The following is a 63648-nucleotide window of genomic DNA, read 5'->3' as shown; positions in this document are numbered from 1 at the left end:
TTTACAAGAGCTGTACATTACTCCACTTTAAATTTCACATATGTTAAAGATTAACAGCTTTTCCATTACACAACAAAAAACTAGCTCGATATATTTAGATATAGCAGAGCTTCAGGACCTCATAGTTTCCTAGCTCCTCTTGCCACACGCTTCCGAGGAATTTGCCAGTCTATCGCGACCGAAAAGTAAAACAAAATAATTGCTAGTTTGAGTTTCGCCTGAATTGTAAGCAACGCTTGATGTTTCATCAAGGCCCAATAACTTTACGTCCGTAGATACCGCTCAGTTTTATTCGTGTAAAAATCCAGTAAATTCTCTGTTGTCGATGAATGAGAGCGCCCGCCGATGCGTGTTTTGTACAGTCAGTAAACATGACAAATTGTACTTCCGCCGCACTTTCGTCTGAAAGCGTACATCGAACTCAAACAATAACTCTATAGTTTTTAAATATGTTTAAGCTTGATAAATGTTTGAGAACATATTAAAAGCTAAGCTGAAAATATGCGAATAATGCAGAAATAATCAGCAAAGTTACGATGACGCTTTCTTTAATCAACTTCGAATAACCATTTCGATTTTGTTGATCGAGTTATCAAACTCCTTGTCTATTTCCATTTTCGCCGTGTAAAACTTCACTATGCTTATGTTGAAGAAACACACATGATGTTAGTAGCCTTTTTTGCGTTCGTGAAATTTGTTGCAGCATCTCAGCAGAAAAGATAACGAAAGAAATCTTTGTCAAGATTTGTTGACAATTGAAAACAACGACTCGGACTTGAAAGTGCACGACCCGCACTATGCAAATGAGCTAATTGTACGCGTCAGACTTTCCTTTCAAAAACTTTTGCAAACTCACCAAACAAGCAGAAACAATAAAAAACCATCAAAACAGGTTTTGGTTATGATTAACCATTGTTCGAGAAACTCACAAATTAACTCGATACCAGAGTAGAGAGTTTTCTTGCTATATTCGTAAGTCAGAACAAACGCAAAAACATACGCGTAAGCTTACAACAAGCGCGAGCAGATATTATTCATTCCCAGCGCGAGATTGAAGTCTTGTTTTCGACCCTGAAAAACCCACCTTTTCCGTTAGCTCAGAGCATAAAACTACATATAAGCGCCCTGGTTCTTAGTCCCTGTCTTATTCCCTGCCATCGCTGTGAAAGATACGCAAGAGAATCTCTCAACTCTCACCATTTGATCATGCAACGTGACAACATCCACACGAGAACCCCCGACATGTGCGTGGATCCGCGCGGATATATGACGTCAGGATGGCGCATATTTGTTCTAAAAATAGAAAAATTGTCCCATATCATAGGTACGCGCGGATCCCAAGGCTTACGGTCTCCGTCCTCGGTTATGGTTCCTGATACAATACAGTCATTTTTAATTATGAGTCCCAATAAGGACGAAACGGCTGTCCACTGTTGTCATCGTGCTTTATCGGTTTGTCTAGTATCAGCCTTGCAGTCCATTGTTTGTCATTTTTAATTAGTATCTGAGAGGTAATCAAAATCTCCTCGGGTATCTTATTTGATAGATTCTTTGTTACTTGATCTAGTTTTGTTTACGTTTTCAAGATTTTAGGATTATCATTGCAAATTTAGCTTCACAACGATACTTACAGCATAGCGCCATTGAGCCTTATTTACCATATTTTCAACAGTGGATCAAATCGATATGTGCAACAGAATCTTACTTCAGAGTACTGTACAAGTGTGACTTTTTTCAAGCCTTCATGTGGGGGAAAATTTGATGCAAGAACTTGTGTACTGTAGCAGTGATAAACTTCTGGTAACAGAAAAAATAAAAAGACACCGATGGAATAGAAATGAACCTCGTTCTTTGTTTACCATCTGTTTGACTGTTTCATTATAGACGAGATGAAAATGATCATCTGCAACATAATAACCTAATGTTGGTCTGCAGCTGCCACCTTTAAAAACGCTTTTGTCAATGGAAAATGTAATTATGTAACAGTTGGAAAGCAATTAAGGTGGCTTACTACAGTTTTGATAGATTATAACAGCCCAACTTCTAACTCTTTTGAAAAATGTTCCAAGATGTTTTTTCATTCTCTATTTACTGTTTACTTAAGTCTTTTACCATTGTATTTGAAACTTGAGCAATTAAACGCCAACAAAGGATCAAAATGAACGACCGAGTACCTAAGGAGAGACTGGGCACCAGTAAGTTAAATCACGTTTTTCTACCCGTATGACCCCACTTCAAAATTTCAGGAATAAGAAATTGGCTCTGATTTAACATTCATGCAAAGTAAAATAAAAATATGTAAGACAGATTTTGAGCTATTTTTGATTTAACCTTTTCTTAGTTTGCGAAAAATCTGAAGAAGATCTCAGTGAAAGTAAAAACAAGAACCTCTCTCCTTTTTCACCACCTGTTCAATAATGGATCTAATTGATCTTATGTAACTAAACAGCTCTATGTTACGCAATATTGGTCACCATTTAAGACGCTTTGGGGATGTAAAATGTATATGTAACAAAAAACGTTTATTTAAAGCCGATCGTAGCAAGTGTGAGGAGGATTTGCTGTGCCAAGGGAGAACTATTTTCATTAATTTACCTTCAACAGAAATCGAAGTAAGAATCTGGAATAATATTTACTTTCAAGTTTTCTGGTACTTAGATTGTGTCCATTTTGCTGTTAGATGTATACATGATGGTATATTCATTTCTTTTTCTTTTTTCTTTTTCTATCCGTTCCTGTAGTAATGTTGTATGACTTTGTTTTGATATAAGGGAAGACCACAATTTGTACGAGAAGAATTGATCATGCACTGCTAAACTTATCAACTAAAGGATGAGATCTTTTCCATTGATGAAAAAAATCGAAATCTTTGAGTCGACTAAATGGCAGTAAAACCGAACCAGCAAATTTTTAAGCTCATCTGTGTGGATCTATCGCAAACAAACATCTGTTGTCGTCCAACAATATTTTCCTCAGGGCAGTGCTCGATGAACTGACTAAATGAATAACTATCCCCATATGGAACTTACGGATGAGCATGGGTCGAGAAGATTTTTATATTGCGACCAGTAGTTAGGATAATCTTTGGTGCAAACAAGGCTTTAAAAAAAATCGAACCAAAACAAGAAAACAAAGAAAACAACACCCAACGATAAGGTTTTGTTGCATTTCAAAACATAAATACCAGTGTTGCAGGTATTTGTTCTGCCTTGATGAAGAGATAAATACCAAACAGTCGTTTCCCTGTTTTACTGACATCCACAGGAGTGACAATTCTAAAGCGAACTTTGTCCTCTTCTCGTATTTTGGACAGCATATGTTCGTGTTCACCATGATGGTTCTTCTACTGCACGTCTTGATGTGGAGTGACAACTATTCTGCCTTTGCTGCACAAGGTGAATTCATCATTTTTTTTATTGCTCCACCATTTTACCTGGTTTCACCTAGCATTGTTGTTTTTATTATTATTTTTTTAAGCTATTTCATTGAAACAAAATTAAGTAATGGAGAATTAGCACCGCGCAGTATGCCTCTTGAAAACTACTTACACTTTAACAAATGAGGAGGGCATTATTTCGCGAGACGATTTTCTACAAAATCATTTACATAAATAAACAGACAATGACCTCAGTAACACGACTCTTTCCAGTGCGCCATGCCAGGTTTGGCTCAAGCATCATGAGGAAAGTATATTAATAGAGAACTTGATTAAGCAATGACGATGGCGACCTGAGGACAACGCCTAGTAGAAAATGAATCTATATTTTACCTTCGAATTTCGCAATTGTCTAGATCTGTTCAGTGCGCCTATTGGTCTTACAACTTGCTAAAGCTAAATATGTAATGCCAGCGTTGAATGCCAAATGAAAATAAGAAAAATTAGCCGCCGTCGCTCGCGTTCTCCAAAATGCGCAGAACTTAATCATTTCACGTTGTTATTGTGCAGAGGGCGGTAACGGAATGTACGAAGATTTATATGTAATGCACGAGCGCAGTCATTGTTCTCCTCATTAAACCTTTTGTTTGGGTGCCTTCTCGTTTCCGTCGTGGTTTTTCTTACGCTCTTTAAATTATAAAATGGAACTACTACTGTCAAGTATAAAAAGTTTCCTTGTCAAACTTCTACCCCTAAAGAGTTTTGCCATCGGTCTTTAAAATTTCCTACTTCTCTTCCATAGCTGCAGGCCTTAACCCTCGAACGTACACTCTAATTACTGTAGTGTTGTATTTTAATAATTGTAGTGTTATCTGGAGCACCTGTGGCAGTGGTCTCTCTGAAAAGCTTCAGGAGTTCCAAAATCGTGCAGCCCGTATTTTAATATATGCCAATTATGACTCTACATCGATGAACTGTTCCGGGAACTGGGTTTGGTGTTAACTCAAATATCAAAGATCTGAATCAGCTGCTGTTATGAGATACAAATCTTTATATGAGACGACCCCTGAGTATCTGAGCTCTAGATTTGTGTTTCGAAACGACATAATATCATATCGATTAAGGAATACTGAAAATGAATTGGCTCTTCCCCCGCACCAATAAATTATTTGAAGAAGAGTTTCTCTTTTTGACGAGCCAGGTTGTGGAACTGCCTATCCAGCGACCTTCGTTCAGCAACATCTTTACATAATTTTAAAGGAGCTCAGTCACGGTTTGCGCATGTTGAAAAGTTTAGCCTAAAGTGGAGGCCCCTCTTGGTTTTCGTTCTGTTAAGGCAGAGCGAAATAAATTTACATTGATTGGATAGCACTACAAGATTATATCATTTTTGCTGGTAATGACGTCATTTGACTCGCCATCTTGGATCCGTCATCTTGGATTTCACTAATTTTTTTTTAAAAAAAGGCCACAAATAAAGGAAATTAAAACACGATCAAGCCAGAATGCTTATGAAATGTACAAATTCATGAATTTCTGTTATTTCATGAACCAAACTGGAAAAAAAAAAATACAGAATTATCTCAAAAAGCTGATTTTTGGTCAGACCTGCATGGAATTTGATGGTTGCCATAGCAATGTCAAAAATGATAGATTAACAATTCACACGTCAAAACTTTTGCAGAGTATGAAGGAACAGCTACTGAAAGTTTGAGCCCCTTAGAGTAAATCGTCTTTTCAAAACTTTGTTATATTTTTTCCCCTAAGAATTCCCCTTTATGCAAGGGTTAATTTTCCTTTTCCTTCTAACATTCTTCCCCCCTTTTTTGGAAAAATTTCAGGCGTGTGTAAATGCTGGGGCTATGAGTGAGAATCACGCGCTTAACTGAGATGTTTTTCTAACTCTGTGATTGTGGGCATTTTTCTCAACATTTTCCGTCGTGTAATAAATCTCTTATTAATCGTTCTTAGTGGGAGCGAACGAGGATAATATTAGTCCTTGGCCGTTTTTTTACGGACCTATGTTTTTGGTCAGTAAAGTAATATCAATGTTTATCTTATAGAAGCCCCTTACTGGTAGATCTCATTTCACTACATTTAACGAGTCATCGCATTTTAACAGTAGATAGCAAAAACATATATTGGCCTTTGTTTTATTAGAGTGTGGTTCGCTGGTAAACAGCTCATTAAAAAGTCCAGAATATCCAAACAACTACCCCAAGGATACGCGCTGTGTTTATTCAGTTCCTGTTCCATATGGAATGGCCTTAAACATTTCCTTTACCGATTTTGAGCTGGATGAATGCGGGTAAGTAATGACGCAACTACTCTTATAAGTCCTGACCTTGTTTATCTTGTGCCTACTTTGCTGGACACAAGAAATGCAATTAAAAAGATCGCAAACTGTTGCAAAACAAAACTTCTTATTATTTCTCTTCTCTTGTAAGACGAGGATGAGCAAAACTTTGCGTGCATTTGCTTCACTGGGATGCCATCTTTTTTAAAATTATTTTCGGGTGGATTTTACCGACCTTGCTAACTTAGAATGTCTGACCATATCTAATAACTGTAGTCTTGTCCCACTATTTTGAGCCAAATTATGTGACAAATATATAGAAATTATGCAACGCTTTCGAGGTATACCATAGAACATCCCACGAGTCACTTGAATTTTCTCAGTGTACACGCGGGCATTTAGGCGAAGTGTTTACCAAGAAACAGCAAGTGACTCCTGGGATATTCCATATATGGTATATTACAAGAGAGCGTTGCATAACTGTTTTATACTATAGCATAGAAAATACAGTGACCAACCAGTGACCAAGACAATCGATGAGACATACGCACAGTACACAATGGAAAGGTTGAGTGTAAAGGCTGCTGCACACTAGCCAACAAGTGAAGATTTTTTGTCGGCCGACAAAAAATCGGCTAGTGTGCGGCAGCCTTAATACCGTCGGATATCAAACGGCTTTCCTCTATTCTGATTAGCTGTATTTTCTATGGCATGGTATAAAACGTCATATAAATATCAGTACAAATGTAATTCGTTGTAGATATGGAGACTATTTGACCATTTCCCTAAAGCGCTATGGATCATTGAAGTACTGCGGCCAGCAGACCGGCCAATCAATTGTTATAACTGGAGACACCGTAGTGATAACATTCCAATCAGACTGGAGAAATCAGAAGAGAGGATTTTTGCTTCATTTCACCATTGTTCCTGTCGGTCAGTAAAACTAGTATACAGTTGTATATTTCGCGCTTATAGGGCCCTAGTAAGCCACACCTTTGTTTTTGTTTAAATGAGAAAGTTTGGCTATTGTACTTTATTTGGAGCATGTCGAAACGAAGGAAATTACTGTGAAACTACTAAAAATGATTAAACATACTTTCAGGAACACACCTCACGATAAAGCAATGAGATTTCGCTTTACCATGCAATATCAATAATTTCAGTGACATCGAAAATGGCGAAGGTTGACTAAGGCCTTTAAAGGCGAAAACTAGGAAAGTGATAGCTATATATAGGTAAGGTAAGGTAAGGTAAGGTAAAGCGTTTGCTTTACAATAACTACAGGAATTCTCGCACACTAATTGGCTAATTTTCATTGTCAAAACTAGGAAAATGATAGCTATATATAGGTAAGGTAAGGTAAGGTAAGGTAAGGTAAAGCATTTGCTTTACAATAACTGCAGAAATTCTCGCGCACTAATAGGCTAATTTTCATTGTCAATAGGCGGGCAGTCACATGAATTTATCATTTATGCGATGCGTCAACGAGCGAGAGCAGACAATTTGACGATTTCAAATTGACTTCAGTTTTTCATGTGTCTGTCCTGTTATTGACAATTAATTTCGTCATAACATTGCCAAAGTAGCCTGCGGATCCACTCGGCTATCGCCATGACGAAATTCATAATCAATAACAGGACAGACGCATGAAAAACTGGAGTCCACTTATTACCACGATGAAAATATAAAGGCAACGCTGATGTAGTCGTGTCTAAAGTTTCAGAATTTTTGATTTAATGGAAAACGTTACTTACCGGTAGCCGTTACTTTGGAATGGTAGTTCGATGGTTTGTATGGTAATTCACAGTCGTTTCAGACAAAGCGGGAGCGTAACACAGTAAAAAATTCCCTTTATGTATATTACTAACCAACTATACCCACGCGACTTAACACGAGATTGAGTGAACACAAACGAGCCACGAGAAATGGCGATGCCAACAATCACATTGCTGTACATCATCAACTGACAAACCACAACATTGACTGGGACTCTGCTCAGTACAACCTACAGTACAAACTATTTTCAACGATTGACTCTAGAAAGCTGGTACACTAACCTAGAACAAACGCCTCTTAATAGATGTCAACAACTATCGGCGCCTAACAAACGACTTATCCATGACTGAAACGAAACCGACAAACGGAATTCTAACAAACCGACTTAATTTGACTAACAATACACGGAACAAAAACCGACCAATTTGATCAACAATAGACGAATCGAAACCCACCAATGACCGATGACAAAATTTACACGAGTCTTTCAGCCAATACCATCATGGCTAAACTGACCAATCACGTTCAACGGACCAGACTTATAACATCATCGACTGACAAACACTATTCAATTGACTCTGAAGATGACTTCCGCTCACGTTGTCGAAACGTCAGTCAGCCACAACAGTTCTTTTCAGAACTACCCTCACCCGGACGATCACACTACACGAACTACTGATACTCCTGGGTCCAAACCATTTACTATGCAACTATACCCAAATAAACAAAGCAGGCTGTATAAACAAATAAAGGTCCCAATGCTGGAACTGTCGAAAGAAAGGCATGGTCGCATTATATTGCAGTGTAACTAATACTGCTTGGAACGTTATATCAAATATGACGTCAAATATAATGCGGTTTTTTATTACAGTGGCGTGGTAATCTTCACAAGGCCGCTACTTTTGGGTGGGTCGTTACTTTCGGGTGCGTCGTTACTTTCGGGAGGGACCTTTACTTTCGGGATTCAATAGGAAAGAAAAAAAACTAACGTTACTTTCGGGGAGCCGTTATTTTCGGGGAGACCGTTACTTTCGGAATTCTACGGTATTCAAACTCAAGTGACAGCAAGCAGATAACTTAATTTAGTTGCAATTATACATAAAAATTATTTTTTAGCTCATCCTAACATAACATTACCAGCCGCCACTGTGCAAACGCTTCCTGGCTACAGAATGCTGTTTCCAGTAGCTGGAACCCCTCCCATACGAACAATAATAACGCGAGATGGTACAGTATTGGGAAGCATCGAGTCTGTCCAGTTATATGAAGAAGGAAATTATAGCTGTGTGGCCGAGGGCCTGTATGGATCTGACCACAAGAATTTCTCAGTAACGTTTAAAGGTAAGACTTTTGAAATTAATTGGAAAATAATACCCAATTATTAAACTATCAATATACAATAAATAGGACGCCCTGGAAGAAATAATTTTTATCTTTAGCCTGGGCTTTGTTTTATTTTTTTTTCGCTTGAGCACGTTTCTTAGCACTTTGGTTTCCCAGCTCATGCTTTCATCCAAAAGTTATTCACTCAATAGTAATCAAACCTATATGGTTTGAAGGCATCCAAACTCGTTTACTCTCCTGGTCAGTATGTGTTAATGATGACTTCGCAGAAAGACAAAATGACGTCGTACTTTCCAAATTGTCCGCCATATTAGAACCTCCATCTTGAATTCCAGAAAGATGTCTAATAAGTTAGAACAAGTCCAAAATTGCTACAATGTAAGAAAATTGAACTGATCGGAATGCCCCTAAAACAGAAATTTAAGCTTAGACTTAAATTCAAAACATTTAAAAACATAGTTGCCATAGGAATGTCAAGTCACGTGACCAATCAATTGAGGCAAAATGTGTTCTTTGATAAGTTTTTGGACAAGCGACAAAGTTTGACCAATATAGCTTGAAGGCTGCTTTTGTTAGAAAAGATTGAAGTCAACAGGAGTACTTTGTGCCGGATGCCCAGCTCCCTGTAATGTAATGTAATGTAACGTAACGTAACGCAACGTAACGTAACGTAATGTAACGTAATGTAATGTCATGTCATGTCATGTCATGTCATGTCATGTGATGTCTGTCATGTCATGTCTGTCATGTCATGTCTGTCATGTCATGTCTGTCATGTCATGTCATGTCTGTCATGTCATGTTATGTCATGTCATGGCACGTCACGTCATGTCATGTCGTCAGGTCTATCATGTCATGTCATGTCATGTCTGTCATGTCATGTCATGTCATGTAACGTCACGTCACGTCACGTCACGTCATGTCATGTCATGTCATGTCTTGTCATGTCATGTCATGTCTGTCATGTCATGTCATATCATGTCATGTCATGTCATGTCATGTCATGTCATTTCATGTCATGTCTGTCATGTCATGTCATGTCATGTCATGTCATGTTATGTGATGCCATGTCATGTCTGTCATGTGATGTGATATCATGTCATGTTATGCCATGTCAAGTCATGTCCCTACGTCATTTTGTGTACGTTTATTATTCTGCCTCAAATAAATGAGAATCCAACACAAATAAAAAGGTTAATTCTCAACTTTTATGACTATTGGCCTCAAAGGCCGCCGTCACCACCGTTAACATGAAATGAAATCGATAGAAGAATTTTAACTCAACATTGATTTTTCTAGATTGTGGACCTACGTGTGAATGGAAAAACTTTCATGAAAACGAACTTTCTTGCAAAGATATCACATCAGAAAAGGATATTATGAACTGCGTTACCATGATGACTGAAATTATGTGAGTCAGGATTGCACAAAGCGTGACTTAATATGAACTGAATCCCACATTGCTTCTCTTTTCTTTTTGTCATTTATTTAATCATTTTTTCTTTTCTTATTTTATTCATTTTTTCATTCTTTTTTTGTTTGTTTGTTTTCACTGGCTCGATCTTCCTTTAGTTTTCGTTTCTTTTTTTTCTGTCCTTTTGTCTCTAAGTCACATATACTCATCGTCACGTCTGCCTGACTCGTTTATCCATTGAATCGAGATCATTAAATATCAGCGTGTTATTTTGTTAGTGCATATAACCTATACGTCTGTTTTTGCGCTAGTTATTCAAAGTGTACATCACAAAAAAACTTCTGGGAATTTTTTTCGATTTAAATGATCATGACGCGATTTTATAATGAATTCAGTGCAAGTTCTGCATTTCTCAAATAGACAACAATGAAATGAGGGGCAAAAATGCGGGCTGCGTGACACCTTTGAGCTGTTGTCGTCGTCGGTGTCTGTCAATATTTTAGTTGTTTATATGTAATTGTTCTTTTCCTTGTTTCTGTTTCTTTTTTCTTCGCTTATTTTAACAGCTTCGTTCATGCAAGGATTGAATAGCTTTTTGGCTACTGTTCTAAAAATGAAGTAATCTCTTTAATTATTAAACCTTTCACAGGGACTTGTCTTCAAATGCTATTGCTTTTCTACCAGATCGTGGCAAAGGTTTTGCAAACATGACAAATGAGGAATACCTGTAAGTGAATGACGAAATATATCCATACTGTTTAGTAGCATTGCATCGAATTAGCCGCACCCAAGTACTTTTCAAAAAAGTTCTATACATTTATTTTCTTTATTATTTGTGTGTCCTCCACAATTAGTTATTAACTACTTATTAACCGAAGGTGAGATCTTTAGAGGAAAATCTCAAACCGAGGCCGAGGTTTATTATATGGCTTTTTGCTTTGGTTTTGCAGGCCCGTAATCGGCCGTGGTCATTACGCGAGAATAAAATGTCCTAGGATTAGCCAATCAGAGCGCGCGTTATATCGGGTACAAACACAAGCCATATAATTATTAAGCTTGATACTCCGAAAGCAGTAGTAATCTTTTAACCTTCATATTTGGAGGACCACTGGAGTTTCTCTCAGCAAAGCAACGATCTCAAAAATTTTCCATAAATGCTTAACTATTGCGCTTGCGCTTTCGAAAAATGGATCGCCGGGACCCCATAATTTATTAAATTAATATTTTCCTAACACAAACCTCACGGTAGTTAAACACAGACATCACACTACGAGTTCCGAACGTAGAAGATGGAAATAAACGACGGCCATATTTTAACGAAGTAGTTGTTCCAAACGTAATACGATGTATATCTATCATATTCAGACGAATGTTATATATTGAAACCCTTATTAATACTGAATGCAATCTATACTCTGCACTTACATGGTTATTGCAAAAGCAAGACTACAGCTGATTGTACAGTCAGTATGACTTTTCAGGATGATGTATGAAACCAGCGTTAGTTTATTTCTCTATCATTTGTTGATCGTTTTCTTATAGGAATTTACCTTCCAACGCCACTGGAATCCACCACGAGGTGTTTTTCAATTTGATAAATTTGAGATATCTGTAAGTGATAGAAGCATATCGCATACTGCAAAATAAAATAGCTTTAGCGTCATGCCCCGGCAATGTTACATCTCAGATATCTCGAAAGTATAGCATTATGCTTATGCTATACCTTACGCATTTTAAATAGACGATTCGATTGACCCCTTAAGCTATTGCATTTCTTTTTTTTTCTCTTTACATTTCCTGAAGATGCCGTAAGGTCGGCCAAAGCTTTAAATTTAAAGAATTACAGTTGTTCAGGGCCTCAATCGAATCGTCCATTTAATCACCCAACTTACTGAGGTACAATTTCAAACGTTTACTTACAGGTTTTAATTATACTTCGGAGACATGTTAAAGAGGCAGTCACGTGTTTCTCGACACTTCGTAGGTTTCCATCATAACCGTGTTCACTCAAACCCCCCGTAATAGCGCATAAGAATAGCTACCCATGTTTTCATCAACTTATTCATTCATTCATTCATTCATTCATTTATTATTTATTTATTTATTGATTTATTTGTTGTTATAGAAACACTCGTAAAATCTTGGGGCACTCAAAAAATTTGTTAGAACACTTGCCAGCTGTTCCTGTCCCCAATGCATTTCGTGTTCTCTGAAACTTCCACTCGTGTTTCAAAATTCGATAGAATCGAATAGAAACACGGACGCGAAGGAGTAGTTTTCGTCATCGTCGAAGTTGTGGTGATGATAATACTGATTGGGGGAAAGCAAGAGGAGAAAATAATCCTATCAGCTATATCGGGCTCTGTTCTAACTCCTCTTACTCTTGGAGTGGTTTGGCCAGTTTATCAGGCAAACGAGATACGAGAACCTGAACTGCCCGCCCATGGCAACCCAGTTAGTTATGATAATCTGATGATATTGAATCTTATCATTTTGCGTTTTTTCTTTTAAAGAGATTTGTCTTCCAACATTTTATCATATCTACCTGATGGAGTGTTTTCAAGTCTTAAAATTCTGACAAGACTGTAAGCGAAAAGAGGCATTCTAAAACGTACGGTTATTTATTCATACAGCGTGATCGTCCTAGCCAGAATAGTCCAAAACAGCTGTTGATGTCCCACCCTGCGGCAATCTTAGCGGAGGTCATCTTCAGAGTCAAAATGTATTTGTTAGTCGATGATGATTAGTCTGCTCCGTTGGAATTAATTGATTACATTTAACAAGAAATCTGTTAAGTTAGCTAAGAGTAACTGAAATTTCTTGTAACTTTCAAACCATTACGTTAGGCAGGTTAGTTCGTCCAGTTTGAGATTCGTTGGTTGGTTTTGATTTATGTAGTGAAAAGGTCCTTGGTACGACGCCAGCAGATCTGGTCATCCGCAGGAACTGACGTTGGTTCTGCTTCAGAGTCCTGGTCATTACTTTTTCTAATCTTATTTTTGTGTATGTGTTTTGTTTTTAAAGTCCATGTGTTTCAGCGATGCGATCGTCGACATAACCATTTCTTGTGATTCCGTTCTGTTCAAATCTCTAGGAATAGATGTTTTCACTGCCGAACATCGTTCCACCCACAACCCATAGAATTGACTGGGACTCACACCTTTCTTTTTCATATTCATTATCCATTCATTTCACGCGCAAAAATTAAATAAAACAATTGAGCTACTTCCGGTGTTTACGACCTCAAAGCTAGCCCAATTGGCAGAGCAGAACCACAAGAGCAAATCCTGTTAAAGCTCCGAAAATATCAAATCAATCCTCAAATCCTCAAAACTATAAATTACACTCCTCCTGCCTTAACTAATCTTCTTCTAATACTTTTAACAGGGATTTGTCTTCTAATAATATTATAATTCTACCGGACTCAGGTTTTGGCAACCTGGCAAAACTGAAGCACTTGTAAGTAGAATGAAAGATTAAAGTGCAATTTCGTAAACCATTCGATTGTCCTAAATGTGAACATTCTTTTCACTCTACTGCATTAAAAGAACACAAAAAGGAAAGGCAGGCAACAGAATACCTGTTTAGATAGATAGATTTTTAATGTATATGTATATTTCATAAATTTTATATTTACAGGGCCCCTATGAATACCAGCCTTCAAGCTGAATGGGCCACCCTGTAGAAATCAAGATTTACTTTACTTTACTTTACCTTGATTATGAAAAAATGATAAGTTTCATCGAACATAATTTAACTCAGCGACAAAACTAAGCTAACAGCAATAGGAATTGGTTGATATACTTTTCTTACAGGGATTTGTCTTCCAACAATATTACAATTTTACCAGATGGAGTGTTTGCCAAACTGACAAGTCTAAAATACCTGTAAGTAAAAGGAACGATTATATCATTACAACACATTGTATGGCAATGTTTGATTCAAATGAGCTACTACTTTCATTTTTATTTTATTGCATATTACAGAAAAAAGTGTTGTGATGCTAACTATCCAAGCTATACAATAGCTTTGGGCCAGAAAGAAAGATGTTATGAGCCATAAAACTTCTCGTATTACAATTCTTTTTTATCTTCCTTGAAATTTGTTGCCATTAATTTCTTTCCACTAAATTCTATTTTTTACGGGGATATGTCTCCCAATGGCATTGCATTTCTTCCCGAAGAGGTCTTTTCAAATCTTAGAATGTGGACATCGTTGTAAGTGGCAAATGCCATATATTTACCATATTCAACAACGTGGAAACGATTCCGCCGTTTTATCGTTAAACAAAATGTCGTAGTTGTTGTAGTGGCCTAATACGCTTATGCCCTGTTCATACGTCGCATTTCTGCCATGCCTAATTCAATTCAACGAATTCAATTCGACGGAAATTCGACGTCTGCCGCACTTTCGACTGGTCTTGTCGCATCATCCCATGGAAATGCGACACCGATTCAAACGTCAAATTTATGCCGTTTCAAATCTAGTTATATAAATTGTCGGTTTTCATATGACGTCATAATTTTCCAGAATTAAAATTTATCAATCCTTCTGAAGTTTTAGTTTTATCAAATGTAAGACCCTCTAATAATCTGACGTTTTGCAAAAAAATGTTGTGGATTCGATCAAATCGACAGGACTAGTCTCCAGTGATGTTTGCCAGTACCTCATGTCATCTAGGTGTAGAAGATACCTTTGTTATATATAAACACCAGTGAAATACCAAGTGAGCTCTCGCGCGAAAGCATGATATCTTCACACGTGAAAAAAACGTTATTTTCACAAGTGAAAATATCCCCATTGCTATGATTACATAATAAATCCCTTAAAGTGTACTTAAATATGTTGTTGTCTGATCGGAACATTATCGGATCTTCCTCAAAAATCTACGTTAATCTTCGGAAATTTTCGGAAAATGTTTGGAATCGTTTGTCTGGCCTTGGGACCATGTTTGGTGAATCTTCGGAAATCTTCGAAAAAAGAAGTCGTCGACAAAAAAATGCACGGCTGCTTGTAAATATGAAATTTCTCTTTAAGTGTTCAACTTTGACTTTGATTTGACTTTGCAGGAGACGATTCGCGACGAATCGTGCGAATCGAGTCGACACGTCAACAATTTCACACCTCCTGTTATTTCCTTCCACGAGTCGACTTTCGGTGAGACCATTCGACTTTGCAGGAGACGATCTGAGACGAATCTTGCGAATCGAATCGAATCGTCAGCAATTTCATACCCCCTGTTATTTCCTACCGTGAGGAGAATGAGACAATTAAGTTAAGGTCAAAACATGAACGCGCAATATAGTGACGTGATACTGGTCAGCGGATACCTTGTTTTGACAGGTGTCAACTGACCATAAAATGGATGTCCAATATCAAAGATGCGCGCTGTTAACTAAGGTCGCATGCCCTGGAGTATATCGGCTATGGCCACCATGTTGTGCGACGTTGTCGTCGTGTGTACGCGCCCACGGGCAATACTGCTAGCCATTTTTACCATGAGAAAAGCAATTTACGGGTTTCTCTGAGAATGAGGCTCCTCTTGGCGACCCTAAGGGCCGCCCGAGCTCCGCTATAAAAATAGAAAGTCATGCATGTCTTTTTTCGTGGTCACCATGGGTAGTAGATGTAGTAGTATGGATCACGGGTGCGTGCGCCCTGTGAGGCGGCGACGACAAGGACATCGCACAACATGGTAGCCTCTAACGCAGAAACTCTTAGTGCTTGGCGCACGTCCCTTCGTTCCCTAAGAGCATACTCAAGCTAATGGGTCGACGGAGGCATGCAGCCTTGATTTACAGCGCACATCTTTGATATTAGATATCCATGTTATGGTCAATTGACATCTGTCAAAACAAGGTAACCGCTGAAAAGTAGCACGTGACCATTTTGCAGGCTCGGGTTTAGAGTTCAGGTACTCGTTTTCGATTGGATCGCAGGCTCAAGCCAGGTTTTAGGAGGAGGGGTACGTAAAAAAGCAACTGAAAAAAATAAAGGAACCACACGCCTAACAATTACATGCTCTAAAAAATAGTCGAGCGTGATTTTCTGGCCAAAGAAAAAAACAATTTTTTTCCCTTTATAATCAGGAGCTCCGCTTCTAGGCTTGGCTAAATCTACATAACACTGTGGTATATGATCTTACAGGTAAACTAGACGCTGTAAGAGCGTTTACTCCGGCTTCGTTCTACGATTAGGCTTATTGAACAAATAAAAGAAGCAGGATGTTTGACCACAAGAGATACGCTTAGATCTTTATCCAATTGCTTGTTGTTTGCCTCATCTTCGAAGTTCTGTTCTCAGGCGATTCTTGGTTTTGTCATCATCTTAGGTACACGTCTCAGCATCATAGTTTGTCAGTTGTCATAGATTTTTGTCAGTTTTTTTGAATTTCGAACTCGAACATGGCATATTTGCTATCTCGTGAGAACGAGTCGAGCATGAACTTTGCCTACTTGGCAGGCTTTCAAGAAATATAATTCGTGGACCTACCCGTTCGGAAAACGATCGACATCTTTGTATGTGGGATGAACGTATAAGGTGTGATTCTTGCCAAAACTTTCTTCAAAAAATACCGCATTATGTATAATACGACGTTCACGAAGAGCAAGAACACGATACAAAAAAGATGTCGCGTTCTCGTCCCTAGTTTCCACGGTCTACTCTAACGCCTGAGACCATGATCCCCGTTTGGCGACCAAGAAGGGCTTACATTTTATGACTCGGGCTCTCCTACGGAAGCCCGAATAAAAAGGGGATAAGTACAACATTGTATGAGCATTCAGGTGACTTAAATACATGCATTTTATTACTTAGAAGGAATTTAAAAATGAATGGCAAACCATCGTATGCCTTATCATTAAAGGCGTCACTAGTTTAATGTAGAAAATTGTCAGTTTCCTGTCTCACTGTCGGATCGCACTATTTCACAGGGCTTTGTCATCAAACGCTATCACGTATCTGCCCGCTGCCATCTTTTCGGAGCTGAAGATTTTGAGAGAACTGTAAGTGAATAGAACTGGGCTTTACTCATGTACAGCACGAACGTTTTATCAGAAAAAAAGAAAGCTATTCTGACAATATATTACTTAGCTTTAAGAAAATGATGATTAACTGCATGATGGTTTTGTGATATTTAGAATAGTTTAGCGCAAAAAGCGCAAGGTAGCCAAAGGCTGAGGTTGATAAAGATACTTTAAGCCCCTGTCAAGTTACGCAAACTTTGCCATTTCTTTTTTCCGGTATTGTCTTTCAACCCCATTTATTTTTTCTCGATGGAGTGTTTTTCAGGTGTTAGACTACTGAGAAGCAGGTATGTTAAAAGAGACATACCTGGGATACTAAGCGATGCTGTTTGACTACTTTGTTACGCTTCACAGATTAGTTGAAATCTCTCCACAGGAATTTGTCTCTTAACGCTATCAAAACGTTACCTGATGGAGTATTTTCCCATATGAGACAACTGAGATACTTGTAAGTAAACAGAAGCTTCAAGAACCACGGTCAGAAAAACAACAACAAAAAAAGAAATAGGGAAATTTGGGTTTCGCTGCTAATGATTATTTTCTTTAAATAGACATTTTATTTTTTTTAACAGTACAGTAAAATACATTCCTTACAATACTACATACTTACACTAATTACAATACACTGTATCACTTACAGCTAATTACATGATAACTTACTTACGGTATTTACAATACTGCTTACTTACACCTTGCACACTGTCAATTACAATACTATTCTTACACTATTCGTATCCTTTTTTTTCTTTTAATTGTTATTATTTTACAATGCCACATGATATATACATGTAGTTTTTTTTCCCCTATATGTACAAGCCTACAGTTAAATAATAAATAAGAAATTAAATATTAATTAACCATAAACATCAGCAGCATATAAAATTAAAGTAAAAAAGCCCACGTGCATTAAAATTTTGGAAGTGCTTTTTTTTTGCAGTCGCGATCTCTTAAAGAATTTCAAGTTTTCCGGGAATGAACGATAGAACGTTTTGAAAATCTAAAACATCTCCGCGAAGGCTTGTGCAGAAAATGCAATGTTTGGCTATCAGTGGAGAATAATTTAGGACTCGCCAATGCTTTGTCCTATCATGACAGCCGTAGAGTATATGGCTTATGGACAACATTATTGTTTCATTGTTTTTTTGGTACCACCAGTCTTGAAACAAAATCCAGAAATCGACTGTTAGTGTGCAGTTTATTAGCAGGTGATGCAACGTTTGTTCTCCTGCGTTGCATAAGTTGCATATGGGGTTTTCTGAAATGCCGTCTCGATAAAGTGTAGCACGGGTTGGAAGCACGCTATGAATCACTTTATACTGAAACATTATTATTTTTACTTCATTTGTGACTGCAAATGGCATAAGACAATCCTTCCAGATGGTATTTTTCTGCAAATCCGTGGCGTAGAATTTTGGTTTCGGCAGTGGGAGGAACGAAGAGGGTGTTTAAAAGAGAGGAGTAAATAGAACTGGTTCTTAGGGTGTTGACAGTGGTATCGTGTGTGACGTTCGGAATAGGGTTTTTAAGATAAGCTTTCCAATTTTTTGAATGTTGAAGCATGACCGTTATTCAGAACACAGTTAGTAGCATTATTATTGAAAATTTTCATCCAATTTTGAATGTCATGGCCGAAGTTGAAGAGCTGAAGTGTTTCTAAGAGATAGTTCCATTCAATGGAATCGAACGCCTTTTTGAAGTCCAAGAAAATGGCAATACTTTTTTGATTTAGCTTATCTGCGTAATATATTAAGTCGTAGATTAGCCTTACATTTTCCCCAATGTAGCGGCCTTTAACATAACCAGTTTGATCGGGTTTATTAACGTTGGCAAGACTTTTTCAATTCTCTTGGCTATAACTTTAGTGAGAATCTTGTAGTCGACGTTCAGAAGTGAGATGGGCCTTAGATTTTCCAGAATAGTTTTATCCTTGGATTTTTTTAGGATAAGCGAGATTATTCCTTGTCTTTGTCTTATAAAAAGCATACCATGCTGAAAAGCAAAGCTGTAGCTGGCTAGCAGATCATGGCGGATGTCAGGCCAAAAAAATCGGTAGAATTCAGCTGGCAGACCATCCGTGCTCGGGGTTTTGTTATTATCGAAGTCCTTGAGCGCATTTGTGCATTCTTCTTCGTTTACTAATCCTCCACAAGATTTCCTCTCTTCTTCGCTTAGTGCGTTTTCTGGATTAAAAACTGGCGAGTTTTTGAAAAGTTTGGGATTGATATTGTTGGAGCGGTATAACGACTCATAAAACTTTTTTCCTTCTTCTAAGATTTCGAATTGCTCTTCTATGTAACAATTTCCCTAACTTTGAGTTTTGAGACTGTTTTAATATCATGATGGCGTTTTTCTAGGCTGTAGAAATAAATTGTGTTGCGTTCTCCTTCTTCATGCCATCTCACTTTGCTTCTTAGAATTGCGCCTTTAGTTTTCGTCAACATGATTTTCTTGAGACGTGATCTAGCAAGTTCAAGTTCGAGTATGATCTTTCTGTTGTACGGGTTATTTACCGCTCTGGCTTGAAGGTCATTTACATTTTTATGTAGTAATTTTTCTTCATCTGAGAAAAAATCTAAGCGACATTGAATTTTAGACGATTTAGTTCTCAATGTGAAACACTGTTTGCCTTTGTTCAGGCTTCGCCATATATCACTTAGGTTATACAAATCACAAAGCGTATTGATTTCCTGAATGACAGCTGAGTTTTTAGATACAGGTTTTCCGCCTCTTTTGTCATTTGAGGGAGTGCGCAATTGAAGTCTCCTCCAATTACAACTGTATCTTGCGCGACTGAGTTCCTCGAGTTGTTGGTTTAGTCTTCTGAAAAAAGCAACTTGTTGGGCGACCTTGTTAGGTGCGTAAATGTTGACGAGACAATAACTTTCTCTTCCAGTGACAATTTTAAAATAATGAACCTTCCTTGTTTGTCTGGAATGACTTTTTCAATTTTGAAATTCACAGAGAGATTAATTAGTGTTATGGCACCTTTACTATGGTTTGTGCCGTGGCTAAAGAAAGCTTTGCCACCCCATTCGTTTTCCCAGGTAGGTTCAAGATCTTTGGAGTAGTATGATTCCTGCAAAAATATGACATGATGATTTTTTTTTGTGTGTGTAGCCATCGAAAAACAGTTCGACGTTTGATCGATTTATTAAGACCTCTAACAGTTAGTGACAGGCATTTTAGCTCGAAAGCACTTGTAGTATTGACGGCGTTCATTTTGACGGCGGTTTAAAGGAACACAAGCCAGCGGAGTGACAAACAAACACGGATTTCTTCCCACGGAATTTTGTTGACTCACGACAAATTGGGATAAAAAATAATTTAACTTTTTCGCTGATTGGCTGCTGCGAGAATGTGAACGAAAGAAAAAAGAAGACGGTTGTTTCAAACGAAGCGGGTTGGTGTAACATGTACAGTAAAGGAAGTGTAGCATAATAAACTTAAAGACTACAACTGCATTGTGCTTATATAAAAACATCAACAAAAAGGAAATTTGGATACTTAGCTTGATGAGATACAGCCATTGACCCGGCTTGGTTTTGCTCAATTTTTGTCGTCTTTGAAAGTCGTAAATAAGTCAGCAAACTACGTTGGAACTACTTGATACTCAACTGAAATATTCGAGATGTTAAAGACATTGTTATCAATAAAGAGAGATCTGTTGACTACCTTCGCGTCGCGACCAGCTTGTTTAGCAGCGAACATGGATTGTATAAGGGTTTTCCTTTCCTTCTGAATTCCTCCAGCAAAGTCTTGGGTGATATAGGCTTAACCGTATCTGGCTGAGGACTTGAGCCGGTTTTTGACATTAAATACAGCATCCCTGTCTTGTCTCACAACAAATCTTGCGATGATCGAGCAAGGGTGAGAATAGCGCCATTGTTTTGCCGTGGTTTGCCAAAGCGGTGAACAGCGTTGAATCTAATGTTCTCGGCGTTCATTTTGAGATCATTTTCTAGAACATCATAAATGATATCCTTTAAGCCGTTGTTAAGTTACACAAACTCTGCCATTTCCAGATGGAGTGATTTTCAGGTGTTAGACTACTTGGGATACTTAGCGATGCCATTTCACTACTTTGTTACGCTTCACAAATTAGTTGAAATCTCTCCACAGGATTTTGTCTTTTAACGCTGTCAAAACGTTACCTGATGGAGTATTTTCCCACATGAGAAAACTGAGATACTTGTAAGTAAACAGAAGCTTCAAGAACCACGGTCAGAAAAACAACAGCAAATTAAAAAAAGAAACAGGAAAATCTGGGTTTCGCTGCTAATGATGAAAACTCGATTTTGATTCTCCAGAAAGCAATGAGCTTGCAGAGGCAAAGAGTTTTTCTAAGTAAAAAAAGTGCCTAAATTGATACCAAAATGTCGGGTTTAAAACTTTAGCTATTTTTCAAATCCAAGCAGGATTTTCCCACAAGCAGGAAGATCGGAATTTGTCCCTTCCTAATTCGGTTTGCAATAATATACGTATGAAGTGACAAGTGGGTGCAAGTCATCATCATCAATATCATCGTCATCATCATCATCATCATCATCACCATCATCTTCATTATCCTCATCATCTTCATCATCATCATCATTACCATCACTGCTCTTTGTGGCAGTAGGTGCATAAGGCCGTAACATTATAATATTATGTAAGCTGTAAAAATCATTTACGCCATTCTTACAATTTAACCTACTAAGGTGTTATGTCATTGTCATAGTCCTAGTTGAGACTTACAGTAAAACTTGTCGCAGGGATTTGTCTTCAAACGATATCACATTTCTACCTGACCTGGTTTTTGCTGGCCTGACAGGACTAGAAACTGTGTAAGTTTCTTAAGGAACAAGAAAGCTCTAGTGCCACTACCATCAAATTTTTCATATTCGATCTTTTTAATGTATGTGATTCTTACGCACCTGTCCCAACCGCTTTGCTCTCCCAGGGGACGTCTTTTTTCTCATTGCATTTTTTGCATTTATCCACTACCACCGCTTTTTTAGGTGGTAGCAGGCTCGTGAACAAATTTTCCGAAATTTTGGTACGGTATATATATCTCTCAGATTCTCGATAAGTATATGTAGCTTGCAGGAAAACCCATAATCCTCTTTGGACTAATGGGTTCAACAAATCTAACCGGGGTAAAGTGAATAGCACACTTTATCTACCGCAGGGTCCGAGAGCACAACCATAAGTACAAGTGCAAGCAGGGATGGCGCAGTGGTGAGAGCGGTGGTGAGAACGCTCGCCTCCCACCATTTTGGCCCGGGTTCGATTCCTGCCCGGTGCCATATGTGGGTTGAGTTTGTTGTTGCTTCTCGACAAGATGCGAGGGTTTTTCCCCGGGTTCTCTGGTTTTCCACCCTTAAAAAAAAACCAACATCTCCAAATTCCACTTCGTCGAGGATAGAAGACCCGCATGAAAGCCCGCTAAAGCTGATGTAGCTTTCTCTCTAGCTATTGTATTTTTCTTTTAATTCAACGTACTAGTAGAGATCAAATGCATAAAAATGTATAATTTCTGCGTCTTACACCAGGAGTAAATTCAATGAAAACATTCGTTAAAAAAGTCAATTCCAGCAGGGACTCAGGATGTCTCTTATTCTATAAATACATTCGAAGAACACTTCTGTTATATCGAAGGCCACGTTCATGGAGGATGGAGATTATATTATTAGCAAGGGAAGTCTTGTTGATTATTTTTATATTAGGTGATACTATTCACAGGCACCTCTCTTCAAATGCTATAAAATTCCTACCTGAGAGGTTGTTTTTGGACGCCGGTAGTCAACTGGAAAATGTGTAAGTGAAAGGAAGATTGTATGAAAGAATGCTGTGTGGTGCAACCTAAGAGTGACATACTTTCACAAAACTTGAAAATTGAAAACAACGTAAGATGACCAGTTTCAAAGAATTTTGGAGAGGTTAAACCACGTTCTCCAAGTGTTCGGTCAACTTGGATGGGCGTGGCTCAATCAGAGACTTATAAAGTTCGATTTCAGGGGAAAAAAAGATAGTGAGATTCGTAAAACTGTTTGTGAGATCATTATCTGCATTTTATAGAGACCAAAACCGTAAATAGCCTGCAAGCGATATAGACACTGAAAAAATAGAGGAAAAACTCATCATTCCGCGCGGTTACTGTTAAGTTCTGTCACGAGAATAGAAATTCTACCTCTCGTTCTACTTTTATCCAATGTCTTAGTCTTATCTCTTGCACAGTTATCATCATTAACATTAATGAAAAGAGCTACTGCTCAGTTAAACGCCAATTTTAGCTAAGTTTTGAGTTATGCTTAGCTCAACGCGTTATTCTTTTATCCAGAAAACAAAACTTTATTTTGCTACTGAAATAAAATTTGTCTAAACTTTACGTATCGCAGCGCGATGGTTTCACTCTCAGCGGGTAAAGGTTGCCAAACGCAGTAGTAAAACGTTTTTATGGCTCTGTATATTAGTTGTACTGGTTATACATGCATTTAATAAAACGCTGTTCTAATTCTTGGATTGTTAGGGAACTGCAAAATAACGAGATAACCTCTCTTCCAAGTGACATTTTTGCTACAAACACGCGCCAAAACTATTTGTACGTATTACACAATTACGATGCTAATACGACAACTGAAGTTTGTCTATCCAACCGTCTGTCTGTCTGTCTTTCTGTCTGTCTGTCTGTCTGTCTATCTGTCTGCCTTTCTGTCTCTCTGTCTAGCCGTTAAATAACACCCTTATGGTTCATTTGTTGTCAGATTGCTGCACAATAACAAGATAAAAACTTTGTCAAGGGATGCCTTTAAGACCACGAAGATGATATTTCTGTATGTGTTTTACTTCTGTTTTGTAATCGTTAGTTTTACATATATTCATTTAATTATGAAATTACGATGAACATTAACCTCCTAGAATGGCGTTTCCAAGTTAAGAAAACTGAATCGTACCGATTAACGAGATTGAGCATTTGTACTAGAAACATTCTTCCGCGTTTCTATCGATTTATAGTAGAATTAATCTAAACCATATCGCGGGCTCAAGTTTAGAGGTGTTTTGGAAGTTTTTTTTTTTTTTTTACTATTGCATACAATACTAACATTACTTACACTACGAAGACTTCTTACAATACTAACATTACCTACAATACTTACATTACTTACAATACTAATATCACTTACGCCACTACTGACATTGCTTACAATACCACCGTTACTTACACTACGATTACTACTAACACTACGATTACACACAACAACTATTACAGATGCTCTGCCTACGCAACTGATAATACAAATCTTGCTCTACATTGTACTCGAATTACACAATATACTTTTTCTGTTAACAAGATACTTTATATAAAATTACAATACAGGTATTTGAATTATCGATCATGAATGTACATAAATTTACATAATTTACAAGCAGCACTTACTCCTTCACAAAAAAATTGGATTGTTATTCAAAACTAGGTTCCATTTTGCCTGAAAATGTTTTAAGCTTAAGATGCTTTGAGAGGCTATAAGCTTTTCAATTTCATATTTTCTCTTGACCACATCTTCGAAAGGCAAAAAGAGAGGGATTTGTTTATTTTTGCGACAATTCCATAAATAAATTTTACCTAAAATGATAAAGTAGTTGAGCAGGTTAGATCTCTGATCTAATGTTCCTAATATAATGTTAATATATTCCAGTTTTATTTGCTCCCTGGTTACTGTCAACCTAAAGTTTTCAAATTTAGTCCAAAATTCTGTTGAGAAGGAGCATCGATAAAAGAAATGTTCTAATGTTTCTCGAGAGGTTTGACAAAACGTACAAAGATCACTTTGAATCCTTCCGATTTTTGTTAATCGGGTATTCAAAAACAAAATGTCGTTTAAAATTTTGAGCTGAAAACATTGTACAAATGTTTCAAGAGCAACTGATTTTGCCAGTACAAACGCTTTTCGAGTCTCTTCTTCACTTAGGTTAAAATCTGACATTAGGTTAGAGAACCCTCTTGAATGTTTGGCTCTTTCTTGAATGAGAAAAGCATAAAAGTTTCTACTCTTGCTCGAGAGAGGATCAAAATCTTTGTTACCACATTTTAATTCAAGTGTATTTAAAACGTTTCTATCGACGACGAGATTCCTTAAATGCTTTGGCACAGAGCAACGAACAGCAGACCACGTCAAGTAATTTGAGCCTATTAGTCCCTTGTCCTTTGCTATGTTAAAGGATTCAACATTGTTCCGAGAATACATTAAGTCGCTGATAAAAATTACCCCAACATTCACATAGTTATGATAACAGATCGGTTTGCCGTCTATCTTTATATTACAGTTATTCCAAATTATAGAGTCAAAAGCTTTAGAATCCGTTGAAAAATTTGAGCGAAATTCAGACCACCACTGCAGCATTTCTAAATAAAAAATCGAATTAATATGATAGTCATTAATAATATAGTTGCAGTGAAAAAACAAAAAGCCTCCATAAGGTTTGAGCAAATGTCTAAGATAGCTTTTCCACGGAGACGGTTCGGGATTAAAAATTTTCGAGATCCATGCTAATCTAAGAGACTTAATTGAAGTCTCTAGATCAGTGAGATTTAACCCACCATAGTCAGAACAATTAATTGTAGCTCTTCTGGTTATTTTATCAGGCCCTTTCCACAAGAATCTATATATTATCGTTTGAATCAGTGATATAAATTCCGAGGGAGGTGAGAGGATAGAAAATATATATACCAATTAAGGGAGAAGAAGGCTTTTAATGATTGATACTTTACCAAATAAAGAGAGACCTCTTCAGCTCCAATGATGTATTTGTTTTTTAATTTCGGTAATCTTGTCGTAAAAATTTTTCTGAAAAGACACTTCTTTGTTATAACTGTAGTGTACCCCAAGAGCTTTTACGCTGTTGCACCATTTTAAAGATAAGGGTCGCTCGGGGCTGTCATGACACGAACCAATCCACATTACCTCTGTGTTAATATAATTAACCTTTAAACCTGATAGTTTTCCAAAGCAATCAAGTAATTTAAAGAGATTTTGTGCGGATGTTAAATCGGACAAAAAGGCAGTGAGGTCTTCTGCATATTGGACGAGTCTCCATTCCTGTGTTTTGGAAGTTGACCGCTACCCAGGTACTGGTTTTTAATTGGATCCAGGCTCAAGCCAGGTTAACTTATTTTAATCAGGAGAGGAGCTAAGCTTTTAAGCTTCGCTAAATATTTTTTAGTATGAGTTCTCGATTCCGTTAAAGTGCATTCTCGTCCCCAGAGGCCGCGCTCCTTTTGTTCAGCACCAAGAATCGCGATCTCCGGGCTGGTCCAGCACCGGAAGTGTCGCGATTCACGGACTTCCCGTCAAATCTGACAAAGCTGATTGGCTGAATACGAAACGAATCCTTTGCGCACGATGAGAAAATCGGGTCCGGCCAGAGGTCGCGATTGTTGGTGCTTACCAAGAGAGGCGCGGCCTTTGGGGACGAGAATGGATAAAGTGATGGTTCATTCGACCATCGGCCTTATGAACTAGCATCCCATAGAAATCCCTAGCTCAAAACAAAATTGTTAAATAAAAACGCAAGTAGCAGTTTCTAATTATATATCCTTTTTTTTTATTTTCACTAATAAAATAAGTTTCAGTGCTTACAATTTGCACTTGTTACAGAAAAAGGAAAACGATTAAAGCAAATAAATTTACAATAGAGCTTCTAAACATCTTAATTGATCACTTCCCCAATGGGGCTTTTCAGGGCCAATAGAAACAAACCGTTAAAAAATAATGTAAACGAACATATCATGGTTAAAAACCCAACTGGCAGGAATCAGATCAGTTGGCTATTTACAAGGGTACCGAGGAGCTGAAATGGACACCAACCTGTATTCAGAGCGGGACTTGAGAACCCGTGGTGAAGGGCAAGATAACGTAAAATAACAGTGTTATTTTACGATCAGCTGGTTAAATACAAGCAGAGGACTTACTCAACTCGTATAAGTCGTGCTTGTCGTGCAACTAGTGAAACTACATCCATTATTGACACAATTGAGGCGTTATGAATATGAAAGGGGCCTTCAGGAAGAAAGGAAGCCCGCGAACACAGGGTGCTATATCTAAACAGGCACTTTTAAACAATGTGTACAGCGGAGCAAACAAACCAACGAAAGCAAATAATGTTATTGTTAAAGAGAAGTGTCCATGGCTTTTGATTTTATGTTTATTTTTAATAGCGCATTCTCTCTAACAGAATGTTTTCTATTTAATTTGCTTCTAATAAAAAGCGCTTGAAATTTCTCCAAAACAAGAACTGTCGAATTACATGTCACAGCTCATTCCGTACAAGACTAATAATTATTTCTAGCGGAGCCCCATACTCATATAGGAAAGAAAAGGAAACCGGCATGGGTTGATTTTCTCACGGTTATCATGGCTAGCGGTATTGCTCGTGGGCGCGTACGCACGACGGCGACGACGACGACGACGGAGTCGCGCAACATGGCGGCCATACTCCAAATAATAGGTTGACTGAGACATGCAGCCTTGGTTTACCGTGTACTTCTTTGATATTGGACTTCCATGTTATGATCAATTGACACCTGACAAATCAAGGTATCCGCTGACCAGTATCACGTGACTATATTGCGAGCTCAAGTTTACAGGTCACGTGTTTTTTTTGAAGTGGACCGCTGACAAGTGCTGGTTTTCGATTGGATCGCTGGCTCATATCAGGTTAACTTGTTGAAAACGCTAACCCTGGATTAACAGTTAACCGGATTATAACTTCTTCTATACAAATGACAGTTTTTTGCTTCTTTGTTTTATGTATATGGTGATTATTAAAACTCAAAACAGAAGGCCAAACAATATACAGAAAACCCCACCGCAAAGTTACATGAAATCAAATTCTACCTTTTCCTGGGTTAGCTTAATCGGGATCTGAACAACCCGGCCCAGGAGCTACGCTTTTAGGCTGGCTTAAATCTATGTATTATATTTTTCTTTACGTTCAGATGTCTCAATAACAACCTTGTGGAGAATATCCCATATCAAGCATTTTCAAGTCTGGTTTATCTTAAGATAATGTAAGTATTTACCTAAACATCGGTTATGCACGTAGAGTAAATACCCACACACACCCACACATACCCACACACACAGTTTTCTTTGGCTGCAGTGTAACTTATTATGTCTTAAGATATTCCTACGTTTAAAATATTTCGAAAATAAACGCTCTCAAGACAACATAATTTCTTCCGCCATTAGCAATAGAAGACAAGAGCAGGAAGTGTATACAATGAATCGCAATAAATAGGGACACACCTGCCGATCAGTTCTGTTAGACTGTGGCCGAGGTAAAGTGGCTTGAAACTAGATATTTGGTATCACATTTGTGGAATCACTATTCAGCTGAAGGTGATATGTAGCATGCTAGCACAATGTGAATCACCTTTGGGGAAAAAACGGCGCTATTGATAGTAGGTTGGTGTTGTATTCAGTATACAAGGCTGTCTCCCCGCGTCAAAATTTGTTTGTTGTGTTGAAATTATTTTCACTGTAAAGGTTTTAACACAATGTGTTTAAAACTTTTCTGCAATTAAAAAAACTCAGTCTTACTGTTGATGAGTGACATCGTTGATTAGGTAAAAAGTATTAGCTTCTTTGTAACATTTTCACTGCTTCCTACCTTTATGTGCACCCTCCTAGTTGCTCATGCCGAGACGTTGTAAATCACAGCCAAGTTTTGGTCAAGAAATTTTCTTTATTGAATTATTTTTTTCTTTACTGTCGACCAACAACTGGATAATAAACGTTTATTCGTGTTTACGAGATTATCCGGGTTTACTCTGCAATTGAAAGAATTACATATAAATATGGCTACACCCTAGCTGGCTACTCCCTAACACCCTAACACCTTAGCTTGGCAATTCAAAATTTTGTTACCCATAAGTTACAAAATGGCCTGAAATTATACAAAACAATCTGAACTTTATACTTTCCATAAGTAGACACCCTGTATTGGTTGAAAATCTTTAGACAAGGTCCCAAGGGTGTCCATATATGGGGCTGTATACAGTCTCCCCATGGGTGACTGAGTGTTTTTGGAATGAACCTCTCTGCCTCACCATTCGCTAGTGGGCGAAGGGGTGTAACTTTACGGCGCATTGTTAATGGGAATCTCTATTGGATTGCAAATTCACTGAGTTTCTAAGAGCTGAATGGTTGCCTGCTGCCGCTCTCTGTTTCTCTTTGTATTCCATCAAAGGAGAACATGTGTTTTAGTCCTTCTTTGTGGGTTTGAAAGCTGTTTGATGCTACTGGCTCTACTACGGGTTATGTGGTCCTCTTGTCGACCAGAACGAGGTTGTAGTGATCATTTGGGTATGGTCCACTATGGTCCACGGATACTGCATCCCACAGTCGACTTCGGATTTTTGTTACCATGATGGGCTCCTCTATATTCTCCTCTGTAGCTAGTTGTCACTCTTTATCTATTCATCTATTCCTCGATGGGATGGAAACCAGTATTTTTCTACCAATAACTGCCTCGTCCTGGTCATGGTCTTGCCTGAGTGTCCTGGGGCCCGTTTCTCGAAAGCCCCGGAAACTTTTCGGGCCCGTAAAGCCGTTTTTAGTTCATCTGTATCTAACAACGGAGAAGTTTATATGCCTGAAACTTCTTGTATGAAGAGAACCTCTGTTCATATTAAGAATACGTGAGTAAAACAGCTCTGTCATCATGAGGTTCGGGATTTTGCTATTGTTTTCCGGGTGCGAAAACTTTTCGGGACTTTCGAGAAACATGTCCCAGGGCTGTGTTCTACCTTGACATACATACATACATACATACATACATACATACATACATACATACATACATACATACATACATACATACATACATACATACATACATACATACATACATACATACATACATACATACATACATCACTTTATTTACCCTCGGATTTCAGAGTAGCTTATGCAGCTAATATCTCCGAGCATTTAACCATCAGACAAGTTTCCCCTGTGTATACGTTGGCTGCTGATAGTAGGATCAGCTGTTCTCTGGAGATTAATCCTTCAACCGCCGATAGCTCTTGTTATATATGGCCCGAGGATGGCTCTGTAATCGAAGTACATCGAAAAAGCAAGGGAGATTTAATAAACCCAGGTAACCTACACTTACTTATACAGAAAGCAAAGAGTAAAATAAGTATTTTAACTCAGTTCGATCTGGTGATGATTGATCTTCTGTTTTGATCTTTTTTATTTGCAGCTTGCTTTCAGATAACCCTATAAAAACAATCGAACCTGAGGCATTTAAAATTGGTGAGCGTAGCCTAACAATGTAAGTTATACCAAAAGATCTACTGATGAATATTTTCTGTTACCATGCATTTATCTAACAAATGTCACTGGCTAGACTGTTTTGCAAAGTTTCGTATTTGTTTCAAAAATCAAAAAAAGTCTATAACATTAGAGAATAATTAAAAAAAGAAACAACTAGAAACATTTTATTATATAAAATTTCGTGGTCTACGGAGTGGTAGCAAATCGATTGAAACAATATCCCACATGGATGTGAAGATGTCATTTTTATCCACACGTGTAAAATCATTTTTGATGTCATTTTTGACCCTTTCGCTGTAATTAAACCCGTTGGTGTATGATTGAAACATCTACGAATCTTCCTTTGAAGTCTTCGGTAATCTTCGGCTACCTTCGGTAATCTAAAAATTTCAGAAAATGTTCGGAAACATTCCTGTGGCCTTAGGACATCTTTTGGAGAATCTTAGGAAATCTTCGGAAAATCATCAAAAACGTTAGTGTGCTTATGTATTGTGGAAATTTTGTGTAATACAAAGAAAATTGCATGGTCGCTTGGAAATACGAAATTTCTCTTCTCGTGTCGAAAAACATTTCACTCACTGTGATATCCTTTATGTTCACCATCCATAATTTTAAATTTGATTTTTAAATTTGATTCTTAAATTTGCTTTTTAAATTTGATTTTTAAATTGATTTTTAAATTTGATTTTTAAATTTGATTTTTAGATTTGATTTTTAGATTTGATTTTTAGATTTGATTTTTAGATTTGATTTTTAGATTTGAAAAAGTTTATTAACAACCTTAAGGCTTGGTGTAGTAATTCTTTGGCAGCTACCATTGCATATTTTTATTAGTCCGTACAGTTGCATATTTTCTGTGAAGACAAATGCTTATTTGCAATTAGTAATGCAATGCTATTTTATTCGTATTATTCCATTTTGTTTTAATTTCAATGTAATGCATGCTCTGGTCCTATCTCATTAAGCGAAAACATAGCCGTAAGATTCTTCATGTCTTCACCATGAAGTAGTGCTAACACCGCTACCCATTTCACGTGGTTGTGGCGCGTGGTGCTAGCACAACCTGCAACTCAAATCTTATGCAGATTCTTGCTGAGGACGAAGCTGAAAGCATTGGCACTAGACTCCTTCATTGGCATCCGAGTTCAAGATTTTCAACTGTGACGTATCCTGTTTATATTTAGTTATTGTCAACAGAGCGGAACGTCTGTGTGGGAGAATTTTGACTGAACTCTTCAGCACAGACCTAACATTTTATAATATGTTTATACTATGACCAAGCAAGAAAACTGCAATTTTTTCAATTCTTTAAAAGTCACTTAATGTAGGCGGCTCGTGGTCGCCGCTATTTTGCTTGCAAAGTAGCATGGCAAATTAACCTAGTCAGAAGAAGGTCGAACTCATTGACAGGTATGTTTTCACTTTCTTTAGCTTCTTTTATTGACTAAAACAATTTCTTAGAGACGTTATACGTTTAAGTCGATCTAATTCTTGTATTGAGTACTTTTTACTTCTGAACTTGCAAAAACGTCACAATTTCGTATTCGACGGGTGTTGCGATTGCCTAAGTTGAACTAACATTGACCAGAAATTGCTCGTTTAATTTACCTTTTTTCTCTTGGTCTCTTTGGGGCTTCCGTTCTATTTAGTAATTTTAGCAGAAACAAGCCAAATCATTTTGTTTTTTCTGCTTGCAACTTTCTCACGGTGAAAGTAAAAGGTAGAGAGATCCAGATGCCAGTCTATATGAGAAAATCTAGTCCGCGGTCAATATCGATCTTAGCCAATCATATTCTTGAATTTAGTAGTCCCTAGTCGTTGTGAGACAAGGTTATACCTATAAAAAGGCATTTTTAGTCTCATTCTCGTGACATTTTTAAATGCTTGATAAATCAAAAGGGTTGATAACACGTTGGGGGAGTAGTGACAGTCTTTTTTTGCGGCTGCTATTAGTGAGAATGCCCCCTTGATTCAAGGGTACAATAATTTAATATATGAACATGGATTTTCTTTTTAATTTTTCTTTTTAATTTCTTTTTAAATTTTTTTCGTGTCCCGTGTTTAAATTATAAATCCTGATTTCAATTCTGGATCTTGTCGTCACTGGCACAGCTACAATTCAATGACTTCCATGTTTTTTGCTATGCCCTTGTTGCAGGGTAATGCCGAGTAGAAGAGTACGAACTCTGGAATATTACTCTGCTGACCAGAACTGCAAAATATATCTGTCAGTGGTCCTTATACATAAAACTGTCCTTTGTGTGTTGCTCATGTGGATAAAATTCAGCGTAGAAGTATATTTAGCTAGAAAACCTGTTTCTCACACGTTTTAATGGCTATGTCAAGATTCTTGTCATCCTCTCTTTCTGTTGAGGCGATTACAGTCAATCCTAATTTCCTCGATGATAATGTAGTTGCAATTAAAATTAATTCAAATAATATTTTCTCAAAAAAATTAATAAATCGCATTTATTTTATTGTGCCGTCATCCTCTCTCAGTCTTACGAGCGAGACGAGGAGTGCTTTCCACACTTGGGATTTAAGATGCTAAGAACGTCTAAGTACACTAACTTTGCTTCGTTTGTCGCCAAACTTTTCTCGTACCCTTGAATTCCTGTCATAATCATTTCAGTCTAAAAATGCGACAAAATGTCAAATTATGACATCATATTTGATGACCCCACGTACACATGGTCTATGAAGTTTATAATTTCATACCACGAAATGCATCATTCGAACGGGTATGATTAGTGGAATAATGGACTGAAGACCGTTTCTCGATATGACAAATATAATATTTTTTTATTTATAACAGTTTAAAGATCAGTGACCCACCGATTAAGATCAACCCTATTGCTTTATTTTCTCTAGTTTACATTGAAAAATGCTACAAATTTGGTAAAATAAATAACTTAGTGTCCCTCACAATCGTATCGTTTTGTATTTGTTTTTTTCGCTTTTAAAACGATAATTTGATGTCTTGAATAATCGATTACGTAAATATTTTGTGACGTCATAAAATGTTTTTTCTTGCTTACAAAGGTGTGAATAGCTTTGATTCAGAATTTTTAACTATTCCTGTTATGCTCATCCAAGGCAGTCAATCTGCAACATAAGTGAAGTAGCTAATTCGAAAACAGAAGTAAAAATTTCAAGATTTTTATTAGGGGGGGGGGGGGTGGCACTGTTTTTGTTCTGAACGTTCTTTAAAACTCAAATGGTCATATCTCCTTTAATATTTAAGATACCAACAATTTGTTTTCAGTTCTCAACTACTCTTGTTTCTATCTTTCGAAAACAGTGAAAAATGTTGGAATTTACGAGTTTAAAATTAAGAGCATGATGTGACGTTATCGTTTATGACGTTATCGTCTGACATGCGCTGTAAATTCTGCTGCGAAATAGAAACCTGCCTTGCACCTCTCCTGAAACGCCCCTGACAAAGCAAGGTCGAAAATCGCAACGAATATCTCTTCTTTGCAATGTTTGTCAGCTATATTCAACAACCATGCTCGACATTGTTTAAATTGCATCCTCCAAACCCAACTTATATTGTCAATTTCATCTCCTAGGTATCCTCTTAATTCACGTACAAGAGGTATCAAAACCTCTTCATTCCAAGAAAAAACTGCTCTGTTGGTTTCAGGGTTTAGGCAAGTCCCTGATAATGAGAGCAATAGCTATGTATTTTTACCTTGTCCTCTGGGGACCTTTCTGAAGCCTTCATCAACAGCAAACCAACCATGCATAAAATGCCTGCCAGGTATATCTTAGACACTTCATACAGTTAGTTTTCAAAATTTTCCTTTAACATAATAAAGCGAGTAAATCGCAACGAAGCAGCCTTTTTACCATGTTTTGTAGTTTTGTTACTTTGAAAGAATTTAAGAGTACTTCTGGGCCAACAAAGCACGTTTCATTTCCTTTACAGGTCTTTTGTGACGTTTTTATCATAACACTAAGAAGTAGTTAGCTACGAATTAACCCAATTCAGCCATAGGTAATGGAGAAGGGATAAGGGGCTCCAAGTGCTCACACACTTCATTCAGCCTGTACCTGTAGTTGTCAAAGTTTGTAGCTTTTCCTAAAAATTTTCAGGGCACATTTTGGTGTATCGATTTAGTTACGTGACTTGAAGTCTCTTTGGCAACAGTGTTTTTGAAGGGTTATCTTACCTATTTTATTTCACCTTGGGATCAAATTTTTGTCTTAGTTTGGATTTTATATTTTGTTTTTAAAATTCCTAATTCGTTATATTTCCTGTATCCTTAATTTTCAATGAATGTCTTTTGGATTTATTCTTATTTTTGAACGACTTGCCCAACTTACCGCAAGATACTAAGCTGAAGCTCGAACATTTATGTTCGAAAAATCAGCAAATAATGATTAAGGAATTATCATAAAATGCACTTAATGCAAACCACCGCACCCCTGATGCGGCCATGACCACACCGTAGGGGTGCGCATGAGCACTGCACCCCTGATGGGGCTCGCGGGTAGGGAGGGACGGTATTGAAAATTGATGCTGCTAAGCTAAGTACGAGCAATGATATGATACAAAGCTGGCGACCTCACGCAAACACGCGATCGGCCCCGGAAATGATTAACAACGTAATATACTGCTATTGGTTGAAATCCAATACTGTACATAATCCTGTGTGACCTTCCTCGAAGGCATACAACAACGACAAGCGTATACCAATACATTGACTTTATTTGTTTGCTGGATAAAGCAAAACCGCAGCCGGAGTAGGGGGGCAAGAAACCACGTCACCCCTGATGCGGCTTGCCCAATCGTCAGACAAGTAAAGTCAGAAAAAAACCGAAACAGGGGGTTCAGGGGTTTCTATGAGTATGGGGCTCCGCTTGGCGGCCCTTTAGGCCGCCGGAGCTCCGCTAAAAACAATTGTTCGTGTCCTAGAAACCCCTTAATTGTGGAGCGGCCAAGAGTCATTTCATTTGGAAAAATATGTAATGTGAAAAGCAAATAAATACAAAATTTACAGTAAATATATTATGAGTACAGATATAAAGAATTTGGATTTCATCATGTAACACACAGTCATTTTCGATTTAGCTCGGTCTTGATGGACATTTGACATTCCCTAATTAATTGATACATAACGCTGCTAATACTGCTCCTAATGCGATTATTCTCTGGCAAAGATCCTTATAATTGCAGATTTGTATTTGTGTGCCTACCTTCCTCATGGCGAATCTTTAAAATGAAAAATAAATAAATAAATAAAAACAGATTACAAAAAACAGTATTCCATCAAATAAGTTTCCTTATCAATCTAACATCTTTTTCTCTCCTTAGGCGGATTTTACTCTGACACTCTCGGATACGTGGCCCATGACTGTAAGAAATGTCCAAATGGTTCTTATATCTCATATGACAAAGCTCCAGGAAAATCTGTCCTTGATTGTAAAGCTTGTCCCGAAGGTAAATAACCAACACGCTCAATTATTGTGCGCATGTCTGCTCAGCGCTATCAGGGAATTTGTCACCTGTTCCGATTGAATGATAGCTATGGGTGGATTTGTAGAAGTAAGAAGACTAGATTGGAGCTCTTTGAATCTTGAAAACTTGCCAACTGATTACTCTAAAGCTTGACATCACTCTCACTCCAATGTGCTTCCGGCCAAACGAGTAACCCGCGATCGCAGACTGTTTTGTGCGTGTTGCATGACAACAGCGAAGGCTGGAGATTGGACTGTATTCGTACGGTCCAGTACGATTGTAGTTAACCGTATTTTTGAAGTTTGGTATTTGTTGACAATGACTCAACTCTTAAATTGTGGCATTTCTGTAAGGACATGAAAGTTATTGTGACACATAACAGAACAGATGACGGCGAAAACGCTTGTGTCTACGCCCGGTGTCTACGTCCCTTGTTTTACCCCTACTATTCCGGGTCGATATTGAATGTTTAAAACATGATAAACAGTGCAAAAGAAAAAAATCGCGGATTTAAATGGGTTTTACTCTAATATTACTTAATTTCAGTTTGAAAACATTTTAAATGTTTCCATTGAGAAACCTTAACAAGACTTTTATTTTTTACCGGTCACTAGGAACAGAAACTGACTTTTTCGCTGGATACCGTGCTTGTCCATGCCTGGAAGGATTTTATCGAACCAATCTATTCGCCGAGTGTCACAAATGTGGGCAAGGTGGACTGTTATGTAAAGGAGAATATGCTTCTTTAAAACCTGGTTTCTGGTGGCAGTGGCGTAACGAGACATACAAACAGCGTTACAGAGACTTTATTCAAAACCTTTTGGCATCTTCACCAGCGTTAGATAGATTCTCCATACAATATCCTTATCCGATTCCAACGCCTTATAAATGCCCGTTGGAAGAGTCATGCAAGGGCGGCTTAGATTCACCGTGTGAGAAAGGGTACGATGGACCAATCTGCGGAGTTTGCAGTCCAGGATATTACAAACAGTTGCAAACATGCAAGCAATGTCCGTCAGGGCAGTGGACTGTGGGACAGTTGGTAATCATTGCAGCCATTTTATCGATAATTGTTGCTCTTCTTATCTGGAAGAGCAAAAGAAGAAAAGAAAAGGACCGACGACGCAATCTAATAGACGGTTTTTTCTCAAAACTTAAGATTGTAATCGGCTTTTATCAGGTTACCCATGGTTTACTGGAAGTATTCTCCTATATAAAATGGCCAGGCTCCATGGAAGTTATCTCCAAGTATTCAGGTATACTCCAGATGAATTTACTTCAAATTGCACCAATCCATTGCCTTTTCCCGGGATTACGCGTTGATGCCCTTGGAGACTTATGTCTGATTATGGCAATGAATATCATTGTCATTGGCGCTTTTGGCATCGTTTACTGCATCCGTAAGAGGATCATCTTAAAACGACAAGGCCTAGAGGACAAGGAAAAGTCAACTGAAATTTCACAGACGAAAGAAGTTTTGTACAGAAATTTGTTCTTTTTCCTATATGTAACTTATTTGAGCACGTGTTCCAAGACAGCCAGTGTCCTGCCGTTCGCTTGCCGGCAACTCTGCAGGGACGAAAATGAAGAGATCTGCGACGCGTACCTCAAAGTGGATTATAGCGTCAAGTGTCAAGGAGCAAAGTACAACCACTTACTTACCGTGGCATACATTTCTGCTGCATACATCTTTGCTCTTCCTACCGCCTCATTCATCGCCCTCTGGAGAAAACGCAGAACAATCCTAACCGCAACGGACAGTGATTCACGCGTTGGTACTGAAATGATCACAGGATTGCACTTTCTTTTTGAAAACTACCAAACTCGTTCATGGTATTGGGAACTAGTTGAAATGTCTCGTAAAGTAATCCTGACATCTGGTCTAATTCTCGTGGGACAAGAGAGCAGATCCTACATTGGCTTGGCTTGGGTCGTCGCTGGAATGTATGGAATGCTTTTCTGCTGGGTCAAACCCATGCAAGATGCGTTCGAAAACAGATTGATGTCGACCTCCCTTGCCGTTACTGTTGTCAACTTGGGTGTTGGAGCTGTGAGTCGAATTCCTGCCGAGAATATACCAGGCTCAATGGACCTACACACAGACGCAGCGGCGATGAAGATATTAATACTTGGAGCAAATTCTCTGGTGATTGGCCTACTCGTTGGTAAGATTGAACGTTAAGCAACATAAATTACCAGTAATCTGTATATGTTTCACACTTTAGTTCCATCGAGCTTTACGCTTTACAGGGAAATGATATTGTTTTTATTCCTTTTTTAAAGCTGTGCAGCTGTGGTTTTGAAAATGTCACGTACATAGTAACATGTGTTAGTGAAAGCAATTTTATAAGTATACTTGTATGATTTCATTATTTGACTACAACTATAAAACTTTGACTATAACTATAAAACTGTATCTTCTGTATTCTATTACTGAGTTCTGAAGCGACAGGCGGCTTCAAACAATTAACAAAGATAGATTTAATTCTCAACGATACTAACACGACCTCAGTTTATGCCATTTTTGAAATTGGCTTTAATGCCAATGAGCACTCATTTTCTTTAAAATACTCTACAAAGATAAATTAATTTGGAATTTAATTTTTGCAGCGTATTCTTATATTATCACACTATGAACCCAGACACAACAGTGTCCAGGTAAAAGGAACCTGAGTCAACTTGCCCACCAGCAAGGCACTTACCTTATATTAACCAAGCCGGGTCTGTCAGGCTTTGTTGAGTTTGTCACTGGGCCATTTCCTTTTCTTCAGTGCCTGTTACTTGGCACTCAGTCCAATCTGCGCTTGAGTCGAGGCAACAATGACAATTAAGCGTCCATATAGCATGACTTAATTTCTTTGTTTTAGCTATTCCTGTTTTATTTTTTCCTGTTTCTGTTCCACAGTCAAGTCATTGTATTTCTTCGCTAGTTACTCAAATGTCATTTTCAGGAAGCTCGGAAATGACGTTGTACGACGTCTTTTTACCATGGCTAGGAAAATTCAGGCGGTGAAATTTCTGGTATCCGTATTGATTACCTTCCTTAAATTTAGATAGTACTACTATATTTTAAGGAGCATTTTGTTCTGATATGAGGGCAGCCAGGAAATACAATTTAAAAAAATTACTATCAATGTAGAAAATAGCTTTCGTCTTTTACCTTTCAGTTCAGTACTTGGTTCACTTGTATCAGTACTTCACTGAATGGAGAAAAAATCCACATTGGTCTTTCTCTTGCTGTTTAGCGTTGCTTCTCCCTCTCAATGACTTGCAAGGAGAAATTCGGGGCATGGTTGGTAAAAATGTCTTGAAAACCCAGCTACAAACAGGCACAGTGGATAAACCTTCCATTGCCTCTTCCGCGAAAGATAGCGGGGCTATGAGTATCACTCTGATACCTGGGGAAGGTAAACACAGGGATCCAGATGAGAACACGATCGGGTTACACGAAAGAGACTGGAAAGCAAAGGAAAGCGTCAAAGAAAAAATCCATCAAGAGACACAGACAGAGACATTTACGCTTCCAGTCGCTGCTTTCATGGAACGTGAATCAGTGGCAGGGTTTAATGAGAAGCCGTATGTATTGAAGAACACTCAGTGAGAAGAATCAGCACTACAACTAAAACAACTGCGCAGGACCTGGCTCACTCGGTATTATCGATTACTCTTCTAGTCTAAGGGATTACTTGCACGCGATTTTATTAGATGCTCCGTGTCCACATTAGATCCTTTGTTAAACGACCCCACAAGCTTTGTAGCTTTGAAAACTACATATCGTTTTAAAATAAAGGTTGATTGATTAATTGATTGATTGATTATTCTGACAAGAAATAATCATACGAAAAATAATACGAAAACTTAAGCTACTTCAAGTACGTTGTCGAAGTGAAAATAATTTTACTCTTCATTTGATGCTCCCAACCCAAGAACAGCAAGAAACGGACTAAAGCAAGTTTGTAGGATAACGGGAGTTGAGGATAAAGTGCTCCAGAAAAAAATGCTCGCACAGCTCAAGACTACGAACTAACACTAAATGGCACAAAAAGGTCACAATCCTCTGTGCGAAGAGGGGCATAATCCCCAACCCTCTCCGTGGTGGTAATTCCCGCTAGAGAAGTGCTTATCCTATCCGAGTTAGGGAGCTGAAAGATAGGTCACAATCCTCTTCGGCCAGTGGGGATTACACTCCCCCAATCCTCTCCAAGGTGTCAAGATCCTAATGAAAGATTTCCTTATCCTAAAAGACTCAGCTAGTTGCTATGGTAAGAATGTTATAAAGCTGCACTGGGGCTCTGTACCCCTGAATAAAAGAAAAAAGTGAGTCTATGGGGGCAAAGGGTGACCTGTATGGGAGCAATTCATCCCGAGCCCGTGGTTTATTGAAATTCGATAAATCTGTGACTAACTTTGACAGAACAAGATTATATAGGCTTCTAACGTTACCAGTTATAATTAGAAAATGTACGTGACATAATTATAGCGTTCAAGTGCACCTATTTTCCACACAGTTGACGACCCAATTACCTCTGAATGAGCAATAGTCAATCACCAGCTACACTACTTGGCGCATTTTTAAAGCTTGAGGACCGAGACCATTTGTCGAAGTGATCTCATCCACTCTAAGAAAAGCATAAAAGGCAAACAAGCGCATTGCTTGAAATTGACACATTTGATACTCTAAGCTTGAAAATCCGTTTGTAGGTGGAAAGGGAAGATGATTGCAGGCTGGATCTCGTAAGGGGTGGAGCAGCCCTGGCCCGCCATCTTATACTATAGTTAATGGCATCATCAAAAGTTCCATAGTGAGCCCTGGTATGCTCAGAATAAATACCAGCTTCAACCGAGGAGCCCCGCGGAAAGGACAAGTAATGTATCAAACGAAACTCACCAGGGGCCTTTTTAGTGACACTCGAAATGGACGCAGTGGAGGTAACTGAAATGGAACAGCTAGCTAACCTGTGGGCCTCAAACTCAACTATTTCAGGACGGTGCGAGGCAGAAATTAGTCTTGCAGATATCTCGGTTCGGCCTCATCCTGTAAATTTTCATATAGCTTCGAAATAGAGGAAAGATTATTAGTAGCGTTGGAAAACGTTAAGTCGATTCGATGAGCCACCTGCTTTGGAACGAAGTCATGTTCATTTATCGTGATCGTCATTGGAACAAACGCAGGGTCAAAGAGGCGAATAACATCAGATTTAACCCTAACAACATCAACAGAGATAATGGAATAAAAACTACAGAAGTATGGATGCCTACGATCAAGAAACAGAACAACAGGAGAGCCGTACGACAACGGAAAGAAAAGACGCGTTTTTAATTAATCGTTGTACACCATCGAATTTTCGAACTTACCTTAACAGCTGACAAATCAGAGAGCACAAACCTTGGTAGCAAGAATCGAAAATCGGTTCGGTTTCGGGAAAATGCATCTTCCTTGCAAATGGAGGTGGATGACTTCCACCTTTGGAACTCTTTCACCATGCAAGAATTTATTTGCCTTCAAAACCAGTATTAAGTCATCTATGAGCGGCCTCTGATAAGTAGTAAAAGTGACCCTTTTTGCAAAATGCAAGACCAGGTTTAAAAGCAAGGCGCTTTCCTCTTGCTACATTTCTTGCAAGCGAAGAACGTCGACAATGGTTCCGATGACTTTTCAGGTCGAAAATCAAGATCTCTTCCCAAAGTAATGTTCATGCCTTCATTGTGAACACGGCAGATCCACATGTAGCTATTTCCACGCTTTTGATGAAGTGATTTGCATAAAGGACCAAATAAATCAAATTTATCAAATTTATTTTCTGCTTAGAAGCCATTCGAGTTCCAAGTTTAGTTGGCGCGAGGTGCGTTGCGTGGCGGTTTCCTTATTCTGCGATTAATTCTGCTAAATTCACAAGAGTTATTCGGGTCTGAGTTTTCGAGACACCTTAAGAGACCTTCGAATCTAGTCTTTAAAAAAAATGCTCCCTCACAGACTGATTATCCTTTAGCAGGTCTTAAACTCACGATGTCTGCCTCTATCATCCTAGACTGCCGTGAGATCTTCTATTCGCTCTAAACTCCGCGAGGAAAAGAAGGCAAAAACTGAGCCAAAAAACACCAAGTATTCGAGCGGCGAACTACATAAAGCGTCCACTCACGACGCTCTTGAGGCGCGCGAATATCTATAGTGCTCACCCGCATAGGTTTTGCGAAAGAAAGACTCCTCGCAATTTACTTTCATGGCAACATCATGCTGCATGCCAATGAGCAAGTGTCCTGCCTGACATAAATACAACAAAAGGACACTTAGAATTTTATCGCAACCATTGCTCATAGTCAGCTAAGAAGATAAAGGAAACATAAAGGAAGCTAAAAATAACAATAATGACAATTAAGTATAACCACATATTTTTAAAATTCAACCTGCCCTTCGTGTTCCTTCTTCTTTTGAATAGTCTCACTGTAATGAAGATTCAGACAATATATTCAACACTTTCAAGAAACATTTCAAGTTTCCATGACACTGACACGTTTAGGAAACGGTTTGAATTTATTCATTATTTTTTTTTATTCTGAATCCTTAAAGGCTGCTTTTCAATAGCGCATAAGCCACAGGAACATAAGCAACATAGCCAGACACAGGGACACCGTTACTTAAGAGAGCATTTTGACAAATGAAAAGTTTTGATGAAAAGGCGAGCGAGAATATACTTAATTTACTTGAGCCAAATTCCAAGAAAATACATATTCAACCTTTACAGACAACATTCTTTATTTTATCGTATTGTTGTTAAAGGAATGCTGTCGTGACTCCTGAGTATTATTTCGAACAGTTAAAACGCAAAAGATATATCTAACGTCGATAAAAACTAAAAAATAATGGTCTTGCGTCTTGTTTATAGTTAAAAATTTCGACACGATTGCACGGAAGCTGTAGACGGGTTGTTAAAGGTTGTGATGTGAAATTGAACACGCGCAAAAGACTGTAGTGTGCAAGAGACTTAAGTCCCTTGACGCGTGTGATAGACTGTTTCAAAACTATCAACGGTTTTGGTATAAATCTACAAATCCATGGTTTACAAATCCATGTTTTATAAATCTAATCCATGTTTTACCAATTCAATCCATATTTTACAATATATATGCCCCGATATTTATGGAAGTATTCTTTCGATTGCTGGTTGATCTTATAAGATCTCAAATGAACTGATTATCATTCAAATTTCACAGAATGACATCTCACAGGATTTGTGCCAATCAGAAGTCTAGAAATAAACTTTAATAACTAAATTCTAATCAAAGAGCATGTGCGTGCATTTATTTTTGTTAATTTGGCTTTGTGGGCGCAAATGTCACCGCTGGAGAACCATGAAGGGCTCTGCTATTTGTAGACCCGGTATGCCCCAAATTTGATAAAACTGGCCGGTCAGAATTGAAAAATATGTTGCAACAAATTTAACAAATATGGCAAATTTTTATCCCCGAAATTAATTCAAATTTGACTTCAGATTTCACGAGATTTCGACTTGATAATGCCTTAGCTAAACATAGAAACGCCGTCGTTTTTAACGGAAATTTCTGAATATGTTGTTAAGAAATATTTTATTGCAGTTTTCCTTAGTTTAGAAATTCAAATCAAGCCAAAATATCGTGGCGGGAAACCATGGTGTGTAAATTAGCTTGTTCAGTTCGAATGAACCAACGTTTATCGAGCCGAAAAATCGAAGAGTGTAAAGTAACCTTAAGTAGAGATGGACTGAACAGTTGTGCCTTGGTGCAAGGAAATAAAATTTCCTCAAAATTTAACGTTTATCGTAAACACTGCTTGGTAAATGACAGTTGTAGCTTTGGTCAATTTCAATAATTTTTCTTCATATAACTTTCTGCCTAGGTTTATATTAGACCTGTGATAAAACAACCTAACGGAAGCCACTAGCTAGAACTGAGCAAAACATTATCCATTAATTCATAGGAGGCAGTGTTAACAATGGACGTGAAGGGAAACATCCGGTCCAATAATTTCGAGAGTATTTATATCAATAATTTCGAGATTGTTTATATCAATAATTTCGAGAGTGTTTGTACCAGTAATTTAGTGAGTGTTTATACTCACGTTCTCTCGTTGCAAATGATAGGCATAACAGACTTTTATGGAGAAATTCTGGTTGGTAGAAAGGAATAAATCAGTAGTCTACATCGATAATCATTTTCCACAGTTAAACCAACATCTGTTTGTCACATGATATTTTTAAAATTGATCATGTAAATAATTTTTCTCCATATAACTCTGTCTGTTTGCCAATTTCCATGTTTGTGTTAGCAGGTGACCCAAAAGAGAAAATTCCCAAGGGATAAACAATTAAAATGGCAAAGGGATTATATAACATAACTTCTGTTCTTGGCAGTTTTAGGTAGTTCCAACGATCTTTCATTTGTTCAAAATGTCACAAGAACTAAAATGGAAGCATCTATGGCGGTTTCTGTGATGGCAGGATTAAATTTTGGCGAGAAAAGGTCTTGGTGGTTGTTTGAGCAGTTGCACAGTTCCAATTGAGTTCAATTAAAAGTCAAAAATTATGTAAATGTTTGCGTTAAATTAAGCGTGAAATTGGAAGCAATCTTTACCTTATGGCAAGAAAATAGACAGTTTCATAAAAAGTCATTGGCTTGTTAAAATATATTCATTCATTTTTCACACGTTTCAGGAAATGAAAGGCACTATTTAAGGAAGAAGCACGAAAAAGCATAAAATCAATTGTTTTTAAGAGGCAACATATAGCTAAGTGAATCCTGTTCAAAAATATCAAAAGCGATAAGCCCACAAGTCCTTCCACTGACGGCAATGGCGATAACAAACGTTTCTGGAAATCGAACGCAGAAAACGTTACATCAACTAATATGCACTGCAGCTGTAACAGTTGGAGCACCGCATCCGTTAACCTACCTATCAGTGCTGAATATACTTCTGTCCATGACTGCATTTCTGGGAAATGTTCTAATCCTAGTTGCCCTCCACAAGGTGTCTTCGCTTCATCCGCCATCAAAACTTTTGTTACGTTGTCTGGCAATAACTGATCTCTTTGTTGGTCTTATTGCACAACCCATCTATGCTGGCTATGAGATAAGTCTATTGTATGAACGATGGAATATGTGTCGCTCTACATTCGCCTCTAGTCTCATTGCAGGATACGTTTTGTGTGGAGTGTCTTTGCCGACCTTGTCTGCAATAAGCGTGGACAGACTTCTCGCCCTGTTGCTGGGTCTGAGATACAGACAAGTTGTAACAATGAGGCGAATGTTTCTATTTGTCATGAGCTTTTGGGTCATGTCCAGTTTCGCTGCAGTGATGTACTTTTTTAACTATCTAGTAACATTATCTTATTGCTATTTAATAGTATCACTTTGTGTAACAATATCGATCATATCTTACACAAAGATTTTCCTTACCCTCCATCGCCATCAGGTTCAAGTACAAGATTCTGTTCACCAGCAACAACCAAGCCAAATAATTCCATTGAATATAGCGCGATACAGAAAGGCAGTATCCAGTGCGTTGTGGTTGCAGTTGACATTGATCATTTGCTATCTCCCACATGGTATGGTGGAGTTTGTACTCGCTCATAGCGGACTGTCTCCAGCTGCCGTCCTTGCTAGGCAGTTTACTGCCACCTTAGTTTTCTCCAATTCATCATTAAATCCGTTACTTTACTGTTGGAAGATTAAGGAGGTAAGACGTGCAGTGAAGGACACAATCAGACAAGTACGTTGTTGTTCAACGTGTTAGTACTCGTCGACTTGTGTTGAGAAAATAGTTAACAATTCCGAGTGGGTTAGAACTCAGAAAAGAAATGTAAAAAGCGAATAATATCTATATATTTTAGTTTATCTGATTTGCTAAGACGATTGCTGGTTGTCGGGGAAGGTAGAAGGTGACCGGAAAGAAAGAAAAATCACTTTAAGGAAATGACATTCGTTTTACGTTCTTTTTTTCAAGGCTTTATGTAAGGAGGTAAAGAGAGTCAGGAACAGTTCTGTGATATCGGATGCGACATTAAACCACATACTGAAAGCAAAAATTAAATAGACAGAAGAATTCACGGTGGAAATGCACACTTATAAGTTAAGCTAGACAACAGATACCCGCCTTCCCTAATTCCAAAAGAATAAATTGGGTAAACGCTTTTCTCAGTAAGCAACGATTGTTGATACTGGGACAGTTTCAATTAAGACCAAAATTAAATTACTTAAAATGTGTCACTTTAAAAAGCCACGATTTCCTGTTTACGAGAGAGTCTTTGAACTATTTAAGCTTTTAATTTTTTTAGTTGTCAGTCTCCCGTATTTATCGAATACGCAAATAGCTATATTGAATAGTTCTACGCTTGTGTAAGTGTTGACAGTGCTTGGTACGGTCGGCTTGACCTATGTGTCATATCCAAAACAGCAATAGTGCTTGCATGCAAAGGCCGACGCAATGGTTTGTGGACATAGATTTCGAAAGGATATTTTAGTTCTTCCTCATCCAGCATATTCTCTTATAGCTTCGAAATAAACTGAAATAGTGGAAAGATTATGAGTAACGTTGTAAAATTTAATGTTGATTCGATGAGCCACTTGCTTTGGAATAAAGTGTAGTTCAGTTATCGTGATCCTTATTGGTATACATGTACACGCAGGGTTAAAGAGGCGATTCACATCAGACTTCGCCCTGACAACATCAACAGGGATAATGGAATAAAAATTCCAGAAGCATGGATACCTAAGATCAAGTAACAGTACACAACAACAGGAGAGCCGCATTACAACGAACGTCCGAGGAAACAACTCACAGAAACAGAGAGGAACAAAATGCGCCTACTCGACGCGTAGTCGAGTTCACAAGTAACCACACCGTGAAACAAACGATTATACTTTAATATGAAGGTTTAGCCAAGCTTAAGACAGGAGCCCCCATGAAATATTTATTATTTACTCGACTCTACAACCTTTAAGGAAATTCAGCAATAAGCATTTTCACCAAACCGAATGAATTGAACAACAACAGCAAAAAAAAAAAAAAAAAAAACGATGAAATCTACAGAAACATAATATGTATACTTCACTACATAGGAGTATTAAAGAGCAAATCCTGTCTCAACGAAGGACGACAACAAATGAAAGAAATGTTCAAGAAATTTCCTTATTTATTTACCGTAATTTAAATATTATTTTTGCCAGCGGCTTTGCAGTCATTTTTTCGGCAGCATGATTTCAAATCATGATCAGGAAGATTTATAAACTCCTATCGAAGATAAGCTTATCTTGTCGAGGCAAATTAATCATTTTTAAGCTTATAGAAAACGCAACGAATTTTTCATAACAAAGAGTCGCTTACCGCAAGTTGACAATTCATTTCATTGTTAATCTCCCAGGCAGAAACTTCCACCAGAGGTTGTGAAGACTGAACGGAACAACTATTTTTTGATAGATACGAATAAACTACCTTTTCAACTGTACTCGGCGTTTGGCGATTTTTCTATAAAAAAAAACCAAATACGTTTGATCTCTCTTGTTGATCATCTGATGAATCATGTGATGTTTCTTGCACCGCTGGACATTTCGGCGCGGGAATTAACTTGGGACGTTTTGCAGCCTTTCGAGTCAATTTTCCAGTTATTTCACCTCCTTTCTCAAGCTCTTGCTCGCTCTGCTTCATGGCATTCTTCAGTACTGTTTCGCCTCCTTTCTCCAGCCCTGGCCGACTCTCTTTCGTTATTGTCTTGGCTACTTGTTTGCCGGTTTCTTTCGGCCTCAGTTAAAACCTGTATTGCAAACGTTATATCAACTATGCTATCATTTGTTTACATAACAAAAGAAACGACTTTTCTCCTCTTCAATTCCAGCAAGGGAAGATGACATTCTTGAGATCCCCGTTCCGGTTACCTTGAGACTCCTCTTCCCCTCCCCCAGAGTCTATAAGGACGGACGACGGTCGCTCGCTCGCTTACTCGTACGGTGACGTCTTAACCAAATTTTCTCGCCTGGATGGGTTGCCAAATTCCCTGAGGTATCGATGCTCCGCTATTATTACTGCTTTTCACCGCGATGAACAACTGCAAACTTTTTACATCACTTTAAAATGTCATTAGAGAGACAGGGTTAGGGTACAGTAAATTGGTACTCGGCCTTACTTCAACTCTAAAGGTGTAGTTAGGAATACAATAGAAAAAGTTTTCACACTTTGGTTGTCTGCGATTGACGACTTTAGCTTAGAGGAAATGTGTCATCTTTATTTAACTCCCAATGACTTTGAATTTTCCAAAAACTTGCTTCGTCAAGGGGTAAATCCTTACGGCTACCCCACTCAGTTTTCATGGCAGTCGTAGTTAAGTGACAAAAATTATGCAACTTGCCGACTACGAGGGCGGAAAGCTGAGGAAAACGAGCGGGAATAAAAACATTTCACAAGTGCCGGTATGGTTTTGTGTAGTTTTGTACAGTTTTATTTAGAGACCTGGACTAACAATTCACTGAAATAGCCGTCTACTGTCAGTCTTTACAAACGTACCAGCCCACTTAAGCCGTCAAAAGTTTCCTGGACTTACAGTGTACGCATCGTTTCATTTTACCACGTTTTTCATTTTCGTCAAGTTTCTTGTTGTAGTGCGCTTTGTACTTCTCAAGCATTGTCTTCATTACGTTAAAAACCACGTTGTGGTAATAAACATGTCTGAACATCTATGTGGATACCAATCGGTTAATGGATAGACGCCTATGACGTCAAGTCCTGCTTTGCACATGGCTGACATGGCGTAGGCGCTGAAAAGGGCATCTCGCTGAAAGGGAAGAACGCAGTATTTTTTTTGACGAATGTTAAAACAGCATAAGGGACGAGCCTTGACAGAACTGTATAGCCGACGGCCGAGTGAATCACCGTAGATCCAAAGCGTTCCAGATATTGTGTGTTATTTTGCAGCATCGTCCAATTGTAAGACTGTGTTATAGTATATATACAGAAAGAATGTTAAGAGCAGCTTCGCCTAAATATCAACTACACTTGGAAATAGCGAAAAAATCGAATTTCTTCAAACTCGCCCAGAATGAAGCCCTACGGGCACTAGTTACAAAAATATCGTTTTAAGTTCGATAAATCAAAAATTATTTTTTTCCGCAATTTTTTCGTTTCGATGCCCCAAATCGGCCAGAATCCATCGAAAATGAGCGGCATATTCAGAGGCTCGTAAACTCAAAAGTAAAAATCTTCATTACAAACTGATTGCACGTCGTATTTGTACTTCCTTTTTTGTCTATTTAGAGCTAAATAGATCGTGATTTGATTAGAACTTAAATATTTGACGAATTTTCTAAATTAACGACCCAAGACAGCTTTACAAGAGGTCTACATTTAGCCTATTTTCAAATGCTAAAAAGGCGTTCTGGTACACGGCTTTTCCCAAAACGACTAGTTTGGTGTGAAAGAGCATTCTTTCTTCTTCAAATTAGTGAAATAAAATTTTTGGGTAAATAAAATCGCGAGCGCTGAGATAGCGAACTAAATGCAGCACTTCTTCCTGAAAACGTGACCTTTGACCCGAGCGTAACGAAACCGATTACTGCAAGAAAACCCGGAAGAAAAGCAAACGCTTCGTTATTTTGAAACAATTTCTAGTGATATCTCTCCGAAACCATGATTGCAAGAAACTATTTCCAGATATGAAATCTTACAGGGTCAAAAAAGGAGCTAAAGGGCGCATTTTGACACAATAACTTTGTTTGCTGAGAATTGAAGTCAATGGCCGTTAACGAATTCCAGTGAAATTTGCAAACTTAAAGTATGTTAGCCGATACTTACCTGAATATTTATATTAATAGAAGAGTCGTCTTCTTGGATTAACCTTCAAAAGAAGCAGGATCCAGATTTGAAAACCTCTAAAAGAAGAAATGTTTAATGTTCCGTGACCTGCCCGCTGCTATAAATTAGCTTAAATTCCATGCACATGCCGACCGCATGTTTGTCGTAAAACCAACTGAACTCCACTGACAGTTTCCATGGGCAACCCCAAAATAAACAATCCCCAAAAATGTAAAGTGAAATTGGCTGTCTTCATGAACAGTTAGAAGCTAGAGTCAAGTTCCATTACCTTTTAAAAGTGCTTGATTCTACTTTGTTCACTCAGTAGTTATTGTCACGTTCGAATACTGCGTAGTATCGGTCACGCCAAAACACTGCAGACCGTGCAGACTGAGTAAGTTTCCCATACAAAGTCTTGTACGCGTTTGTCTATTGAATCAAAAGTCAATTCTGCGTTTGTGCAGCCTGTGGATAAATGACAGACTTTCAGATATATTTAACACTATTTTGTAACTAGACCCAAAAAAAGGAGTCACAATGAAAAGCCCAAACAGGTGTCTGCAGTAACACAGCGGTCAAACGTCTGCGCATGTGCGAGCAATGGAGCAACTAGGCGGCCAAAATATTTTCATGACACTGTTCTTTTCGTGGGTCATCGGTATCCTATAAATGACATTTTCCTCGTTACTTATATATTTGTTTATGTTTTAGCCGGTATAACGAGAGCTAACAGAAATGACTTGAGAGTTAAAAATTGTTCTACCTTCTGCTTGTTGCAGGTCTTTCTTTTCCGTGGTATGTATTTTCCGTGCTCCTTGAATTTTTTGTCCGCCTCGACTTTGCATTTAGTGCACCAGTTTTTCCCAGGTTTGTAGTTTAGAAAAGATTTTCCCACCTGGTCAAAGACCAGGTACAGTCGGTTTGGGATCGGTATTTTGGCCAGCTATGCCCCCATGACGATGGACATGAACATCGTTTGTCGTTTCGATTCATCTCGTTCCTGTGCTTCAGACAAATCAAGGATCCGGATGGCATCCCTCAGTCCTTGCCAAAATTTTTCCAGCTCGTCTGAGCGAAGCCGAATCACTGCAATTGTCTTCTTCTTCTCCCATTTTTCCTTCTTTTACACATCGTTTGTCGTCCGTTTCCGGCGTCACGCATCGTGTGATTAATAAAAACAAATAAAAATATACTACGCCGTCGGCTCGTAGCATGACACGGGTTTTAAGACTTATAAACTTTTTCGGTAAAGCTCAAAACAAAATGGTAAATCAACAGAATACCGGTAACTTAATAAACTTTGTGTCTGAAAAGTCTTAAGTTTTCATTTTACCTGCTTTCTTTTCCTTTTACAGATTTCTATGAACTTTTCAATTTTTTTTCGTAAATTTTGCGTGACACCGGTTGTTTCCCATGTTTTCCTCTAAATTTTTGCGCGGGAAATTGGCGCGCGGCTGCCAAAAAATGTACCAACTTGCGCATGCCCGACGTTTGACCGCAGTGTTGTCTGCAGTCTGCACGGTCTGCACTGTTTTGGAGTGACCGATTCGCGGCATTCGAACGTGAGAGTAGTGGACAAAGTCGACGCAAACAAATAAATTCAAGCACTTTTAAAAGGTAATGGAACTTGACTCTAGCTTCTAACTGTTCATGAAGACAGCCAATTTCACTTTACATTTTTGGGGATTGTTTATTTTGGGGTTGCCCATGGAAACTGTCAGTGGAGTTCAGTTGGTTTTACGACAAACATGCGGTCGGCATGTGCATGGAATTTAAGCTAATTTATAGCAGCGGGCAGGTCACGGAACATTAAACATTTCTTCTTTTAGAGGTTTTCAAATCTGGATCCTGCTTCTTTTGAAGGTTAATCCAAGAAGACGACTCTTCTATTAATATAAATATTCAGGTAAGTATCGGCTAACATACTTTAAGTTTGCAAATTTCACTGGAATTCGTTAACGGCCATTGACTTCAATTCTCAGCAAACAAAGTTATTGTGTCAAAATGCGCCCTTTAGCTCCTTTTTTGACCCTGTAAGATTTCATATCTGGAAATAGTTTCTTGCAATCATGGTTTCGGAGAGATATCACTAGAAATTGTTTCAAAATAACGAAGCGTTTGCTTTTCTTCCGGGTTTTCTTGCAGTAATCGGTTTCGTTACGCTCGGGTCAAAGGTCACGTTTTCAGGAAGAAGTGCTGCATTTAGTTCGCTATCTCAGCGCTCGCGATTTTATTTACCCAAAAATTTTATTTCACTAATTTGAAGAAGAAAGAATGCTCTTTCACACCAAACTAGTCGTTTTGGGAAAAGCCGTGTACCAGAACGCCTTTTTAGCATTTGAAAATAGGCTAAATGTAGACCTCTTGTAAAGCTGTCTTGGGTCGTTAATTTAGAAAATTCGTCAAATATTTAAGTTCTAATCAAATCACGATCTATTTAGCTCTAAATAGACAAAAAAGGAAGTACAAATACGACGTGCAATCAGTTTGTAATGAAGATTTTTACTTTTGAGTTTACGAGCCTCTGAATATGCCGCTCATTTTCGATGGATTCTGGCCGATTTGGGGCATCGAAACGAAAAAATTGCGGAAAAAAATAATTTTTGATTTATCGAACTTAAAACGATATTTTTGTAACTAGTGCCCGTAGGGCTTCATTCTGGGCGAGTTTGAAGAAATTCGATTTTTTCGCTATTTCCAAGTGTAGTTGATATTTAGGCGAAGCTGCTCTTAAGTACGTCAATTTCGATGAAAGACAAATTTATATTCAGGTAAAGGGACGGTCCATTACAATGTGAAACAGCAGGAAAAACAAACAAATTATAGCCAGATTCTGTAGTAGTTAAGGATTATTTAATACTCAGCGGCGAATTTCGGATTTTTTATGTTCATCTGGTGGTCGTAAAAAAACGGAGAAAACAATAGTGTCCTTGCAGCTGTGCCCCTCTCTCCCCCTCCCTCTCATATTCCCCACTCCCTCCACTATGTGCGCCTGCCACGCAGGCTAGATTGACTGGACGAGAATTTACGATTAAAAGCTATTAATGGTTTTTATTATTCCAGTATTTCGCCATCTTACCCCATTAAGTCAAGAGATCGAGCAAAATACGAGCCCCTATTTCACCGTAGAATTGTATACTACGCGACTCGCAAAAGTACGGGTCCATCCACGGAAACGCGAACGATAAGTGCGTAAATTTTAAGTGGTAATTAATCTGGTTTGATACATACTCGTGATTATTCAACTCATTTTTAATCTGCGACTTCCGGTTTGAAAGCACTAGATAACATGTTACAAATCCAGGCCACAAGTTAAACCCAGAGACAGTTTTTGTACAAGGAAACACACTACCCCGTAATTAAATTGAAAGTTATTTCTTTCTTCAGTTTGTTAGAGAGATCTGAGTATTTTCAGATGACAACATCCGAGGCAATGCATTGTTTATATCTCTGTGAAGGCATTTCTTTTTTAAGATCTCGATTACCTAATCCCTTACTGGCATGGTTTGGTGTTTTTGTTATGTGCATAGTTTTGGAACATTCCACTCCACACGCCCTTAACATCCCTTCTAGCTTTTTTCTATTACTCCAAAAGCGGTCAAGATCTTAAATTTCCAAATGTATTTATAACACTTGTTTTAAGACAGAATGAATGAGGTTCGATTTTTTTCGTTAAAACATTCGATGATTTTGAATTTATCTCCCCATAGCAGTGTTTTTCTGGGTACTTTTTTTGCTTGGAAAATGATATTTTCCAAGTTGTAGGTATGGATGGGAGAGTCACTCGATCCTTCTTCGCTCCTCCCCTCCTGCGAGACAAGATCTTTCGATAAGAGATAAGATCTTTCGTGCAGAGATGGGGAGGGGTGGGGGGGGGGGGGGGAGGAAGTAGGGGCGCAGAGGGGAAGCTACCTACTTAAAATCAGAAATCAGCTAGAGTGCAGACAGAGATAGAGCAGACTTTTTAATACTGACTTCATTTTGATAACACATCTCCAAAAAGTACCACAAAAAGGTACATGTGGTGGATGGAAACTAGCTTTAAAAGCACAATAGTTTTTACCTCAAAAATTAGCTCCTTGATTGGAGGTTTTTGTCCCTTTCCCATAGAAAGAACTTGGGGCACTCCCGTATAAAATGGACGGGGTGGTCTTCAGAAATTTTGGAAAGAACCCCTAAAAGTAAATGTTATCAAGATGATGTTTTGTTAGCGTGGCTTGAAATTTTTGCACCCATAATTAAGGGGTGCCAATTCTAAAACTTCACATTACCTCCTGTTCCATCTTTTTTGGGCTCAATACCCTTAAATGTACCGCGAAAGCTTCCAATACAGAGTCCTAAAGTGATGACGTCACAAAAATAAAAATTTTAAAATTATGGGATTTGATGTAATATTCTTATAGAGGATCCTAAAAGATGCCCTCATCCAAAAAATTAGCTCTGAATTGCAATTCCCGATAGAGATATAAGGGATCAAAGTTTGATAGCATCCCATACCAACCCTTCAAAATTTGTTTCAGTTCCTTCAGTTTAGAACTGACTCAAAATTAGAGAGATTTATATGGGGCAGTACCAAATTTTCGTCCTTTATATTTCGGCTGGGAATTGCAATTAAGCGGTAATTTTTGGCAAAGACCCTTTTTTAAGGACGCTCTATTCGAAAATGGCGCCAAATCCCATAATTTCTCAAATTTATTTTTTGTGACGTCATACTTTAGAACTCTATGGGCCTTTTGAGGCTAAATACCCTAAGAGGAGCCAAATCGCTTTTTAACCCCTAAAAGGTACGACAAGCACCTCTGTCCTTTACATATGGGATTCCCTTCCCCCTCCCCTCCCCCCACCCCACACACACACACACCCACACACCTCTTGGGAGAAAGAAGCTAACTTTACAAACACATGTACACGAGGTTCAACACATTACTCAACATTAGCCATAGACTGTGGGAGAAATCCAACATCAAGTCAGTGCATGATGTAAAAGTGCATTTTATTGCAACTTTAAAAGCTCTTCTAAGATTGCAAGTTACATAATGTACTACTACGCACGTATTAAATGAGTCTAACTCGATTAACTGACACGTTGTTTTGTTCTCTTTAGCATATCACCACTCCGTGCAATTATTTTAAGAACTATGCACCCTCTACTGGTCTAAGCACGCTTCTTTTTTAAAGTATTGGTTGTGATAACTAGCTCATATATATTTATAGTAAACAGACAGCAAACTGACCAGCTGTGAGGATGACTTTGCCTGAGTGGTTTGACCGTCCACAGGAAAGTTCAGTTCAAACAGTTTCGCCAGCCTGCGAAAACCATTTTCCCTCCTGCTGAAAATGTTAATGGAACCCCTGGTACATGAGGAAAAAAGTTGCGGCCCGCTAAAATGTTGATACTACCGTATAACAAAATTTATAAAATTAAAACTTTTCTTTTTCAATCAGGCAATAAAATAAGTTTAAGTAAAATCATAATAACCTCTGCTTTTTTTTTTTTTTTTTTTTTTTTTTTTTTAAATATGCTAATATTTCATTTGTTAATTACATTCCCCTTTCTATATCAATACATTCGTTTCTGCCAAGTTAATGTTAATGTTACCCCAGCATTAACTTTGCTGGTACCCATTTATACACCTGGGTGGAGAGTGGTAAGAACACAACACAATGCACGCAGCCAGTGCTCGAACCCTGATCGCTTGATCCGGAGACAAGCCAACTAACCATGAGGCCACCGCCCCTCCAGTATCAAAAGTAAAAGAGACCTGAAAATCAGATAAAACAGTTAGATATTTAATTCAAAATAAATCTATCATAACTGTCCAGTCATACATGTATGCAGCTACCACAGAATCACCTGACTTACTTTGAAAATTCAAGGTACCTTTTTTTTTTTTTTTTTTTTAAATTATCTTAACTCAAATAAACCTCATAAACCCCTGTGCTGACAGCTAATTTATAATACTTTTTCACTTCATGCAATTATTGACAGAGGTTATATTTCAATAAATTTCTCTTCAGTAAATGGAGTTACACTCGATTGACAGTTTTTCAGTAAAGACCAGGCTTTTAGCCAGACTTTGAAAAGTCGCCGTCCAAACTGTGCTTTAGGGCCTGCTCAAATAAGCAATTTATAAGGCAACATACAGTGTATGAAAAATAAAACAATTTTCTTTAGAAAGTGGCTGTCCACAGGACGCCTGGACATCCACCTGGCTAAAGCATGGAGAAGACTGATTTTTACCAATGTCATTTCATCTAAAGTGTGTTCAACTAAAAAAAAAAAAGCCCGTATAGTCCTCCTCTAAACCTAAAGAAAGTCATCACGTGTTAGCATGAGCTTAAACATTTTAGATCTACTCAGTAGTTACCCCAGCACATTCACCATCCAAACTATGCCATCAAATTAATCTCTTAGCCAAAATTCTACTGGGTTTACTAACCTTTGTCTGTTAGATTTGAAGACTGCAATGTCAAACCCAATAGAAGTTCACCATCCCCAAAGATGAACTTCTATGATCTAGCTCGTAGCATGTTCAAGTACATTTTAATTTGCAAGTGCCTGTATAACTGCAGTAAAATTAATTATTAACACTAAGAAGTGCTATTGTACATGTAGCATAATTTGAACATAAAGATATGACTGACAGGAGATATGTTTCACAAAACAACAAACCTGAAGTTTGTGTGCTCATCAACTCAAATACAGCATGCACCCTTAACATTACTGACATACACAGGTATCAGCCGACACACTTCTCTCTGTGTACACTTCAAGGACCCTAGTCAGCCTCTGCCATTATTGATGCTATCAAAATTATTGACATTGCATGGTGAAACGAAATCTTATTGCTTTACTGTAAGTTGTGTTCCTGAAAGTATGTGTAATTATCTTTGGTAATTTCACAGTGATTTCCTCTGCATCAACATGCTCCAAATAAAATTGAATAGCCAAACCCTTGCATGTAAACAAAACCAACGTTATGGCTGACTAGGGCCCTTTTAAGGTTATGCTACACTTCCTTTCCACGTAGGAATGCTTTGAATATAACTGTACATAGATTAGGAATAAATTCAAAAAATAAAGATATAGTTGCAACCATGTGCTTCTCCTCTGTAAATCTGTGTCACAAGAAATGAGTGAGCTTAGTCCAATAATTTATTTAAACCACCGAAAGGCCAAAGTACTCTGCAACAAATACTTGGAATATCTTCAACAAATCCTTGACAACGCGGTGATTTATAGACACTTTGTCGTCGCATATTTTGTGCCAACATGGTGGGAATGGAAGTGAAATCAGATGCAGGATTTTAACACCTGAAATCAAAGGAAATAAAATTAATCAATAATGGCATAAAACCTCAACCCTGCTTTACAAGGATAAATTAAACTAATATAGCTAGATAATAGCTAAAATAATATTTTGCCCATTTTCCATAGTACTGTAACTGCATCTGCAACTTATCCCAGTTTTGTGACATGAAGCGATTAGATGAAATTCTACTCTGTAATGGACTTACATCACATCCCAGGGAGATCATTTTCACTAACTGTAACAAATAACTCACCCCTGTGTAGGAAAGGGATGTGATCATCTTCTACCATATATCCTCGATCCAAAAGACCAGGGTGAAAATAAGGTCGTGTGTGCCCAGACAAAAGCTGTTCAGAGCTCATCAGTCGACTCTCTGATAGAAAAAAAAATTGCACATAACATTACTGTCGACAGAACTTTTCATCTCTTAATTACAAGATAATAAACAGCTGTAGTTAACAACAGGATAGAAATATATTAATGTGTGGCGGCATGGGAGAAATACAAGTATGGTTACCTGTGAGGCCGAGTCTGATTGCATGCTCTAATCAAACGTACACACACAAAAAAAGTCAATTCTTGCCTGCAAAATGATATGGTTAATACCATGGCTAGCTGTAACATGTACATTATGAGATAAGTACAGTACAATGAGTGAACTATTCAAAAAAGCATAATCCGAAATTTACAAAGTACTGTACATACCAATTAACTGCATTCTTTGAAATAAATCATCAGTCTCTCTAAAAGTATTATAAAACACTGGATTATCTGCACCAATGAGATCCAACAGTACCATGGCATTCTGTTTTAATTAAAGAAAATAATCATTTGAAAGCACAAACAACCTAGAAATTGAATTAAGATTCCCTATGAAAACTAGGAGTTAAATACTATTTTCAACTTGGGAAAATGAAATTCATAACCTCCAAGCCATCGTATAATCTTCTTTTTGGTACATAGACAAACTCACAGTTTGGAACTACTTAGAGTACAGTGAAAAAGTGAGAAATGATGTCATCAATACATGTATCCTGCCTAGTGCTCACTTAGTAGTACAAGTAAGTTTCATAAGAAGTAAACCATTTTTGGGCTGCTCCAAAGACAGATTGAACACAAAGGAACAAAAATTAAACATCTAATACATAAATTGCGATAAAAAAAAAGACTCGAGGTGCTTATCCACCACAGACTTCCAGAGATGATTGATCGAACAACATTACATTTTCAGCCTATCATCCACATGGAAGGGTAATTTTCTTGCTCTATCTTTCACAGTTACAATTTGGCAAACGTTGTGATTTAGTCTTTCCAGTCGAAGAAACAGCAGGCGTTTTCACTGCAAACTTATGCAAAAGGGACGTTTATTTTGAATTTCACCAAAGTAGCTATGTACTTTGCCGTTAAAATAAACAACACTTTGTTACTACATGTATGTTGTTGATAAATAATACTGGCAATTCTGATTGGCCCAAGCGAAGAAAGGGACTGTTTGCATTGCACCAACAGGCAATTTTTTGAGATTGACAACTAGTGCCAGTCCCCAGACGTCCAAGAAAAGCCTTGAACTTCAATAATTTTGTTTATGAAATCGAAGTTCATAGTGTAGTTGTGGCATTTTTCCAGATAAAGCATTAACTAATGGTTTATTTTGTTGTAATTGTTCATTTTTTACATGAATTGTGCGATCAGAAGCACTTTGAGGTAGATTGTGCGAAATCACACCATCGCATAATATCAGAAGGCCTCATACAATGAAATATCAAGTAAAGTTAATAGTTGACTGTTAAAAGTCGCATTGGAGTCCCATACTTTTCCAATACTTTGCTGCTTCAGAATGTAGTATAGATTTGATGCAAAGGAAGAAAAAAAAAAAACAAGATACTTACTATGGTGTCTATCATTGTAGTACTGGAGCCCTTTGGGTGATGTGTGTTGCTCCACTGTTCTGCGAGATGTCTAGCCCCATACAGAGAGTCTGTTTGACTCCATTTAACAAATGCTTCCTCGCCATCAAAGAAAACCATTTGCAGAGTGACATCCGACTGCTGTAGAAATCAAAAATAGATCATCACATTATACATTGTATGCATACTGTATGGTCATAGCAACAAAAATAACACAAGTCTAAAAATCAATCTTATGTTTAAAAGTACATGAAAAGCTTGCACATTTATAGCCAGTGGTGTCCAAATGCCTTAGATGTACACTTAATGGAGCTGTGTTACGGTTTGCCCATCATGAGCAGTTCATATTTTTCAAGTTCGCTGTTTGTAATTTGTGCCAATTCTCTCTTTACTGTTTCTCTATCTTAGTGAACTACTATTATTTTAAGGTTTCCTTCAATACTGAATAAATAATATCTCTAGAAATATCGAAGCAGTGTTCTTGAAACTTGGCACTACAAATGTACATCATAAAAGAAAAAAAAATGACACCCGTGGTGCTGTTGCCATGACAACAGTTTTGCCGCTGGTGCTGTCTGAATAAAAACTGAAATTCCCAGTTTTTGTTTTAAACCAAGAACCGTCTACCCAACCCAATCAAATGATGGGAGTTAAGACAATATGTGAACTATGTCTGTTCCAAGTAGAACCCTTTGTCACACTTTAGAGCACAGGCGGCCCAAGCTCACAATGCGAGGAGTTTTTTTTTTAATCTTTATGCGAACGTTCAGCGCGCGAAACGTGACACGGTTACCGCTGACATCTACTATTACATAATGACCGAGTTTGGTTACGCGAAACATGACCTTCGCCTTGCAGTATGTGGTGGTGTTGTGTTACAACGGTTTGAATTTATAAAGGTTTGTATGGGGAAAAACGGTAATCGACATTATAGCTGGAATTTTGGTATTTTTGCAATAAAAATGACTCACCTCAATGCCTTGTTGTCTTTTCTATTGTCATCTCGCTTCTCAGCTCGATCTGAAGCCTTTTAAGCAAGTTGTCGCTTTTTGGTTTTCCTCTACTAAGAAAGAGTAAAGGCTACACACTCGATTCTGTACTGACCCCCGCTCGAAGCGAAAAAAAAACACTGAAATCCCGCCAGCCGCCCCAATTCCTCTGCGGAATCATAGTACAGGTTTAAGTGCTCCCTTGCAGTTAAATTCCAAGCCAAATTCATCTCCACAGCGCACGATACAAAGCTCTGAATCAAAGAAAGCTAACCATCAGGAATCAGTGATCATGCTGCCGGGACCATTAGTGGACACATTCGAAACCCGAGTGGAATGCCAGGCTAACAAATTGACCCTGACCAGGGGAAGGGAGCGCACAGTTCTCGACAAGCCAGGTACTTTGCTCCACGGTCCCCTGGGAAGATTTTTGTCCAGGCCGCCGACGGAGCATTGTTGTGACAAACCAATCAAAGCAATGACTAGACGTGTTTACAAATTTTGAAAAAAAGTGCTTCGTTCGCACCGGCAATCTCAATCTAATCGTTGGATTGTCCGTGAAAGTTTTAACAATGCTCACAACAATGCTTCAACAATGATTACCGTTTTTCCCCATACAAACCTTTATAAATTCAAACCGTTGTAACACAACACCACCACATACTGCAAGGTGAAGGTCACGTTTCGCGTAACCAAACTCGGTCGTTATGTAATAGTAGATGTCAGCGGCAACTGTGTCACGTTTCGCGCGCTGAACGTTCGCATAAAGATTAAAAAAAAAAAAAACTCCTCGCATTGTGAGCTTGGGCCGCCTGTGGATTGTCATGCATGTTTTTTTAAATAAGTTCCTTGGACAAAAGTTCAAGCGTTAGGGGTTCCTTGACCGAAAAGCAATACTGGAGCAAACTACAGTAAAAAAAAAGGACAGTAACTCAAAGGAATAAATTAAAAATTTTCAGAAATCTGTAATAAAATTACTAGTAAGTTGCTAACAAAGGACATTGTTATCTGTTTTGACCTGCTGTTATCCTGTTCAGAATATTTGTCAAAGTCGTGAGATTCAACTTTTTGCAAAAAGTGGAACCCCTCCTTATGACCTCCCCGCTAATACAGCCACCTCGTTATTACGGCCACTTTATTCATCTACTATTACATAACGACCGAGTTTGGTTACGCGAAACGTTACCTTAGCCTTGCAGTATGTGGTGGTGTTGTGTTACAATGGTTTGAATTTATAAAGGTTTGTATGGGGAAAAACGGTAATCATTGTTGAAGCATTGTTGTGAGCATTGTTAAAACTTTCACGGACAATCCAACAATTAGATTGAGATTGCCGGTGTGAACGAAGGACTTTTTTTCAAAATTTGTAAACATGTCTAGTCGTTGCTTTGATTGGCTTGTCACAACAATGCTCTGTTGGCGGCCTGGACAAAGATCTTCCCAGGGGACCGTGGAGCAAAGTACCTGGCTTGTCGAGAACTGTGCGCTCCCTTCCCCTGGTCAGGGTCAATTTGTTAGCCCGGCATTCCACTCGGGTTTCGAATGTGTCCACAAATGGTCCCGGCAGCATGATCACTGATTCCTGATGGTTAGCTTTCTTCGATTCAGAGCTTTGTATCGTGCGCTGTGGAGATGAATTTGGCTTGGAATTTAACTGCAAGGGAGCGCTTAAACCTGTACTATGATTCTGCAGAGGAATTGGGGCGGCTGGCGGGATTTCAGTGTTTTTTTTTCGCTTCGAACGGGGGTCAGTACAGAATCGAGTGTGTAGCCTTTACTCTTTCTTAGTAGAGGAAAACCAAAAAGCAACAACTTGCTTAAAAGGCTTCGGATCGAGCTGAGAAGCGAGATGACAATAGAAAAGACAACAAGGCATTGAGGTGAGTCATTTTTATTGCAAAAATACCAAAATTTCAGCTATAATGTCGATTACCGTTTTTCCCCATACAAACCTTTATAAATTCAAACCGTTGTAACACAACACCACCACATACTGCAAGGCGAAGGTCATGTTTCGCGTAACCAAACTCGGTCATTATGTAATAGTAGATGTCGGCGGTAACCGTGTCACGTTTCGTGCGCTGAACGTTTGCATAAAGATTAAAAAAAAAAAAACTCCTCGCATTGTGAGCTTGGGCAGCCTGTGTTTAGAGGTTGCAAATGGGGATATATTTTTTTTTTTGACAGAAAGAGACTGGAGCCAAAAGAGCTGCTATGGCAACACCACTAAGGGTGTCATTTTGTTTCTTTTGTGATTTACATTTGTGGTGCCAAGTTTCAAGAACACTGCTTCAATATTCCAAGAGATATTGTTTGTTCAGTATTTTAGCATTTTTAGTTGCAAACAATATGACATCATCACTGATCTAATTTGCATAATAGAAAAACGTTAATATCTTTAAAATGAAAAAAAGATATTTCAAAAAGAAAAACACCATTCTTCTGTATTTTGAAAGGCCTTTCAAATAAGCAAAAAATAGTTTTTCATGTCATATGCACTTTAAAAGTAATTTTGTATGTGGCCAAAATAACTCAATGACTGAGCTCCTTTAAGGTGAATAAAAAACTGAAACCACACCAGCCTTAAGTAACTAGTAGAATAGATGCCATATTAGGGCTTTAAAAAAACTTAAATTCCAGCTTCCCTTTGGACAAGGAGGTCTCAAATTCTGCTTGCCCTTTTCAAGACTTATTTAGTTGGCAGACGACTTGTCTGAGACCATGCCTTTCCAGCAAGTAAGAATGAAGGGTTACTTGCCCAGCAGGATAATGTATTTGTTCCGGACAACTGGACAGCATTTTTTTGGAGTCCTGCATATGTATGGGGCAGAATAGCTCTTTTGATAAAAGGAAAATACACACAGAACTCAACATTTACTAATTAATAGGGTTCACTCCAAAAATTGTCACAACAGGCTTTAGAAGGCATGCAACTTTAGAACAGATATTGCTGGTTCACACTACAATCTTGGAAGCTGAACTGAGTTATCAAGTTGGAATTTGTCACCCTGGTAGTTGCCTTTAATGAAAATGCAATTCAAGACTACAATACATTCATTTTTGCATTGATTTACCTCATCGTCAGCCTCAGCCATATTTGCTTGCTGTTGCTCTCGTGCTTTGAATAGAGGGGTGACTACTCTAGCAATCTCAACGAGCATGGCACAAGGTATTCCTGAATCAGTAGCAGCAAGAAAATAGCGTCCACTCCCATCATCAGGAAAATATTTAGAATCATAATGCGCTGCAAAGATGAGCCTTCTGCGAGCATTGGGGTTGAGAGTGGCAATTATGTTTGTGAATCGCTTCATTCCAAATGGGGTGGCATCATCAAATTCATCCAAGATAACTGTCCAGTTCAAGTCCTCAAATTGTTTCTTTATAAACTACAGAAATAAAATTAAATACCATTAATCAAAAAAAAAAAAAGAATGAGAGAGTAACAGAGCTAGTACATGCTAGGCTTTGATTGGCAGTCTAAAATGATTTTACTGCTATTTGATAAAGTAACATCCACCTTAACTCACTGAGCAGGGATTGCAGTAAGAGCCAGGAAAATTGACTGGCTGTGGTGGCCATGGCACATGGAAAAGTTATAATATGTGTCAATTA

General features: G+C 38.1%; 3 protein-coding genes across 4 annotated transcripts in view; 2 read left to right on the top strand and 1 right to left on the bottom strand.

Moving 5' to 3' along the window:
• The first annotated feature begins 3334 nt into the window (after positions 1–3334).
• On the top strand, positions 3335–41362 carry LOC145485516 (uncharacterized). Its single transcript, XM_081464179.1, has 15 exons — positions 3335–3395; positions 5537–5684; positions 6433–6605; positions 8565–8789; positions 10092–10203; positions 10856–10933; positions 11749–11817; positions 12720–12791; positions 13594–13665; positions 14022–14093; positions 28207–28278; positions 34123–34313; positions 35871–35996; positions 36629–38179; positions 39182–41362. The coding sequence occupies exons 1-15, from the start codon at positions 3335–3337 to the stop codon at positions 39613–39615; spliced, it is 3456 nt and encodes a 1151-aa protein (XP_081320305.1). The 3' UTR covers positions 39616–41362.
• Positions 41363–44784: 3422 nt separating this feature from the next.
• On the top strand, positions 44785–47053 carry LOC145485334 (melanocyte-stimulating hormone receptor-like). Its single transcript, XM_081464013.1, has one exon. The coding sequence runs from the start codon at positions 44839–44841 to the stop codon at positions 45778–45780; it is 942 nt and encodes a 313-aa protein (XP_081320139.1). The 5' UTR covers positions 44785–44838; the 3' UTR covers positions 45781–47053.
• Positions 47054–55596: 8543 nt separating this feature from the next.
• LOC145484614 (glutaminyl-peptide cyclotransferase-like) overlaps positions 55597–63648 on the bottom strand; it is a 14633-nt gene continuing 6581 nt past the window's right edge. The window contains exons 3-8 of one of the 2 annotated variants that reach the window (XR_014049038.1): positions 63111–63422; positions 59030–59188; positions 57846–57945; positions 57394–57513; positions 56336–57142; positions 55597–56289 (exon numbers count right to left, since the gene is read on the bottom strand). Coding sequence is in view for 1 of the 2 variants with exons in the window: in XM_081463212.1 (XP_081319338.1) it covers positions 56988–57142; positions 57394–57513; positions 57846–57945; positions 59030–59188; positions 63111–63422 (846 nt within the window). In the remaining variant the exon portion in view is untranslated. Of the gene's footprint in view, positions 57143–57393; positions 57514–57845; positions 57946–59029; positions 59189–63110; positions 63423–63648 lie in introns of both variants that reach the window. The other variant, XM_081463212.1, reaches the window with a different exon arrangement.

This window comes from Orbicella franksi, chromosome 4 (assembly GCF_964199315.1).
Source record: "Orbicella franksi chromosome 4, jaOrbFran1.1, whole genome shotgun sequence".
NCBI classification, from domain to species: Eukaryota; Metazoa; Cnidaria; class Anthozoa; order Scleractinia; family Merulinidae; genus Orbicella; species Orbicella franksi.
This window is presented reverse-complemented; position numbering and strand designations above follow the sequence as displayed.

Excerpts from the sequence above, each read along its gene's own strand:
- LOC145485516 (XM_081464179.1), top strand. The coding sequence starts at position 3,335 with ATGGTTCTTCTACTGCACGTCTTGATGTGGAGTGACAACTATTCTGCC. Across the intron at positions 6,606-8,564 it reads TTTCACCATTGTTCCTGTCG|CTCATCCTAACATAACATTA; the intron begins GTCAGTAAAACT and ends ATTATTTTTTAG. Across the intron at positions 13,666-14,021 it reads CTGGCAAAACTGAAGCACTT|GGATTTGTCTTCCAACAATA; the intron begins GTAAGTAGAATG and ends CTTTTCTTACAG.
- LOC145485334 (XM_081464013.1), top strand. The coding sequence starts at position 44,839 with ATGGCGATAACAAACGTTTCTGGAAATCGAACGCAGAAAACGTTACAT.